This window comes from Corvus kubaryi, unplaced genomic scaffold (genome assembly GCF_017639235.1).
Source record: "Corvus kubaryi isolate FWS band 111438036 unplaced genomic scaffold, C.kubaryi_AGA036_p1.0 69, whole genome shotgun sequence".
Taxonomy (NCBI): Eukaryota; Metazoa; Chordata; class Aves; order Passeriformes; family Corvidae; genus Corvus; species Corvus kubaryi.
This window is the reverse complement of record NW_024582057.1, coordinates 434,974-507,062: the sequence shown is the minus strand read 5'-3', so window position 1 is coordinate 507,062 and position 72,089 is coordinate 434,974. Positions and strand designations below refer to the sequence as shown.

The window sequence follows — 72,089 nt, the reverse complement described above, 5'->3', positions numbered from 1 at the left end:
AGCAGCTCGAGGTATATTTGAGCTGGTAACTAGGAACAAGCACATGTACACACACATACCTGCATGAAACCAACACTGAAGTACATCAGGCTGCATTTTGGAAATGCCAGAGTCAAGTTGATCTTGAAAATTCCAGATTTAAATTTCCTGCCAGGTGAGCAGGTGAAACACCAGATGACTACAACATTTCAGAAATTCCATTCTCTGGAAGGCAAGTATGTGTACATATACATATACATATACATACATACATTACTTCTATCTGGGAAAAAATAAAGTTACATTTTGAATGAAAAATGCTGCATTTACTTCCTAACCTCAAGGGCTGTGAAGGAAAAGAATGTTACAGCATCACAGACCCTTCCAGACAGCCCTTTCCTCCTCTGGCCCCCCACCAATTCCTACTCAGAGGTTGGAGTCCTACCCTCCCACAGGAGAGAGCAGTCTTTCCTGCTCCCTCTCTGTCTTTGTAATGGTTTCCCCACTCTCTGCCTTCTCTTGTCTGTTCCACTCCTCTGGGACGTGGCCAGGACAATCGTCTGGCCTTCAGACATCCCAGTCTCATGGTCCTTGCTCACCAGGTTGCTTTTCTTTCCTTTTAACCTCCCATTTTTGGTACCATTTCTCCAGTCCTACAGGCCCTATCCTTTTCAGTCCTAGCTCTACTTTTCTTCCTCTCAAAACTTATGGTATCTTTTGCCTTCTCTCCCCACTTTTCTTCTTTGAATACTTTTCATACCTCTTAGTGCAAGACCCTCTCAGGTCTTCTACATCTCTTATCAGACACCTTTAGCCTCTGGCTAAGTGCCCATTTTTTTTCCCAGGAGACTTAAATCCCACAGGTGCAAATTATAGTTGTTCTTTCTTGCTAGACCTTCCCCTTGTCCCACTTCCCAGCTTCTGCCCATTCCAGCCTTTCTAGCGTATTGTAGCACTATGGTCATGAGATAAATGGCAGTCAGCTATAGCTACCATTGGACTATAATTAGTGTGGGGGAAAACTTCAACAGAATTAATTTGCAGTAAGTACCCAGAAAAGCCTGTTTCAGTTTTACCCACTAAATTTCCAAAGACATACTGAGTTTCAGGATGGCCTTACATGGAGGTGTAGGAAGGCAGATTAACTCAAAATTCTGCTCCACACCATAACAATTGTTAAAAGGAACAAAAGGGGAAACCAGACAACACGATTTTAACCCTAGCCCTGTTCTAGGAAATGCTTGAGCATTTTATTAGAACAATAATCACAAGGTGTGATAATATTAGTTTTTTGGATCCATAGAAATGAAGATAGAAATTTTCAGGCCACAAAGTAAAAATTAGAAAATTTAGTTACAATAAAATGACTGTTTTGCCATGAGGAGTGTTTGGCATACCAGCTTGGACACTGGTCATTGTGTGTTTGCAAGTATGGAGTTTTAAAATTTATTTTTCTTACTTTGCTTGGTTTATTTCGTCTGTGTTTCTTTATATATCACAGTACTACTGGCATGATGGTAGCATGTTTAAAAGCTACTCATATTTCAATGTTCTTGACAAGCCCATTGTTCTTCAACTTGTATGGCATTGTCCAGGCCCTCTCAGGATCATGAGGAACAAGGCCACTGCCTCTTTTCAGGACCACAGGTTCTGCTGAGGTTCAAATACCACAAAAAACAGATAGTTTTACTGGCATCAAAGAACACGCTATCTGCTACTGAGACTGAAGGTTCTTCCTTCTGCATTAATTTTTTTTTGTACTGGTACTCTTCATGAGTTGTTCTCAGATTCTAGAGCTTTCTACAGCATACACACACTACTGCACGTGGTACACAGAGCCTGTAAACCCACAGACTATGTTTCCTCTGCTCTGCCAAAGACAGCTAGCTACCCATTTCCCCACAAAGATGATAAAACTGTAATTCTAGTGACTGATACAGAGAAGTGTTTGAATTTTAGGAGAATAATGCAGATTTGTTGAGGGTCAACAAGAATTTTGTGTAGACATGCTGTTTGATTAAGGAGCTGACTATGATATCAATTATCAGCTATGACTGAGGCTCAATTCTACCATTTCAGATGTAATTGCCAGCAGTCAGACCTGGCAGCTGTAGTGCATTCCTTTGCAGCAATATAGCTGTGTATAAAATAATATTTTGGATTACCCAAGCAGCTGGGCTACAACCCATAGCTGGAACTGAAGAAAGTAATACACATTTAATTTAGAGCAAATCTGGCATTTCAAAGTACACAAAGGCCTCAGCTTTAGCAGAGGTAACCAACATCTTGTTCCAGTGTCACTTGTTTTCATCCTAAAGAAATAATTTCTGGGGTCCTGAAGAATAGGTCATAACAACTTTATCAATGTGCCTGGGACTTTGCAGCCAAAGTCTCACTGAAAAAGCTATGAGGCTGATATTTAACCACCATAAGTGAGGCTTTCCTACGGGAAATTCTGTACGTTTCCCAATCTCTATTTCTTTACAAACCATGGCCAAACGATGTCTTGCAGTTAAGAACCTTGTAGATAGAATTGATTAGTCCAGTGCTTGGCAGCTGTGGCTACATGGATCAATTTTCTTCTGTCTTTTTTTTCTTTTTCCTTTTTTTTTTGACATATGGAAACATTAAGTATTGGAAATATTTTGGGCTAGCCTCAACTGAAACATTAATTATGTTGAGGAATTCATTAGGTCATTTTAAAAGCACTTTTCTTTTTTATGGAGCATTTGGCATGCTATAGGATATAATGATCTTAATAAAGCATGGTTGCAAAATGCTCATTTCAGAATGTCATAATCAAGCTAAATGATAAAACCGAGTAGCTCCTGGAGATGTCTGCCTACATCATTTATACGTAACAGGCACAGTAACAGGGTCACTGTAGAAAAAGGTCTCAAATCCATTTGCAGCTGCTTGGATTCAGCATTCCTGGTGCAAAGCCAGTGGAGCCAGCTTCTCCCCCCGTCATTTCACTGCAGTGCCTTTGGTAGGTGAGGAATGAAGCTATGCCACAGGCACAGCTGCTTTCTCTTACCAAAGACCAAAGCAGCTGCAGCCTCAGAGCAGTGGAACCATGAGGGAGCAGATCTGTCCCATCATTATTTAAGTCCCAGGAAGAATGGCAAAAGTAGTGAGAGTAAAATCTCCTAAAGAGAGAGAGAAGGAGCAACCTGCTTCATAACATTGGCTGAGCACTGGCATGAAGCCATGCTATCATACCACACAGAGAATTCCCATGGACAACATGGGATGACAATTCTGTGTCTACAGCCCATTCATCTTGGCAGCACACGTGCATCTGTTCCATGCACAGGAATTTTTATAGCAGCAGTTGTAAGGAGGATTAAATTGGCGTCTGAGGTACATAGGAAGGACATCACAAGCTACAGTGGTATAAAGTTAGGAGGGGCGCGATGTGAAAAGAATGAGAAAGGAATAGGGAAAATACCACATTGCTCTTCAGGTCCTCTTTCCCTGAACTTAAAAGAAATTACTCTAAGTTCCAATCAGTGTCTGACAATGAAAATGAGATAAGAAACAAAACTTGCTTACTCTGGGCAATGTCCATGGATACCCAGATAAAAACTCAGCATTTCCACTTTCTTGTAGGCTTCAGATGTTTTCATAGAGGTGAAGATATGCCATGTGTTTTCATCTGTGCTTTTCTTATTGTGTTTCAACATCATTAGAAACTGAATTAAGCTCGAATGAAATTTAAAGCAATGGAAATCTGTCTAGACAGGATTTAACTACATTTGTTAACTCAATGGGACTTTCAGATAGCAAAATAACAGTTTGAAAGTTCCCACAGAGAAGCAGGAATGACACTTTTATTTGCGCTCACAACTTTTCTATTTCAATAAACACTGAGCAGACAGAACACCTTTGGAAGTGAATACTTAGTCTAGTCAGAAAACATGAAGATTGTTTGCCAATAATTAAAAATGTTATTCTTATTTACTTATTTATATTTTTTTTGGCCACAAATCCCTACACATTTTATTTTCAGACAAGTGGAAGAGCTTCTGAAAATGTCCCAGATTTATTTAATCACCTGCTTCAGGCTCTGAAGGGAATGAAACAGTCACAGGAAGACAAGTGACTTAATTTGAGACACAGAGCTTCTCTTTATTTTTGCTTTCTTCTCTAAAGCAAAGTTCATGGGGTAGGTTTTCCACTGGATTTATCTGGAGTTGGACCTTGATATGACCTGGTGGGATGAGCACACTCTGTACACCAAAGATAGAAAGCACAGCGCGTAGAACACAGGCCAGACTATAATGTAGCAGAATACATTTCCAATGTATCTCCACACACCCTGTGGATTTGGAAAGACAAAGATGGAGAAGCCACTGCTGGAAGGCCCCTGGAAGCACCAGTGCTTTGGAGCTTTCTGCTACAATTGCAGGAAGAGTGGTTGCACACATCTCTGTAGATGAGGATCCCCAGACTCACTCCTCTACTCACTATCACTTCTTAGACCTCAGCAGCAGCACCTTGCTGGCCATGCTTTGTTCATACCGTCGTGATCATTTCCTTTCTTAAAATAGTGCTTCAAACCAAGTCTGCACGCCTCTCATGAGTGACTCCACAGATTCATTTAGCATCTGCCCTTGACTTTCCTTCCCTCTGCTGCCCCAAGTTGCCCAAGTTGTGCTAAATCTTATTAAATCCTTTCTCTCTTTGTTATGCTTAATTACATAGTTGCCAATCTTAAAACACACAAAAGAGGGAAATTTGAAAACATTCTGGGATTTGTATTATACTCTTGAATGAACTGGTTTTTTCCTATTGCATGGGAAAGACAGATTTAAATGAACTTTTCACAGACAAAAAGATGGGTGAGTCTTTAACAAGAAAGAAAAGAATTGGCAGGTGTATAATTATTTTACTGCTTCTACTTTTGTTACTTTCCTTCCTTACTGCCAGTCTTCACCCTCTCCCCAATCTTCTTAATAATAATAATAATAATAATTTGAACCCCCTTCTTTCTATGCTAACTTTGTGGGAAGAACTACAGCATCCACAAGGAGATCCTTTCCTTGAACAGAACTATCTGCTGCTAACCACACATCTCTGGACACTTGCACTGGAGTTGAGGATTCTGCCACATGACTGAGATATATCTCAGTTGCAGCAGCTTAACAAAGCTTAGTCTGTCAACAGACCTGGTAAAATTGTCCAGCCCATACAGTTAATCTACCCTGTTGCAAGGTAAAAGGCATCAGGTTAAGTCATCATGACATACAGGACGCATTACGACAGCCTGGATGACAAATGGTAACTGTTTATTCCACTGTAACTTGAGACATTTGCTCCAGTTAATCAAGGGGAAAGACTGTCAGGTATGCAGCAACAGATCAGAAAAGAATAGCCCACTGTTATTGCTGATGAAGAGACAGACAACTGAAGAAAAAAGAAAAATCTTATTTAGCCTGTGCTGTTGAAATCAGGCCTGTGCAATATCTGCTTGCTTGGAGGCTTGGGTACTACCATGAAGAACACAGTCTGACAAAGAGCACATGAATAGGAATGTACACACAGGACCACAAAGAGACTAAACTAAAGCCAGTCATGCCATCGGATCAACATTGCTGCTGCTCAGTGTGCAATGGCCACAACAAGCAGCATCATGTGGCTTTGAAAACAAAGGAAGTACAACAGGACAGAGGGGTAGTATGGAGCCCTGTGGCATCAGTGATTGTGGAGAAAGTGGTAAAATGAGCAGAAGCACCATTTCTAACATTTATGTTAGCATTTCCAGTGTGTAAGATCTGACCCATTCAGAGACAAATCTCTTATAAGAACATATTCCCTAAATTCAGTCAGAAAAAACTCAATGGCAATAGTCTTAATCCCTTTAGACACAAGTTTTCATTTTCTGACTGCCAGTGATATGAGGCACCTTAACATCTAATCACGTGTTCAAATATACTGTGCATTAGGCATCCAGAAGATACAGCCCTTCATGTTGAATTAATAAAATGTGCAGGAGGGAAGGTGCAAGTGGAAACCTTAACCTGTTGGATGAAAGCTACTCTTTTGTGGTCTTAGGCTGGGTTTGGCCAGTTTTCCCTTTCCCTCAGGGTCATCTGCATATATGAAGGGAACTGAACATAAAACACAAATGCTCAGACCTTATGACCTTCACAATGATGTTGTGAGGTCTGAGAGTCCACAAAAACCAGGCCTGCATTTAGGAAAACATTTCATGTGATGATTTGGTGTTTCCCCTCAGCAAAACCTTTCTCTACTCCTGGGGCAGGCTTTGAGCTGCATCTTAACTTTCAAAAGGTTAAACTGCTGCCTGACAGCTGCTAATGTCTTTTTCAAGGAACTCCTTGAAAGCTTATTCTTAGGACATTGATTTGTTGCTATTAAAACATAACGAGCTTGTGTTTGTTGTGGGATAGGTAGTCTGCTTAAAACCATTCCCACTCTTGGGAGTGGTTGTAAATAAAACATAATTCTTGCAAGCAAGCTGTCATCCAGAAATCTTGCATTGAGCCTTTCCAGATGATAAAAACAACATTTCTAAGACATGAAGGACAAAGATGACTTACAAGAAATACATACAGCCCTGAGAGTGACTCAGAGAAGGCAGAACGAGGAACCAGAACGAGACAGCACTGGCAGTATGTTGTACTTTGTGCCTCGGTCATGAAGAGACAACAGCTTCCCAGTCTTTATACCCCACTTCTCCAACTATTCTGGTCTCCTTCAAGCAGACCATAACTGACGTGTAACCCCTCCTGGCCAAAGTGCCTAACCCAAACATTGGTTCTGGAAGTTATTCCATCCATGAATTGATAACAGCAACATCATTATGGTTAGCCACTGCTTTACGTTTGCAAGTTTACATCTGCAATACTCTCTCAAGTTTGGTATGAATCCTATTGTCCAGATGTCCCCAGGCACCCTGAAACCACTGCTATTTAAGCAATAATAGAACTCCTTTTTCTCCCCTTACAGGATGCTGTATTCCCCACACCAGCAGTTTCACTCATCCACAAAACATCCACTCTCAAATAAAATCCAGGAAATTTTGCAGCATGGTGCTGAGGCATTCGCCATGTGCCTTTGCTTTGGGAGAAAGACATTCCTCACTGTCTCTTGCTGCAGACTTAAGTGGGCAGCCATGCTGGAGCAACCAAACCCCTTATCCAAGTCTGTCACCAGGTATTTTTGTACCTCTGCAGAGAATTCCACAGAATCATTCATAAAGAGCAGTTTAGTTGAGGTTGGTCTGATCCAGCTTGGGACTTTTGTAAGGCACTGGGCTGTGTCGTGATGTTCTGTAATAGCTAACTTCTTGCAAGACAGAAACCACTTGAGAGTCCTGGCTTTGCTCAGTTGCCTCAATTCATATAGATATACATATACACCCTTAATATAGCGCACTGTGTATATAAAGTATATACACATAGTATATGTATGTATCACCTTTCCTTACAGTTTACCTTTCCTTACAGACACTTGGTTCTTCTGTATCTCAGACGGATCAAGAGGCATTTTTTCCCTGCCAAGGAAGGGGAGTATCTGTGTATCCAACTGCATTTGTGCTGCCCATTTCACTGAGTTATTGCTGATATCATCTCGGCTCACAGAACTGTACTACCTAGAAAAAAACACAGCAAACACAGAGTCTGGAAAAGAAGGATGAGTAGTCCACTCATCTATATGGGAAGTAAAAGCCTGCCTACTAAATCATAATGAGGGTATGGATCCATTGCCAAAAGAGAAAAAAATTCAGATTTACACCGCTTTGTGTTCTCCTAGTGGAAATATTGAGCTGATTGAACATGAACTTCTAAAAATAAATTTGAGCAGATCCCACAGTATTGTTACAGACAGACTCCAACTTCTGTAAAGAAACTGCTGGCTTTTCAGTCCCCCATATTTCATTATCTTTCTCCCAGTGGGTGGGAAGCACTGTGCTTACAGTGATGCCTCCCATGCTATAGCAAAGCTGCCAGCTGTCTCAATGTATGCAAATGAAATTATGTGCTGAAGCTTACACTGCCCTTTGTGGGGGGCTGCTCTTTGGCTGTGAATGGCCCCTGACTTCTCCTGACACAGCAGACAGAAAGCCTTGCAAATTTGCCAGCAGTCCTACCCAGTCACTTTCAACCAGAGAATACACAGACCTACCGAAACCTTACTCCTACCTGAAACCTGTGTGATGTATCATTACACCTTTGCAGTGCAGATGGGGCTATGATGTGGGGAACTCACCTTGCTTGAGGTAAGTTTATCATTCAGCAGCACTTTGCCATGGAAATAAGGAGGTTTACTCTCACACCAGTTGCTGAGGTAGAATGGAGGCACAACTCTTAGACATCACTAGCCAAGGGCCAACCTAAGCATGGCAAAGCTGGGTGTAGAATGAAGTTATCCTGTGTCCCTCCTGTACTTCTTATGCTAAGGCATGCAGCCCAGGAAAGTTAAATTTACTTATTTCTTTCCAAAGTCTTTCTTACTGTTTATCAGTTCCATCCAGGAACACAGCATAAGTAGGTGTTCACTGCATTTTACTTGACCTCACAAGTACTACCCACAGCTCTGCCAAAAATAGCTTTATCCAAGAGAAAACCAGGTGCAATAGCAAAAAAACTTTTGGGGAGTTTTAAGAAGTATTACTGTCCAGATGAAAAAGTCATCTTCAGTTTATAGATTTACTACTCTTATGCCCTTCTGAAAAAAATGGATTTGTTTGCTTATAAACAACACATTAGGCAGAATATTAATATACTTACAAGATTAGGCATGCAGAAAATAGCTTCAAAATTAGATTTGTCAATAAATACTTGGAGAACAAGAACAGCATTTTGACAATAAGTTGTCCTGGTGGATGTTAGTCACATTTCTATCCAGAGATGAACGATAATGAAGGTCACTGTTGTATATTGATTCAAAATTAAGAACTTTGTCAAAGTTACAACCTGCAATGATATTGGATATGAGCCTTCAAGCAATCTCTCCTGCAGCCTCAGTGGCACAGCTGTCAACAAACCTGCTCTTGGTACCACAGCCCCTTTTGAGGGCAGGCCAAGCTCTTGAGGAAAGAGGCACCGTGTTGTAACCACTTGACTCTGCCTAGCAGGCTGCAGCTCCCTGAGAGCACAGCGGGGTTTCCTAGGGCCATGCGACCGGTCGCATCCCGGAGTCCATTTCGGACAGCCCCTCGATCTGGCTCCGGCAGCCAGCAGCGTTACAATGCAGTGGATGGCAAAGAAGGCAGAGAAGGGTCTCTCATAAGGGTTTGAAATGACTTTAATCACATCTTGTCCCCACAATGTTCAGAGGTAGAGAGACCGTGCTCGGAGTGCGGGGTGGTTTTGTCAGGGGCCCAGGGGCCGTCCCTGGGCGGGGTTGGGGTACAGGAGCAAATAGGAAGAAACCGAGGGAGTGGCCAAGGCTAGGGGGGGAAGAGGGGGAGCATGGCATCCCAGAATCAGAGGGGCTAGCAGGTTAGCACTGCGCCGTGCTGCTGTTTCTGGCTACATTTCAGAGTGTGCAGAAACCCTCTTTCTAAACCCCAACTGAGGTAAAAAAATAAACCTCTTACATACAGAGGCTATGACAGGAGTTGAGGAAGGTTGTGCAAAGCCATCTCCCTCAAAGCTGCACACCAGGACACCCTGGAGAAGGCCCAGGCTTGCTTTCATTTCAGTGCACCACCAAAGAACACAGATAATGCAATCGTTCAGCATTTACATTCAAGTCTTTCTCTTCCACACTGTCCAGAATGTTCTGCTACTGCCTTTGGGAATGCTGAGTTCCACCTTTATGGCCCTAAACTAGATCTGTGAGTTTTATGGTGCTCATTAAGTAGGATCGTGCACCAGTGCTTTTGCAGGGGGCCTCTAACAACCACCATGGATTTAAATCCAAGAGCACACATCCTGTGATAAATCCATGGGCACACAGTGCATGCATTAAAAACCAAACAAAACCCACATAGGCTTGAGAAGCACTCCTTTGAGACTCTTTCGTCCCTGTACCTCTTGATAAATATCTCTTTTTTTTTCCCCGCCACTGACTAGCGATGACCTTTGCAATATTTGTCAGACCTTAGAGTCAAATTTTCAAAAATATGTACTAACGTTTTCAAAAATGTTTGCGCTTGCTGCAGCATTGTCCCTACACTGAGTATGAGTCTGATTAACAGATGGGATGGCTCTGCTCACACTAACATGCACTGCCTGTGCTTTTACGTCCTTCAGGCTATAAAACTATGATCTTCACACCCCAGCTTTCTGTGCAAGTCTGAGGAGCTCTATTTTTCAAAATAGACCTGTAGCTTTTGAATATTTGCTTTTGACTTAAAGCTAAATAAATCAAGTCATAAAGAAGTAAAATGCAACAATTTGCCTCTCTTGTGTCAACAGAGTACATGGGAGCTAAAAGGCCTATGCTCAAAGAGGAGGGTGACATTTTAGTTCTCTTCCCCCAGTGACAGAGAAATGGCTCTTTGTGTATTCTGTCGGGAAAGTCTACCCAAGTCACACCTCATTTAAAATGATCTGGATTATGAAACTCAAATTGCCTGCCAAGGGAAGTGCAAAAGCTAGGATAATAAGTGAAGTCCTCAGAGCTCCTGGGGAAAGCATCAAGTGTTTGGAAAATAAACTGAAAACAAAAGACACAGATTCACTCTAGACCCATGAGCAGGAATTACCGGAGGCCTTTTTTCCTACAGAGGTTTTCCTTGGCATCAGCCATAGACACCTGGTAGAAATTTGGCAAGCCTTTCATAAAGCACACAGAGGACCATGATGTCCATGGGATGAACTTATTTCTGCTTGAAACAAGGGTTGCCCCAGCTAATGCTTGTCCTCCTGTGCCATGATTTAGCATGTGTACAGCTACAGCAATTGATGCCTGCAAGCAACCAAAATGCAGATTTAACTCAGTACAGGTCAGGTCCCTGATAGTAAAATTTGGAGGGAAATATCTATCACTCATTCACACAATTATTTTCATGTAAGACAAAATCCTGAAGGGTTCACACAGACCTTTCTCAGATAAATGTCTATCCTGAAAGCACTAAAATTTTAACCAAAAGTCTTTGACTTTTCAAATACAGGTGGCATAAAATCAACCACTTCTTCAAGGCCTCATGAAATAGTTTTGCCTTCATTGAGTTCTGATTTTGTTTCCATCTAATTTACAAATTCTGATCCTTTTCATGCATTGCCTTTTAGAGGACTGACAGATCTTGCCAATAGCAGGAAGGAGTTTAATTTAAAGCAATATAAACAGTGCTGCACAGCTGAACTAAAAGAAGTGGCAATTAAAATGCATCTGCTACGATGGAATGAACTTTAATAAAGATCTTAAGAATGATATTAGAAGTCATGCATGAAGTTTTATTCCTCATGCATGGAGTAGCAGCAGAAATAATAAAAAACCTTGGCAAAAATATGAAACATGGCATTTGTAAGCCTGACAGAACTATGGCATTGCAAAAGTTTTATTGCAACAAGAAGAAAAATATCCCTCCTTGATAGCCTGTGTTTCATTTGAATCAATTTAGCCTAAATTTGCTTTTTCTTCTGTTAAAGGTCATTCTTTTGTAAAGTGATTTTTATAATTGTTGTCATTCTAGATCATTTATGTCAAATTTTGGCTAGATTAATCTTGAGAGGATCACTCTAATGGATGATTAGCTAATAGATTCATGTAACCATTCAGGAACAATACTCAGAGGACTGTCTACAGCACAAAAATTAAGCAGAACTTCCTGTCTTTAGGTGTGCAGCTATCTGTATTGATCTTTACTCCAAGGCCTTTGAATGAGTGCTGTCACCCTACTGAATCATTCTGTCCATAAATTATTCTTCACAGATTTTTTACTCTGTGTGTATCAGAAACAAGGCATTCTTTGTATTGTTCTGGGAAGCAGGCAAGGACAAATGTTTCCACAAGGTTGAAATGATCAGCCGGTCCTCTGAGCTGATTTCCTGTTTAAGTATTTAACCCACAACTCAGCAAAGAGGAACTCCAGAAAGGCGCATCAAAAAGCCAAACAAAATTAAATCAGTGTACTCTTCTGCCAGCTCTGCTCCTGACCTGTATGTATTTGGCTGAGTCTACCATGTGCAGTAGCTGAGTGTTCAGTATGAGATGTGAAATTGTGGTATGACAAAATTCTCCCTGGATCTGAGAATGGAAGGTGCCACAATCCTATCCTCATTTCTGCTAACACCTCACTGGGATGTCCAGAAAAGCATTCGGTCTTTCTGGGGCTCAATCTGCGATGCCATTTTTGACCCTGTGACTGTGTCTGGGCCCAGAGTTATCTGTGCTAAGCCTTCAAAATCTCAGTTTCTGCAAGGTTTCATATCCCCTCTGAAGATGGAGTCCCTCACACGTAATTGGTCACCACCTGGTCATCTGCCCACTGCTTCAATTGCACTGCAGGTATGCATCTAAGGTGAATACAGTGGGAGGTATCTTCAAAATTAGCATTTCTCTTTCATATGTAAAACCTGGAAGTTAAAACTGCTTCACTTTAAACTGCACAGAGATGTTTTGCCACTTTTGACTTGGTTTCAGAGACAAATTCTTTGGAGCCAAGTAACTGGGTTTTTGTGGCAAGGTTTTGGTGGCAGGAGGAGTGCTACAGGGGTGGCTTTTGTGAAAAGCTACTGGAAGTTCCCCTTGTGACCCTGTGGGGAACTCACACTGGAGCAGCCTGTTTCAGAGGGACTGCATACTGTAGAAGGGACTCACACTGGAGCAGTTCATGAAGAACTGCAGCGTTTGGGAAGGACTCATGTTGGAGAAGATTGTGGATGACTGTTTCCTGTGGGAGGGAGCCCATGCTGGAGCAAGGGAAGAATGTGAGGAGTCCTCTCCTGAGAGGGAATGAGCAGCAGAGAAAATGTGATGAACTGGCTGCCAGACGAGGTAGAAAATTTGGGAGTGAAGTTGTACTTGGGAAGAATGAAGGGGTGTGGGAAAGGCTTTTCAGACTTGGTTTTAGTTACCTTAATCCTACTCTGATTTGATTGGTAATAAATTAAATTAAGTTTCCCCATATGCTTTGCCTATGACAGTAATTGGTGAGTGATCTCCCCTGGCCCTTATTTCAACCCACAAGCTTTTCATTTGATTTTCTCTCCTCTGCCCAGTGAGGAGGGGAGTGACAAAGCAGCAATGGTGGGCACCTGCTGTCCAGCCAGGATCAACCCACCACAAATAGAAAGATTGAAAATAACATGCCATGGTTCTCTGAGTATTAGGGTATTAATTACTGGCAACATGTGGAGTCCTTGTGGTGGCCATTAGTACAATATTTCTTATTGTACTCCATACCCTTAGAGGGTGAATCAAGTGCTAGCTGAGGCAGATCCATGTTTAAAAAAACCCAAAACATTGCACTAGGACACTGATGACCCCATTTTGAGATTTTTGCGATCAAACTGCAGTGGGCACTGGATTAATTCTTAAGCGAGTTAAGAGCTCAGTTCCGCAATGACTTGAGCTGTAAATCAGCAAATAATCTCACTGAAGTGAACAACACCATTTTGTGCTCATGGCTATGCCCTAAGCCCGGCACTTAATTCCACCCTTATCAGAGTACACACTGACATGCCTGGCTTTCTGTGCTGGGTCCAGGTTTCCCATCAGCAACACGGTATTGTCAATCAGTGAACTCTGATGTGTGACTTTTTGCTAACCTTATGAGATGTCCTTTTTATTTTTTTCTACTTTAAACTCTGTTATTTTTTCCACTCTGCCTTCTGGTTTTTGAACATTGTGAGAGCATTTCACAGATGTTTTTTGACTTTCCTGGTAACCACAAGGGTTCAAATCATGCTATTTTTGGTGATAGTGGTGGTTAAGTGAAAGCTGGGGTTCCTACACAGTTGCCCAGTTTCAAAGGCTGGGGCTTTTAGAAAAAAAACAATAAATGCCACAAAGCCTGTGATGAGATCATGACAGCTGACAATACAGGGTGTGATATCTGTGAAAAAAGAGAGTTATTCCCTGTCACACTGGTATGAGATCAAATCCCTAAAATTTATTAGGGGCTACATATTTTCTTGCTCAATATTTCTAATGCAGCTACCACAAAATTCCGCTCTAGTTGGGGGTGGGCTGTTTCTGATCCTTTGGGCAGCCATATTTGCTCATTTATTTTTCACTTCCCCTCCTTCCAGCACCTACTTAGCCTGTTTCCCACATTTACATTAAGAAGACTGAAGAGTTATCAAAACTTCACCTTCCTGCCTGTCCATAACCACATAAATTCATCTAACCCATAAATTCAAGTACATCCTGTCTGAATGTAGAGCTTTCAGCTTTCTGGACATGTAGATTGAGTTAATTTTCTCCCCCCCCGGACTGAACGATGTTGAAATGCTGCCACCTTCTGATAGACACTTGTGCTGCCAATGGGCTGCAGAAGCACATTCCCCCATTTCCCCCAGACTTTTAAGTTGATTTATACTGATCCTCAACTGCATTGCTGCAATATATAACATGACAAGTTAAACGCAGTGCCTGCCAAAAAATCTTGATAGGCTCAGCTTTTGTGCAGCGGCACTTGAAAAGACCATTACTGCTGCCATCCGACTAAAGTATGCTCAATATTTTTGACAGTGAATTATCTGAACAGCAGTTTATCTCAATGTTCACTTGGTGTTATAACAATTTAAAGATTAAAAAGATGGGAGATAAAAAAAAAAGAAATAAAAGTTAAATCTGTTTTTGTTCAAACTACAGAAAACTGGAATTACTTTTTCTGTGAATTTTAAATCCATTCTGTACTTGCTCCCTAATACATTTCAGAGCACACCAGTGGGCTGATAATTAACATAGGTGTAGATCACATTTAGTTTTCTTAATTTGTTGTCAAGATCTTAGGTCTTTAAAAATCCACCTATGGTTGTATCTTCTCAGAGATAGCTTGTGTGAGGTCTTCAAGGTGGTGGCTTCAAAACTGAGCCGGTGAGGAATAGATCTGAGTTTCCCATCTGCCTCTCTGTAAGGCCTGCGTCCTGCTCTCTGAACCTCTTTAGAAGATATGAAATCTATAGCTGCATGACTGCTGCAGTGATAGGACACCAAGCCCCATCTCAAGGAAGCATCATTCTCACTTACTCCTCATTTGCAGCTTTATGTTCAGGAGAGCAGAATATATTTTCCACCACTCTATTTCTGTAGACCAGAAATCACCTCTGAGTGCAATGCCAAGGCTGTCCCAAGACCATTCTCAAATCTGCGATTTGACAAAAAGATCCTTCTTCTTATTTATGTGATCAAGTACTTGCAACTAAATAAACTTTCCTGGCTGAAATGTATTAATCAGGAGATAAGGATTTTAGTCAACTAAATGTTTTGCAAACTCTTGTAAATTTCAGCAAATTGTTCTGGCTTCATAATTAAAATAATTGTTGAAATAATCAGAATAATTTGGGCATTTTCTACACCTAAGTTTTGATTTGCCAATCTAAAATTATTTGCTAATCTTAATTATCTTAATTATCAAAGATTGTTAAAACCTCAGAAATATTTTTCTTTTTTTTTTTTTTTTTTTTGGTCAAGCTGAAATCCCCATCTTATTTTTGTTTTCTGAAGCTCCAACTGAACCAAAAAACCCTGTTCCTTCCTACTGAGCACTCAAAAGTACCTTAGCCAGCAGCTACCAGCAATTAGTGGCTTTGAGGTAAAAAATCCGAAACCCAGAAGACTCCGAAGCAAGTAATGTGATGGGAGCAACGCCACAGTGTGCCCTCTCTGGTTGGTATGACATGGCCAAGAATATTGTCAGGAGGTGCCACAAGCAGCATGGTGCCTGAAAGCTCTGTGCTTAGTCAAGGGGCTAAACCAGAAACTGGTCTGTGGACTTGTAGCATTCCTTAAGCTGCTTCTAAGAGGTTTGTCAAACCCAAAGAGGAGGGCAAGTGCCATGTCATTTGGCTTAAGTTACTTAGGCAGGATCTGTACCTCTATATTTAGGGGCCCGTAAATCAAAAGGAGTAGCAGATTGCTGGCCTGAGCTACCTATTATGATAGATGTCAATCACTTTGATATTTAAGCCAAGAAAGTTCAGCTTCATTTCATGTTGGAAAGTATTTCTGGTGGAGAAAAAACATTTTGTGTGAGTTAAACAAAGCTCACTACACCGAACTCTGCCAGTGTCTTTATGCATTCATACATGAACATTTCATTCCTCCAGCAATTGAACACTTCCTTTTCTCTACTATAGACATTACTCAGTGATGTTATAATTTATTTCACTACTCTACTGGATAAAACTGATCCTTTCTTCAAGCCACTTTCGGTTCATTTTCCTAAGCAGTGAGGTATTAACAGCATCATGAGCAAAACAAGACGACAAAATTTCATGTATTGTTCGTATTTCTGTGCGACACATTGAAAGTACACCACAGTGACCAAAACTCCACACTTCATGGCAGTACAACAGGGAATGATTTTTCTACATGTGAGTTATCTGAATTTGACTCCATATTCTGGCCTGGAGGAAAGCTTTCCAGAAGAACAGAGCGGGAGACCTGACAGCAGCTATAGAAAACTAGAGAGGAAGCAAAATCCTCTAATTCATTCTAAGAGACACTGTGTCACCAGAAGTAAAGGCACCTGTTTGAGTTCAAGAGAAAAAAGATAGAAGAAAAAAAGTGAACCATATTTACCTGAACTTCAAAAAATTTGATCTTATCATGGTATGAGTACTGGAAAAGGTAGGGACTTCTGTATCCTGATCCAAGTCACTGTGTAAGTATGTGTTCAAAATAAAAGTCAGTGATTACTCTTTCACAGATATAAATAACATCTTGACAGCAGTAAGTAGACATGATAAAGTAGGTCAAAATTTCTACTGCTCTTTGCAGGCAATGGCAATTCCTTGGGGTCAGTGGAGAAGGGGAGACCCTTTCTGTGTCAATACTAAGTCATTCCTGAATTACACATCAATTGCACAAACAGTGCATTTTAGAAAAAAGAGTGGATATTCCATTGCAAACCAGATGACATTTTAGAAATGTCATTTGACATGAGTCTTTCTTTTAAGAGCAAGTTCCTACTTCTGCTAATGGCTGGGAGAAACTCCTGCCCATGTCACTTAGTATTATCATATCAGCTCCACCTTAGCCATTTTGGTACTTCTGGCAGTGATGTATGGTGCTGTGACCTATAGAGCTGGTCCAAAACTAGAGTAAAAATCGTGCAAGTAATACCCTGGGTTTTAGAGAAACACTGTCATTAACTGCAGTCAAAAGGATCACAGTCTTTCTTTTTCTTTATCTAACCATGTTATAAATTATTCTCTACCTTACCAGTGATCAGTCTGAGTGAGTCAGAAAGAGAGGTATCAACAGGGCTTTGTGATCATTTTGAGCATGGATGCCAGCCTCTGACTGCCTCAGGGATGCTTTTTCCCCATCGCCCCACAGCAAACCTCCACAGAGGAGTTCACATGCTTCAGGCAGTTCCTTTCTTCACAATGTGGAGACACAAACATCTTCTCCTCTTTCCCAGGTAGTTCAGATCAATACCTTGTCACTTCATGCTTCTGTTGATGCTTTAGTCTCTAGTGAATTGAGTTTTCTGGTGTGGTTGTGTTTTTTCCTCCATTTCTTCTTCCTTTTTAATTAGGATTTGTGGTTCATTCCTTGCACAGCAGCCATTAGCTTCAGTTTAGCTCTCTCCTAGCTCCATATATCACTTCATTACAAGAGACTTCTTAGAAATCGACCTTAGCACTCTGAATAAAAACACAACCTAGCCTTTGATTTCTGGAAAGTGTTGGTCTATGGGATGTCAGAATACCACAGCAACGAGCTGCTGCATGATCTGCAGCTGGCCTTTGCTCAGTGCCTTGAGCAGTATTAGCTCTGTTTTCTGATTTCCCACTTGGATCCACTTTGGGTGCTCTATTTCTCAAATGCTGGAACATGTTGCTGAAGTATAAACATTGTAATACCAAAATCAGCTGCTCCTTCATCTGTAACTGTCATCTAAACATCCCATTCTCGATATGCAAGAAGAAGAAACATTGGGAGGTTTGAGGGGCATCATTAGCAATGCACTGCTCATAAGAACCCCTTGCATATTTCAGCTAGAGGTGAGAAAGCACTGCTCCAGTGAGAGGTCCCTTCCCACAGCCATGGCTTCTGCAGGTGTCAGCCCACATAGTTATTTCAGCTCTGGTGATTTGTTTTGGTTTTTTTTAAATTAGAACACACTGTGCTGAAAATTCATACTTAGGAAACATGTAAATCAAAGTTACTGCGGTTTTTAGAAAGTAGATAGGTAGTGACCACCATTCAGCACTGACCTCAGCCATTGCTGGACCTGTGTGAACCTGGAGCTACCCTCACAGGTTTGTGTGCAGTGGGACAAGATCTCATGGGCAGAGTCAAACTGTGAACCAGGTAGTTCCCAATCCTAACAGCCCCTTTTCCGGAATCAAGGTACTCAATAACCCCTTGCTCCTCAGTGTCTTTTCTGCACGTGGAATATATCTGTCCCCAAGTCACTGAAGCATAAGGTGTTATGTCGAGGATAGCCATGAAAGGAGGTTGGGAGGTAACATCTAGATGTCAACTTTCTGTCAGAAAACTGATTAGAACTGCAAATACTATTCAGGCCAAAACGCTGTCCACATTGCCAGAAAAGAACTTTGAAAAAAAATTATTACCAAGAATATTTTAAACTTAACTTTTGGGTTAGGTATGTATGGGAAGAAAAGAGATATTTTTCTTTCTCAGCTTGAAAAAGGGTTGTATTCAAATATTATAAGAAGCTGTTACAGCATTTCTGAAATCAAACATTTTAACCTTTTCATTTGTGCAAATTCTACAAAATGGAAGACTGTCCTGAAACATGTATTCTGTGTTGTAGAACTTGCTGCTACTTTTTAAAATTTGTTTTTCAGGGGTTTTTAACTTAATAAAACTGAGGAGGTTCTACCAAATTCTAACTTGAAGAAATAAAATTTTCACTTGAAAACTTGGGGAAAAGAATGCTTGAAAGAACTATTCATCCATGCCTGTGCAAACCTTCGCTCCATCCACACTAACAAGCAAGAGGATGCCAGTATAGAAACACAGGCACTTGGCTCTAATCTGAATGAAATCAAGAGGACAAACAGTTTTTGTGAAGAGAAGACTGCCCAAGAGGCATTTCTGTAGTACAGATGCCTATGCTCACTAGGGTGAGCAGCAAGATTCCAGGCTGCTTATTTGAGCAGCAGTAAGGTAAATACAAAAGCAATAAGATAAAATACTACTAGTTTTTCACTGCTTTCCCCCATCTCTTATTGAACTTCACTTTTCATTTTCATTTTTGAGGTCAACTGGGCAGGCTTTTCTGAAACTCCTATATGTTGAAATGTAAATAAAATAAAACAAGCAGGAGGGAGACAAAAAGAAATGACTGGTCTTAATGAGTGTAAGTTTATACTCTGTACTACAGAGCCGACAGGAACATCCCACAGGCAGGGTCAGATACTGAGGGGGATGTTTACAACTCCACAGACATCAGCTGAGGGCTCAGCCTGTATGTTGAGCCTGGTTTCTAGCATGGCAGTAAGCATCGGCACGCTGCCTTTTGGCTGCTCTTTGGCATCTGCAGAGCAGAGACGCTTCTGCACAGGGGTGGCTCCAATGCTTTCCCTTCTCCATCCCTCCTGTGATGCAGCACCCGAAAGGCTCAAGAGGAAAGGATGCGTGTGGCTGCCCTCTTCTTCCATCAGGCAGTGAGAGGGAAGGGGGAGAAAGGAGGGGAAAAACCCTTCAGCCCCATGCGTTTCTCTTTCTGCCAGCAGCTGATGGGGAGCTGCCGCCTGCCTTCCCATTAGAAGTTTACAATAAAAGGTGAGCTCATCTCATTTGATTAGGACTGTCACCATCAGACAGTGTTTGCAATTAGTCCACGCCAACCTTATTCAGGCTTTGGATGCCTTTCAGCGGCGAAAAAGGGAACACTTGAGCTCCATTGAATTGGAGCGTGGCATCTGCTGCATGCTGGGGGGAGAGGTTGGGGGTCAGCGCTTGATTTTGATAAAGCGTGCCAGATTAATTGTCTTCGGTAATCCTGTTTGTCATGGTAGATGTGCAGAGAAGTCTTTGTGGCACAGCCTGACATATGGGCTGGCCGGCTGCTTGCCTATTCAGTGCCTCCCAGCACATGCTCTTCACAGTTGGCCTAGTTCCCAGCGCCTTGTTTTCCCGGGGAGCCAGCCTCCTGCGCCTATTCAGCTGGCCCCCCGCTCCACAAACAGGCTCCCTAATCTTCAGGCCTGTCTGGGCTATTCAAAGTGATTGCATTATTCAAAGAGATCAAGAAAAAGAACAGGGCGGGAGGGGTAAGCACGAGAGGGGGAAAGAGAGCGGTGCAATTTGGAAAAGAAATAAGCAGCCATGTACTTCAGGGAGAGCTCTTCAGGAGGCTGATTATAGTCCCTCTCCAAATCTGAATCTATCGCGAAATTATACCCTGCCTCTTTTGTAAAATAAATGCTAATAAGAGGTAATTTGGACCCTGCTGATTATTAACTTCAATGGAGATGGTCTTTTTCCCCCATGTTTTGTTATGAATTCTTGGATTTCTCCCCCCTGTTGGGATTCATGCTCCACAGCAAAAGAAGAAATAGGAGACTTAAGGAGAAGGACAAACGTGGCATGACAGAGGATAGGTGAGCATCTAGCTGGGCAGACCAGTCTGGAATTTAATTACATGATCATAAACGTTACTTTCCAAGAGCTCTTAGGATAAATAGTCTCTACTTTTTTAAATGGGAGCAGCTTTGGAGAAATGCTGAGAATTCAGTATGTTAGCCAAGACCTCGACTTCTACAGGCCATAACCTAAGCTGTTTCAAACCCCATCTTGACTTGGCTAGAGTCAAGTTTTCTGCCAAAGAACAATCTTCTGAGCGTATGTGTAACACATCGATAAGAAAAAAACAAACTGAACCCAAAACCAACCAACCAACCAACCTGCCAAAAAACAAACAAAAAAACCCCCAAACAAAGAAAGAAAACCAACCAAACAAAAAAAAGCCCTCAAACAAAAAAAAACCCAAACAATTAAAAATAAAGCACACAATTTCCCTCAATACATTTTTGCCTTTTTATGATTCAGAGAAGCAGCAAAAAGAAGTGGATGCTGCTGAAATGCATGTCCTGTATGAACATGCAGAGAATGCACTGTGTCCCATTCATAAACTGCCCTGAACCAGAGTACACCAGTTATTTCCTGTACCAAGAATGTGGTGGCATTAGTGTGGTGTGATTTGCATGTGCTGTATGGTCACCTGACAGATCTTTGCTGTCATTTGCCACATTTCAGCCAGTTTTGAAGAATTGTCTAAACCTCTGCCTGATGTACTATTAAAATTTGGTATAGTATCCTGCAAGGAAACCAAAGCATTGAAGAATGACAGGGAGTATCTAAGACAGTTCAAAAGATCGACCTTTGATTTTTTTCTTAAGCCAATTTTACCTCTTTATGCTTCTCCCATAATGTCTTTAGCATCATCCTCACTCCTTGTCCAGAATTTTCTGATTAACAGTTTGACCCATCAGTTCCTGGTTTCTCCTGAGCCCTAGGACTTCCTGTCAGCATGCTTTCTTCTGCACAGGCCCAGCACCACCCAGATTAAATTCAGTTTAACATTAAGGAGATCAGAGCCTGTTTGCACCATCTTCTTTGTGCTTACCATTTGGAAGTTACCCATGCTTATATCAGCTGTCAAAATAATGTTTTAGTACTGTTTTTATCTCTGCCCCAGCGATAACATCATAGACTCTGTTTTAAGTACAGCATCCATAAGCTGTTTAAGAAGTCAGATTGCATGATTTGGCATTAGGGAGAAGGAAGGCTACCCCCGGGTCTCAAGCAAAGACATTGTGCATATTTATTTGACTCTTGCCTCTGCTATTTCTGCTGCTGCTGCTCTCACTGAGCTTCATTTCCCCATTCCCCTACATATTGGAATAGATACTGTATAGTAGTTACAATTAAAGGAATGTAGGACAACCAACATATCTTAAGTGTCCTCTTCCAGGTGGACATGTCGCCTGAATGAGAGCTGTAGAACAGAATTACCATCCTCTGTTCAGGCCTGTGTTTTCCTACTGTTCCTGCTAGACAATTAATTTTTCATTAAAAAGTTAATTTCTGAGACTACTGTTCTTCTAGTAGGGACCAGCATAGACAAGTGATCTAGACACGCACAGCAAACTGGAAATGCCATGGGGCTGACGAGCCAGAAGCAGGCATATCTTCTGATGACATGAAGCCTTTGAGGCCATTAGGCTTTTGCTGGATGTGTGCTGAAGGAGAGTGGTGGCATGCTCAAGTCAGCAATCTCATTTTTAACCACAGTTTTGTCCTTGTAGCAGAAGGATAGCTCGATTTATTTTTGCAAAAGTGTTGGTATGTCTCAGAGAGATACAAATCTTCGTCTTTGAAGAGTGCCGTTTTTACCGTCAAATGAAAAAAGGGATTTTTGTAACTGAATTTATTGATTAATATATCTGAAACAATATGATTCTTTTCCCCGTGAACAAAGCTTCAGAAATTCTGTTTGTTGCAGACAGATCTAATGGAAAGAGGACAAGCATTCCAAGTATTAATATTCATCCCAAGTATTTTCCAATACCCTGAGAAGTTGAAAGTTTCATCCATCCTTGGAAAAATACCCTGATCTAAGATATGTTCATAAAGACAATTATCAAAAAAATGAGTAGAACCTCAAAATTTGGTTTTAATACTTCACACCAACAAGTTCATTTAGGATATAAAGTTTTACAGTCAATTTTCTTCCATAAAGTTTGAGAAGAATGAGAAAAAATATCAATAAATAATGCAGAACTGAATTGCTGTCATTCAGTGAATTTGAGTCGAGGTGAAGTGGTCACAGCACCAGCCTTCTGGAGTTCAAGAAATGTTTGGATTACACTCTCAGGCACATGGTGTGATTTGTGGGGTGGTATGGTGCAGAATCAGGAGAGCAGTTATTTCAATGATCCTCGTGGGTCCCTTCCAACTCAGGATAGTCTAGGGAATATTACCTACTCAAATTATTCCAGCTGCATTTTAAATGGAAGCAAGTAATTTAAGGAATACCTTAAGACTTTCTTAAGAAAGAAGGAGGAATCTTCTTTCCTCCAGTGTCTCTGTAAGTTGGCCATGGGCAGGTGCCAGCAATGAATTGGAGTTTCTAATATCAGTTATCCCTGATGCACGTACATCTCCCTTTTCCCCTTGTTTAAACCCACAAAGATTTATGAGGAATGAAACACCTTCTTGTTTTAGGGATAGTTTGAAGGATTTCAGTATTTTTAGCAATCAAATGCACAGGGAGAGATTCTTCAAAGATTAAAATAAAGTAAAAAGTGGGACTTTCCATGTGAATTTAGTAAAACCCTTTAATATATTTTGAGTAATGCTTGCCATGTATTTTGATGGAAACCAAGGGCAAGCTTCTGACTTAGTGTGTGACCTAGTACAGCCCACATAGAAAATAGCGGGGGATGAAGGGAATGAATTCATCAGTATCCTCTAACTCGCAGGCTAAAGCCCAATGTGCGACATTAGCAGAAGTGAATGCTAAGTTGCACCAGCATTAAGCATCTCTTGGAAGAAGATTGTTGGTTTGGATGAGATCACCTCTCAAAAAAAAGTTGTTCTCAGTGGATAAATACGTCATAAATACTGTGTTCGTGTCCCTGCCATCTTCTTAATAATACTGTTCTCCTTCTGATACCTTTTGAAAAACTTATTTTTTACTTCTTCAGGGAATAAACTAACTTCCGCATCCTTCCTGGGTTCTTGGGCTTATTAGTTACTAAAACCATCAAAAAATTATAGTTGAACTAGGTAACACATGCATATTGCTATGTTGTATGACACAGTCACACCGGTAGTAAATTAAAAACTAACATGTATGAAGTAAAAGGTCATTGACAAAACAAGAGCCTTATGTTACTAGAGACACAGCTATTATTTTCCAGTTTTCTCAATACATATCTACAGTTCCGTTTCTCTGGAGTCTTTGAAAAACCCAAAAGTAAAAATAGGAATTGAAATTAATCAAGTCATTACATAGTACATTACCTCTTTTACTTTTTGACATTAATACTTAAGTACCACACCAAAGAAAAACCAAAATGGTATTCAAGCCTTATGACAACTACATCAGTTACCTGCCATCAGTGAAGGTAAGAACTAGTCATTTGCATCAAAAAGTCCTCAATGAAGAGACTGTACTTACTGTACTATAAACAGATTATACTTTCTGTGTCTTCATGAAAGCAACATAATGCTTTACATTAATTATATGCATTTTGTACATGTTTTCACAAGAAGGAATAAATTTGGGCTGACCCAATTCTTCATTAGTGTGACCCTATATCCCTTTGAGTAGCCAGGAGATGTGCTGCTATCCTGATTAAGGAGCATTCACTGTTACATTCCTACTTTGAAGACTGAGTATATTTCTGTCTCTTATTGTCCCACACTCTTAAGGTCCTGTATGGACCTTGTATGGTCTTGGGTAATGAAACAAAGGAAACTAAAGTAGGACAATCAGAGAACAAGAGAAGCTTTTGCTAAGCAGGGAATATCCTTTCAATTGTATCACTCATTATTGAGTTAGAGAGGAAAAAAATTAATCTCAGCACACTGTTTTACATTCTTGTTTATGCCTCCATTTTAAGGTCAAAAAGGTCTCAGTCATCTCACTGAAGATATCAGGAGTGAGAGCAAGCCCAAGGCTGTAAGGACACATCTTTGACAAGTAACACAGTTGCTCTGGCTGAGACTTCTACCTTCTGCTCTGGTCACTGTGACAGCAGTGCCCCCGATCAGTAACTTCAGGGCAAGCCTCATTGTTCCAACACTTGAAAGAAATACATCAGAAACCTTTACAAAATACACAGGATAAAGTAAAGATCCAAAAAATGATGATACACACAGTAAATGTCAGCCTAATGTTCTGCCATGCATTTTTAAAATTAATCCTGGGACAAAAGCATGTATTTTAGTTTGGGATTCACCTCATTTAACTTCAATAACCTAGAAGTCAAGTGCCTAACTAGAGCTCAGTTTTAGAGCACACAGCATATCCAAGAGGAGCAACCATCTTCTCCAGAGGGCAATTAGTCCTGTTCTAAGAAAGCTGATCTCAGGTTTAACCTCTGGAATTACACGTAGATATAAGGGGGGAAAATGGGTGGTGTAGTACAGATGGCTAAATATCAGTTCAATGAAAATCTCCTTTAATGTTATAAGTAGAACCCTTTTCAGGCAAAAGACATTAGGATTTTGTCCGATTGTTGTTACTACACCTCTGTGATGCTGTGGGACAATAATGTTCTCTGTACTTCATAGAACAGAATGTTATTCTGCCCAAGAAGGACTTGATATTTTCATGGATGCAGTTTTTACCTTAAAATAAGTATGAAAGTAAATTTCTATGACTTTTTGTTTTTGTTAGAAAATAAAATTATTTTCCACAGAAATGCCATAGTATTTTTAGTATGCTCTGGTTTAATAAGACGGCTTGTACCATTCAAAATAGTATTTCAGATCGACTGACCAGCCATTGTAAATGCTGTCCAAGAGAAAGAAGTGAGAACAGAGGCCACAGAAGTCAGAAAGTAATGCTAATTCCTCTGTGTGAGAAGACTACTGAATCTGCATCACCATAAAGACTGAAGTGCAATTACTGTGACTGAATCAGGAGATACATGCAATTGAGTATTTTTTCCTTACTGATACCCACCCTAGTACTGGAGTAGGCAATACAGTCTTCAAAGAGCCAGAAGAAAAAGTTGTCCAAAATTATTTATTTATTTTACATTTATTGCCAAATTATGCAAGAAACAGGTGGAGCACATAAAGATTCTGTCGAGCTAAGAGGGGATCATATGTAGAACAAATCTTAACAGTGATCAAGGAATCTGAAAAGACTAATTTATCAGTCTTTTCTGGACAGGGTCTCTTTTAGCTCCCAATCCTTTTCTTTCTGGCTTCTCTGCTTCCCCTTCCCCCAGTCTCTTCAAAGCTTCCAACCACTGTCATCATTTCCCATGCTTGCAAATGGATAAGCAAAGAGTCCTGCTTCTCAGAAACCCCCTGCAATCAGCTGGCTCACTCCATCTCCCCACCCCCAGCCCACTGCTCTCCCCCTCCACTGAGCACAATGTCCTGGTGACAGGTGGTTGCTGCTTTCTGTAATTCTGGATACAGCTCCAGTCAGACTCAGTGGCCTGTAAAAAAACCTAGAGCTTATGAAGAGAAAAAGCTCTGGCTCTGAAAGTGCTGAGGCAGGCTGGTACGGGGACTCAGTACAAAAAGCATTCAGCACAAAAAGCCAAACCCAAATGAAAAGAGCTGCTGCCAGGATCATCACGAGGTCCTCTGCTGCACAGATGTCTACTGAACTAAGCTGAAACTGATGAGTCTTTTATCGCACTCCCCTCCTCCCCCCCACCATAGATATCCACAGCAAGACTCAGCTGCCTGGCTCAATTATTATTATTTCAAGGGACACAGTATATGTGATAGACATATGACACTCAGAGAATGAAGCTCAGATAGGACTGTCTGGCAGAATTCCTCTTTTTTTTTTTTTTTTTTTTTTTTATTTTTTTTTTTATTGTTTCTCTTTTTTCTTTTTTTTTTCCCTAGTCAGCAAAAAGCTGATTAGTTAGTTTACAGGAATGGAAAGGCTTTGGGTGCACTATGGTAGCAGTAGAAGCAGTGTTTTAGCAAACGAATTGCTTTCAGCATACTCAAGCAGGAGTCAGCTGACAAAGGTGGCTTCTGCAACTCGGTACATACATGGGTGCTCGGTGTTTTACTGCCTCCCTTGCAGTATTTTGCCATTCCAGTTAAATAGAAACAGGGCTGTTAACTGTGTGTTAACGTGCTCAGTCTGTGATCTATGCACAACATTTTACCCATTTACCTTGTTCTATGCCTGCAAATTTATTACAGTTTCTTCCCATGTATTTCAGAATGGGTTTATAAATTATAAGCCAGTTGCAAGCTTGTGATGGGCTATATCTCAGAAAGAATTCAGCACCTAAAAGCCCTTTGCTCCCAAGGCTCAGCTGATGTTTGCTTTTCAGTAAGTCTGAAGCACATGCTTATTTTCATTGTCTTGCAATCAAACATGGGACATAGACTTTTCTGTGTCAGAGTGCCTGTCAAACACCTGTTAATTTCTCTGAAAGCAGCAGGCATATAAAGCAAGCAGGGGCAATGGAAACTGGGCACTCAGCACCTTATGAACCTTGGCTATAGAGGAGAGAAGTAAGTGAAAGAGAGCTGCCTCTGGTTACTGCAGGTGCTGCAGTTTGCTAAAGAACAATTTTCAAGAAATGTGGAACAGGCAAAACATAAAGATCCCATTGTTTATATATTAGAATGGACAGCCTGCGGGGTTTTCTACTTTAACCATCTGCCTTCCAACTTTTATATAAAAATTCTGCTCCCTAATAAATGTTTAACACATTAGGACACATATCTTGCTGGAAAGAAACCAAACCAAACTCCTTCTACTTCACAAGGATAAATTAGCAAGTGAAAAGCAAGACTTTCCAAAACCTCTTTTGTATGAATACAATCCTTTAACTTAGTACTTGGAAAGTTGAAGGTCTAGTCACTAATCTACTGACTCCATCACAGAAGGGTGAATTTAATTTAGGAACTGCTGGCTCCAGCACTGCATTTAGTTATACCAACTTGAAGAAATTTATATGATAATCTTTTTTATGAGCATATCTATTTTGGTTTTTTGAGCCAAACAGCAGATCAACCAAACAAAGATGTGCTTTACTGGCTAAGAAGTTAGCTGGCTATCTTTTTTGGCTGGACTGTTCCCTGCTTTATCTTCACTGGATGATGAGACATATAAATCAATGTCTACATGGAGAGGTGACACGCTGTTTACACAGCAGGCTTGTATTATCATAGCAATCATATATGGGTAATAAATTAAACCGCATCAAGAAGCCAAAGATTTGCCCCATTAGAGCAAGGTCTTTTTTCTTTCAGTGTTACCAAGAGCCTGATAAAATACACAGATCTCTCCCGTAAACTGTACCAAAGCATCCAGGTTTGACAAAGTTAAACCTGGAAATGTAAAGCATTTCTCCGTTTCTCTGTAAAAGCACTTTAACTGGCCATGTTGGAAAGCTTAAATCCTGCACGTAGCCCTGAGCTGGCTTCGTGCATTCGCATTGCCTTGCAAATACCTGTTACCTTCACAGGCAGGAACAAGGAAAGACTTTGTGACACTTGTCCACCCAACAAAGGCCTCAGGATATTTTTTATAGGGGAGTGGGGAAACATGAAAGCAACAGGACAACAAGACCAATGCACTAGGATCTGCTCTAAAGAGGAGAGTAGGGCCAGCTTTTCACCACTGGCTTTCTCCAAAGACTGCCTGGGTGGTTGGTGGTGTTGGTGAGTCCTGAGCTCATGGATCATGACACATGATGCAAGAGGAGCTGTTGTGTCCTGTATCAGCTATTTTTTGCAATTCTCTAGTTAGTCACTAAAGACCTTAATGCAGCGAGAAACCTGGGATCAGGTTTAACCTTAACCTTTTATCACAGACAGCTACTTCTCTCTTTCTTCCAATTCTGTCACTGATTTTGTTAGGCAAAACTTAGAGAATCTCCCTCAAAAGAACAAAAGTGTCCTTTTGCAGAGTATTTTAAGAACTTTGTACTAAAGAAACAAAATATAAACATAGTGGAATTTAATAGCTCAGCAAATAAAAGCATGTAACTATAATTTCACCTCAAATACAAATGTTGTGAAGTTTTGACCCATCTTCTTTTTTTTTTTTTTTTTTTGGTCATTTCAGCAGAAAGAACTCCAACAAACGTTGTGTCTTTCTGATTCAGTACAAGAGGTTTGTTGTTGTTTAGACTCCTGTGTGCAAACAATACTTGAAGACAATGGGCCAAATTTATCCCTGGATTAAGTGCACTGACGTCAATGTAATTACAGTAGGAATTAATTTGCCTCAATGATGTCATTTTCTGGATCCTATATCTACTTCTAAAATGCAATTAGAATCCGATTTCCTCAGTCTTTTATTCTGGAGATAGGCAGCCTGAGTTTCCCCACAAAGATACTGGGTAACAAAAAAAGTAACTATCTCCTGGTCACTTAGCTGATCATTGTTGTTAGTACCAGCACTAGGGAGAGCAGGCTCAGAGGTTTTGCACTGTTTAAACAGAAGGTACCTGCGTCTTAGCATTGCAGTTTAAACTCAGCCCAGGAGATCCACAGTCCTAGTTTAACTCCCTTTATTTTCTTTTCACAGGTTTTGGTTCATTCACTCTGACAAAATACAACATAGCAATTGATTTTGCTGTGAGTTTACTGGATGTCTATACACCATGAATTTGTTGTATAGTAATGCCATTACTTGGGTAATATTGACTTGGTCTATGCCATTACAAAGGATTACTGAATCAGACAGTATTGAGTGAATGTTTATTATAACAGGTTTTAACAGTAACTTTATTAAGGAATGCACTGGCTGTCTCAACACTTGCACCAGATCCAGGCACAGGTTAGCTTTTTAAAAAGTGTATCTTGTTGCTTTCTAAAAGCTTCTGTATCAAACTCAGTAATTTGCTTGTACGCAAAAATGTACAGACCTCATTGAGAAACCTACAAAATACTACTACTACGAAAAAAAAGGGTGTTTAAAGTAATTATTAAGGACACCCATCAAGGCAAGCATGAGTTTTCTACCTCTTACAGAAGTTGACAAGTATGAATGTGCTTTCAGCTCAGGCGGAGCCTATGCTGAAGCACAGCAAAATACACCATCATTAATGCGAGGAGAAGCTTAAACTGAGATTTTGCTCACCACTTCATGGCAGCATTCATATTTATTTGCCAAAAGTGAAGATATTAAACACAATAAACCCACTCTTCTTCATAAAGCGTTCTATAACTCCTTGCTTTTGGCTGTCATACATAAAAGTGTAGCAATCCAAAGTGGAAATATTGCAAAAAGTAGAAAAAGTGTATGACACGCACAAGAAAAGACAGGAAAAGACAGCGTGGAGCAGAAGAAAAAACTAGATGAAAAATGAATGTTATCAATTATTCCAGAGCTAGGATAATCCATTAGACAGAGCTCACACCTGATTTGCCCATTTCTGGGAAAACAAAAGAGATTATAGTCACTTCTCAGAGCCCACATTAACTATACCCAAGCCACTAATAGGCAATCTACAGCAGCAAGTTCCCCACAAGCAGAGGGCAGCCACGCACAAGGCCATCCTGGTCTGTGATGCCTCAATAGCACCAGCTGGAGAAGGGCCAGAAGGCAGCAAAAAGAGGGGCTGCATAGGGCCAGTCACAGAGGCTCAAGCTGAGATCAGCTCTGCAGGGCACAACTGTGCTTGCTGGTTGAGATTCCTTCATGGCACAGATTAAAGAAATGCTGATGTGTATGTTAAAGAGAAATACTAGCCCCTGTTCAAAAAGCCCTTGGCACATTTAAGATTTGTCAGTTTTAGCTGTCCTGTGGATTTACCTTTCAGTTTTATCCTCAAGTCTTTTATACATGGGGCGAGGCTTTCTGTTCTAAGAAGCCAGAGAGAATGCATATTCCCCAAATTTTTCTCAGATGTTTTTGTATCCTGACTCAAAGTTTCTCTAGATAAGAGGGATAAGAGGGTAAAGCAGTTTGGAGCAATCTAAGTGAATGTAATTTTCTTTATCCATAATATGCCTATTTTCCAGGCATCAAACCAGATTTTAGGAAAATTCTCCTCCTTCCCTTCTCCAGGTCCTACTCCAGCTGTAAACATCCTTCACATGGGAAGTGTGGCTGGCACCAGGCCTAACCAGATCGCAAAACAATTTATATAAAAGTTTGGACCTGAACAGTCTCATGGAGGGAACCTTATTTAATCATCACAGAGATCAGAACTGGAACAAAATTTCCTGGCCCACAGTTTTTGGAGGTTACTCTAGGTCTCTGGCTAAAAGTTAGTCATTAATTTGTTGAATGGCCAGCGTGCCAGGGAGAACTCCCTGGATAACAACAGGTTTCAGCATGGAGGAGATTTTTCAGTGCCTGTTCTTGTAGCATAAGCTAAAAATGACACTAGAAAAGGAGTATAGGATGATATCTGCTTTCTCAGACAAATGGGCTCTTGAGTCTCTGGGAATTGAGACCTCTACCCCATTACGGTAAGAAAAACAACCTCTATGAGCAAAAAGTTATGACCTTCTCTCTGTCTCCTCCTCCCTTCCCCATTCTCCTTCTGAGCAGATTATAAAACAAAGAGAGAATTTCTGGAGCTGTCTCCAGCTCCTGCAGAGTTTCCATGGACACTGGTTGCCTAAATATCTTTTTGTGTCTTAAGGGAGAAAAAGTATCTCCTGGTCTAATTCAGGGGGGGTCCATTGCTTTGAATGGCAGCCCTGTCCAGCCTCACATAAAAGATTACTGGAGCACACCAGAAATGCAATAAAATTGAGAACTTGTTTACTTGTCCCAAGCAGCAGAAGAAAACTGCTTGACTGGAAGACAGAAAGCTCCATGAAATCTCTAGGACAATCTCAAAAGTATTAATACATAATTGATCTTGGGGTTTGAGTGTGTTTATTTGATGGATTGGTTGGTTTTGGTTTTGTTTGGGTTTTGTTTTGTTGTTTGGGTATTTGTTTGTTTAGCGGATTTTTTGGTTTGGGTTTGGTTTTGGTTTTTTTTGTGGTTTGGTTTGGTTTTTTTGGGCTTTTTTGTGGCATTGTTAAGTTGTTTTTTTTTTTTTTGTGGTATTTTGTTTTGCTTTGCACTGTTTGTGTTATACACTGTAAGTATGCTATACAAGGCAGATATGTACTTTCCAACCACGCCTCATTTTATGGCAGATTTTGGAACATGTTATTGTTACCATACATGAACATGAACAACAGTAGGTTATGGGGCGGCAACCAAATTAAGAGTTGTATGCACACAAATCAACAGATTTCCTGGGCTGAAATAGCTCCACATTTTAGGTGAAATGAGATGCTTTTACACATCTTAGTATCTAATTTGGTCTCTGATGTCTCACCCATCAAATTTTATTGATTATTACCCAATACTAGTAGTTCGCAAAACTCTATTGCTCAGAGGTGTGTAAATTGAGGTAGCTTTTGAAAAAGCACGTTAGAATTTGGCAACTTTTGCTAGCAATTACTCTGCCTCCAAATTAGATGCATGGATATGTTCCGCTTTAACTGTATCTGACATCTGTTGAGTGCTTTGGGGATACTGGCGATGGGAAGAGAGGCATAAGGTTGGGGTCATTGCTTAAGGGCAGCTCTAGTGCATGTTATTTCTTTGATCACATATTTATGCTGTGAGAGAACATAAAGGAGTCTATTCTCTGCTTGATAGACATATCTGAGTGTCATTGATGCTAGAGGACTCAGATTACCAGTTACAGCTTTACACAGTCTTTTTCTGTATATTAATTAGCTCGAGCATTGCATAAGGATATTTTTATAGGAATCCTTAAAAAGTACGCTCTGTATTACAATCAGACTCCTGTCTCCGTCCATGGGAGCCCTGCCTTCTGTCAACGTTTTGTCTGAGGATGAACTGAAGGACTTTCTCCCTCCAGCTCCTACAGAGCCTTCATCACCTCCACTTCATGTTTAAAACTCAACCCAGATTCTTGGCAAGGTGAGACAAAAATCTAGGCAAGGCAGACTAATGCAGAGTTTGTATTAACATTTTGAGTCAATCTAGGTTTTTTACAATGGTTCCTGAAATGCTATACCAGAGAAAACACCACTGAGTTGTAAACAGAAACACTGCACACAAGTCTCAGAATTTGCTTTACAGACTTTGTTATCTGTTAAGTAAGCAGGAAATGATGGTATTAATGCAAACAGAAAGCTAAGATTTATTCCCAGAACAGTGGGCTGTGGAAGCCTATTCATACAAAGTCATTGCCTCTGGGGCTCCCTGATCGATGCAATGTTTTCACCCTCCACCACACCCAGGCAGAAATTTTCCTGATGACTTCTAGGCTGCATACATATTTTGACTTCTGAAGGCTTTTAAGATTGGTGATAAATACAGAAATGTCATACATACAAACAGAACATACATGTCAAATATCACAAGAGCATTAAATTCACCTATCTGACCCCTGGGTTCATTTCAGCCCTTTTCACTGCCGTTTGCCCTCTCAGTGCTATTTCCTGGCCCAGCTCAATTAAAGAACAAATTCATCCCTGCACGTGTCCTAAGGGCCCTAATGAAGTCAGCTGCCAAACTCCCATCATGCAGCTGCCTGGCTGCAGGATCTGATGGCCACTTGTCAGCTGCTTCACCAAGTCAAACCCAGACAAAGACTCCTTTGATGGGCTGCCTTTCTCCAGTCAATCTACACCTTCTCCTCTTGGACTTCAGCATCTGCTTCGGTGTAATTTGATTTTATATTCAGTGCAGCCTGACCCTATTGATAAATTAAATCTATCTAAACCTGATATCCTCATGCCACCACGGGGTAAATGACTTGCTGTTTAATTTTGGCTTTTGCCGGATGTGACATGGTATCAATATTGACTCTTTCTTGTGTGTGTTTGGGTCATTATTTGAATAATTTAAGCTCCAGGTCACAATTTGGGTGGGGGGAAAGAGGAGAGAGCCTTTTCCAAAGTATGTCCAAAAAAAAGTAAATCACAATAATTCCTTCTAGGATTTTAGCATTGCTTTCCATAATTATGTTGGTTTCTTTCCTGATAATCACATTTTATTTCTCTGTCTTCCAAGTGTATTTGACATACGCACAAAAAAAATCCAGCTTTAATAAACAAAGTAACATTAATTTAAAAATTCTCTAATAACTAGAATAACTACTCACTAAAGTCTGTTTTCTATGTAGAATGAAATAGAAGACTTTTCTCATATGCACAACTTCTATTTGTAAACAAATAAAACACACACACAAAGGGAACAAATGAGAAAAATCCTGAAACCTATATACCTTATTTGATATCTTTTCAATGCCTCAAAATTAAAAGAAATACAATATTTTATCTCTGCAACATCCTATTTTATGGGTGAGAAATTGTAGAAGTCTACCTTTCTAGGAATTCCAGCACTTTTCCTTCAAACTACTGACGTTTCACAATTAACTTTTTTTTCTTTCAAAGAAAAGATCTCCTGCTTCCACACGTACCTGCCTCCTTCACCAAAGACTTGTTGATCCCATCTGCTTCCTCCTTCTCTTTTCACAGACTCGAGGGCCACCTACAATCATCGCCCTTCTCAGGTCTAGGCAAAACAGTTCCAGGCCATTGGGAAACAGAGCTTGTAAATAAATGTGTCCACAGAAAGCACTCTGAAGTATTTTAGTGAAGAATAAAAGTCTTCCCTCTTCACAGTATTATTATGGGTTTTCAGAAAAGGACCTTACAATTCCTGCTACTATCCACCTACTGTTTGCCAGCTGTGTGCTGCCCTAAGGATACTCTTTGAGAACAATGGGTGCACACTGAGTTCTTCTGGAATCGGAGCCAGGGGAGGAAGGAACTGAAATTCTTAGCAAGCTTAGCAAGCTGGTTTTTGTCTGGCAAAAAACCAGCAAAAAAACCCAACCAACCCACCAACCAATCAACCAACCAACAGAAATAGAAAAAAAAAAAAGGCAGCAGAAAAGGAAAAAATCTTCATACAAATTTGGAATGAGACCATCTGAGAGTAGCCACCAATTCATCACTACACAACAACCTGGGTTCCCCAGTCATAAATGGGCAACATCTCCTGTTATAAAACCCTGTTACCTGGCAACTAACAAATATTATAACACCTGCCCCAGATGGAATAAAATTTTCCATGTGGTGTTACCTGGTCTGGGGCTTCTCTTCCTTTTAAAAGCTAAAAAGTTCAAAAGTTTTAGGAGTTTTCTTAAAAGAACAGTGTCCCCTGATGCTCACCTCAATTTCCTCACCCAAGAAGGCAGAAATAACTTCTTTGCTTAACTAAACATCCCCTTCTTATAACCTGAGCAATCAGGGCATCTTGGTCCTACCATCACATGAAGGCATCTTGCTCCTACCATCACATGAAGGCATCTTGCTGACCTCCTTGTCCAGGTTGAATCTCCTAATTTTCTTGAAATCAGAGCATGTTGAGAATGCTTTTTACAATGGTGGTTTACAAGAAGTTTCTCACTCCTCTGCTGTCTACCTGTGTCTGTAGTGTGTCTGCAGACATGGCAGCTCTAGCCCCCATCAATTTTCTGGTCAGCTGCCTGACACGGGCACCAAAGCCTCTGAGGAGTCCTTTCTAAAGTGATGGCAGAGCTGCAGGTTTAAATTTCAATCTAAACTTAACAGTTTAGTTTGGATTGCTTTTTGTTTTTTTTACTTTGATAGCTGAAATGTAAACTTTTATCCAATTTAACTTAAGAGAAAATTTCAAAGTAATTGTGTATCCATGAAGAAAAACGCCCTTTTTTATTTGTGTTTGAGATCTAATTACTCAAAGACTTTTCTCAGCTGTTGTGTGCTAGATCAACAGTGCCCTGAGAGTGGTTTGAAATTAGAGTTGCTTTTCAAGAAAGGACTCTAGACTACAACCTTTTCCAATCACTGATGTTGTTTAGATCTTTGTAAAGGACTAAAGCCTCTACAAAACCAGAAAGCAATCAGTGACCACTATCAGGATGACTCTATTTCAAAGAAATGCTTGTAGACATTTTTAAACCAGGGCACCAAACTGCCAAAATTTACCCTTTATTATTTTCCAATTACATTTCGTCCTTCCTTACAGTGGTGTAAAGTGGAATGAAGTGCACAGATGCACTAGTCTAGAAGAAAATCTGTGGTCTTCCACCCTGCTAAGTTTTGTCTACATCACCCCACTCTAAGAAACCCTAAACGTTTCCAGCAGAGAAGTGCAGAGGGCAAAGCCAGGTCTCTATTTGCCAAGTAAAGTGGCCAAAGACCAGCATTCCCATGGGGAATCAGCTATGTTGATTGAGAGGACGAGGGTATATAACCACACATGTATGCATCTGCACACAATCTGTGAAATTCCTTAAAACAAAGCTACTCAGCTTTGACCGTGTCCCAAAAGAATGACCTTAGGAGATGATATTAAATGCTTGTGGTTCTCTGTCGGTCTCTGTTGTGCACCTTGACCCATGTTTTGGAAACAGTAGTTTTCGTCCAAGATTTGAGTAATTCCCTAGGATTGTGCCTGCCCGATAATGGGTTGTCTCACAGTGCAGCCAGCCTTGGGGCTGGGTCCTTACGACCCTGGAAGATGTTTGCCCTGTCACTATTAGAGCTGGTTTCATTAGGTTATAGTTACTACATGTGTCTGTTTTTGTTTCTAAAGGCTGTAGTTCTATTGGGTTTTTTTGTTTCAGAATGTGAAGAAAATTCAGCAAGCCAATATAAACTACCTTGGATTTGGGAATGATTAGTTCTATCTTTTCATTCAAATCTTACCTTTGGTGTGATCTAATGTAACATCTTGTCAAACCTGGAGTGTAAAAAGCTTCTCCACAGAAGAGAAACTTCTCCACAGAAACCCTGCAACTCCAAGACTTGTCCAGAACAATGACAAAAATAAACAGCCAACAGGTACAAACACATCTGCCCACTTGGAGCAGCACAAACGAACAGTGCATGCCCAAGGGGCAGCACAGCAGTGCCACTTCCAGCTGCAGCTGCACTTACAGAGAAACTGTTAGAAATTCCATCCTTCCTGAACTTTTCTGATGGTCCATAATTGGCTTGAGATTTTGGGAGGGACAGTAGCTTTTAATTATAATATTCAGTTTAAATATATACACACACACACACACACACACATACATATATACACATAAAATGAGCATAAAATGCACATAAAATTTACGTGAATAGAAATAACTTTATTAAAAAAACTATTATTTCCATGAAAACACCGGAAATGAGAAAATGCTTCATTTTGGGTGCAAATATAATTTGTGTAAAGCTGCTGCTGTTAAATAAATTTTGACAGCTGACAGAACTGACAGCCAGTGGTACTTCCGCTGTTGCCTTTATATATATATATATATATGCTATATGAGCTTTTAAAAATTGAAGTATCATCTTCCAGCTGTTGTAGTTAAATAAAAAATTTCATCCTATATGTTGTTCAGCTCTCCGTACTTCCATTTAAGCTGCATATTCCTGGAGGGATTGCAAGGTGACAAACTTGCTTAGAAACTAATGAGGTAGCAAATTATGTCCATTGGTAGTTACTGAAAGTCCACTGACTTAAAGCAAGGTAATTTCAAATTGACCTCAGTTCTTTCCTTTAAAAGAAAAAAGTATTTATAAAACTTCATATTCCAGCCCATGATTCCATTGTTAAGATGAATTGTAGAAAGGTTTCGTTTGAAGGGATCTTAAAGATCTGGTTCTAACCGTGGACAGGGACACCTCCCACTAGACCAGGTTGTTCAAAGGCCCATCCAAGCTAGTCTTGAACAACTTACCAGGGAAGCATGTTCCAGTGCCCCACCACCCTCACAGTAAAGAATTCCTTCCTAACATCTAATCTAAATCTACCTTCTTTCAGTTTAAAACCACTACCCCTTGTCCTATCGCTACATGCCCCTGTAAAAAGTCCCTCTCCAGCTGTCTTGTAGGCTCTCTTCAGGTATTGGAAGGTGCTATAAGGTGACCCTGGGGTCTTCACATCTCCAGACTGAACAATCCCAACTCTCTCAGCCTGTCCTCGTAGAGGAGGTGGTCCAGTCCCCTGGTCATCTTTGTGGACATGCTCCAGGTGTGGTCTCACAAAAGTGAAGTAGAAGGGAGAATCACCTCCCTTGATTTCCTTGCCAGAAATCTTTTTCCATTTTTAAACCCAGGGGTTATGTTTTCCTTTTTTGCAACTCCTGGGAAACTTCTATCCTTGGCTTTGGCTGGCATAGAGCCAATTTTCTTCATAGTGGCTTGTTTGAGGCTGTGTTTTGAATTTGGGCTTAAATCTTTGTTGATAATATAGAGATGTTTTTGTTATTGCTGAGCAGTGCTTACACAGAGCCAAGGCCTTTTCTGCCCCTCATGCCACCCCACCAGCAAGTAGTCTGGGGGGGCATGAGAAGTGGGGAGATGACACAATCAGGACAGCTGACCCCAAATGACCAAAGGGATAGTTTCTGTAACATCCTGCTCAGAAATAAAAAACAAGGTGAAGAAGAAGGAAGGGGAGGACATTTGGAGTGATCACATTTTGACCTCCCGAGTAACCATTATTCATTATGTAATCTTGCTTTCCTGAAGATGACTGAACATCTGCCCTCTACGCATGAGAAGTGGTGAATTAATTCCTTGTTTTGCTCTGCTTGTGTGTTTGGTTTTATCACAATCCATAAGTTTTCTCACCTTTACCCTTCCAGTCCTCTCCCCCACCATACCAGGGGAAGGTGAGCAATTGGCTGCACAGTGTTCAATTGCCAGCTGTGGGTAAAATATGATAGAACTTCACCAGTCTGCAACAACTTTTCAAATATGATAGAATGGCTTAGTAACTTCATCTGCCACGTCCCTCAAGACCCCTGGTTTTATCTTGCAGGTCCCATAGATTTTTGCACACTAAGGTTCCTTATAGATGGTCTTGAATCTTATCTTCTCCTGTGGTGGGCAGTACTTACCATGGAAACAGCACATAGATCTCAAGGTTAAGAGTTATTCCTTCACAGGAAAAGTCACTTCTGCTCAATATTTGCTCAGTTGAAAGATGTCTTTGTTTACTGCAGTATGGTATCTAGAAGGCACTGTTCTCATACATCAAGGAAAAGTAGAGATGTCTGTGGAAAATGTTTTACTTCTTTGCTAAGAGAAGAAAAAAATCCATATCCAAAAACCAGCCAGCCAGAACTACTTTAATAACTCAGTGCTTGAGCGTAGACAACTTAGAAGGAAATCAATGATAATCTCACTTCTGAAAATCTGACCTTGCTCACTGAAGCATAGCTAAGTTGCATCAACTTCACCTAACTTGTCATCCCTTTATAATTGACCCTATCCGTGGAACTAAGCAAATAGTTAGAGACAAAGATACATTTATTAGTCTTTCAATAAAGATAGTTATCTGCCCTTAGTGTAAAAAAGCCACTTGTTTTATACCTGCTGGTACATATCCACGAACTCAGATGCTATACTGAAAACAGGCCTGAACTAGACTAGAAGCTGGCTGCTTGATGTACTAGTTCACAATACTTCTTTACCATTAAAAAAGGGAAAAGTATCCACTAATTATTTTCAAGACATTGAGGAGGAACAGCAATGCCTTCATTGTTCTCTTACACTGGAAAAAGTCATCCATTCCTTTTATTGTTTCACTGAAGTTTTACTTTTTTACTGTTATCTCTCTTGTTTCTTCTCTTTTAGAAAGGCCAGTGTTTCCAAGTATTTAATTTGGCAATGTGAATGTGAGCACGGGAATGGGTGTCAAGCAGAAGTTCTCTCCAAAGCGGAGCTATTTCTCTATTTTGACAAGGCATATATTTTGTGACTGCCTCCCCTTTGCCATAATAGCCCTCCTCACTCCACCCAATCATCTCTAACGTGTCTCCTCTTTCTCCAATAAGATATAAGTTCAAAAATCAGTCTCGATTTAGTAGTTAGCAGATGAACAGTACTGAGATTAAAATTAAGAGGTTTAAGGTGAAGTATCATGTCGCAACAGGCTAGAAAAGCTTGGACATACAATGACAGAATTCTGATATGAAAGGTTTAAGTAACAACTAACTAAATTTCTGACTTCATTATATTCAAGTTTGTTGCTGTTTTTCTTTACAAATATTCTTCGTTTGTTTTTAGTTATTTAGCCTGAGAGGCATCCTTTCTATGTACCACCTAGTGGGATAATATAAGTAGCCACTGGGATTTTTCGTGGCTCTTTTATCTGATAAAAGCAACCAAACTCATGTGATCTAGAATCATTAATCAAACTACTCTTTAACCAGAGAGAAATCCAACCAGCATTCATGCATCATTGTGGCGTGCCCACTTGATGCAAGTGCACCTCATTTACAGAGAGTAAAAAGTTGATCTCGCTTTGAAAGACAGGCGTTGACTCACTGAACCTCTTCCTGGCAAAAATAAATGATGATCATAGATGGACATCAGCTAAGAAGTACACAACGATAGCTGAGGCTTGAGTTTTTCATTCATTCTCTTCAGATAACTATTCACAGTGTGAATAGTACAGTGTGAGAGGAAAAAATAGATTTACTAGCAGGGAAGTATGTAAGGAGCACAAAAGAAATTTTCTTAATGAGTCACTCCATTGATGCAGTCAAGCTAGATTGTCACATCAAAAAAATCCAGGGAGATGGGAAATCTTCCTTCTCTGTAGCTAGCTGGGTTTCCCTGCTTAACACAACGGGTCTTCTAGTCATGTGCACTTCACTTCTAACAGAAACAGAAGGTTTAAGTGCAATGAACAGACAGGGCACCTTACTCATCCCTTTTACTTTATTCTATATACTTCTATTTTAAAATCTTACTATATATTACCAGTAAATCAGGTTATTTTGCCACTCCTTTATTACATTTCTTCTCTGTTCTGAAGATTCCTATTAAAATTACTCTAGGTCTCTCTGTCACAATTTATTTGATAGTCTATAGGTGTAAGAGTCACAATTATAGACCAAAACCTCAAACAAAATACAGGATAGAAAGTCAACCTCTTAAAATAAAGGAGAAAAGAAAGTCAGTGCAACCACTATATAGATCATTTTCTACACAGATTTATTTGCTGTTTGGGAACAAAGTTGTTTGAACAAATGAATTTGTTCATTGTGCAAAGTCATTCAGGCACGCTTTTCTTGTAAATTGCTACTAAGATTTGAACTGCACATGGAGGTCATTTGTGTAACTGCCCCATCATCATTAAAGGTTCTTGAGATGGAGCTCTCATCCTACAAACATTCTGAAACATTATTTCATAGCTGGTTGTTTTGTCAAAAATTCCTGCTATGAAAACAACATATTTTTTCATAAAGGGGAAAAAAAAACACCTGAAAGTATATGGACACTGCAGAACTGGTTTTTTGGGGCTTTGGTTGGGGGGAGGGTTTAGCACTGTGTAGCTAGTTTAAATAGAAGCTTTCTACACAAATCCAAACTCTACATGGGATATACACTTCCGCATCCTACAAAAAACATTTCCATCCTTTTCTGATTTATGGCATGTTGTAACTAGTTCTACAGCAATCCTAGCATGCTATGATCAAACTAGTTTTTGCTAATTCTTTTCCAACAGCAAAATATTATACAACAGCAATTTAATGAGTGGTCTGTTATGTAAATCAATGGAATATAACATGTAAAAGAGTAGCTGGTGTTGGCAAAAGGAATGACTGTTAAAAACATCAACAACTGATATGAATGTTTCATACTCATGTGAAATATTTGTTTCATATTCCTTCACTCCCCTAGATCAAGACATTTACTAGGGTAATTATAAGTGTTAAGAGATAAGCCAAGTCACCAGTTTCAATTTATTTTTTTTAATTAGGCGTATTATATTAGACACTTGCCTGCAAAAGGCATTCTACTGGACACCCTTAAACAGATCAGCCAGGCTCAGCTGCAATGTTATATATGAAGGGAAAAGAGCAAGGGAGAGATGGTGGAAGCAGATTGCCTGGGAGATGGCTTACCTCAAAACAGCCTGGAAAGAAGCACATGTCAGGGCTTGGGACCAGGGTGGAGGGGTGATGTCAGTCTTCATAGCCCTAGGCTTAGCTGATGTGTATTCATTTTGAAATTTAGCAGTTGCTGTACCAATTCATGAAAAGTACAGTATGCCAAGTTCATACTTGACTCTTATGCATCAGTTTGCTCAGATGTGAGTCTCAATAGTGTTTTAAACAAACCTCAGACTTGCTGCTGGATACAGGAGTTATCTAAAAGCATATTACATTTGGCTGGCCCCAGGAAACCTACCACAAGAGGTGAGGTAAGCTCGAGAGTACTTGCTACAGGAACCTGCTCTGGTTTACATTAAAAACATGGAATGTTTTAATAAAACAATCAAGTAAACAACAGCTTGATGGACAGAAGAAGTTCAAGGGTCCCTATGCCTTTATCTAACTCTCTCTTCATTTTTGCAGTAGAATATTTATCAATGGAATGGACTCTGAACAAGATTACATAACACCTGTTTTTTGCCTAAACATTGCTCCAGTTGAGTCCATTTGTCGTTTTGTTCTCTTCATCCTGAAAGCTGCAACATCAAGATTTTAAGATGGCAGCCCCAAGGAGAATAAAACACAGGTTTCTTTAAATTTTTTAATGGTAAATATGGTTCCTACAGGGATTTTCATCAGAGCTCACAAAAGTCAGAAGATCTCAACAGCGTATCGTAAGATTAACAAAAGCAGAAGTAAATGCACCGATATATAGACAAGCGTATAGTGCAAAGTCATTATATGCAGAGATAGAAATCCAAAGACATGTCAGAAACACTGAATTTTATGCATAATTTAACAGTCTGGAGTCCTACACAGTTTGAACTGTAATAAAACTGGTTTTAAGGGGAAGGGAGCTTAACATCAACTTTGCTAAACAGAGTCTTGATGGAGAAAGCAAATCTTACTTGCAAATGCATCAAGTTTGGAGTATGTTTCCTACCAATAAAGATAATGGTAACATCCATTAATGGAGCTGACACATTTCTCTGAAGTTATAAGCAAAATGTTTCATGTCAGAGATATGACTTGTTTGCAAAAGCCTTGATTTTTTAAAAAAGTTTAAGTGACCTGTAGAAATATAATACAGTGAAAGGCTACCAAAAACTGAAAGAAAAACATTTTGTTTTAATTCAGGTAGAATTTTACTTATTGAAAACTTTTATTTTTCATTTTACTCAAAACCCTCCAAAAATACTTGTTCTCTCTGACTTTAACCCAAGTATTTTCTTGAACTTTTTTCTCTATTATTTACCAAGTTTTATATGTAAAGATTTTGATTTATGTATTTCAACTGTGTACTATATTGTACATGACAAAATTTACAAGAGACATAGTACCTCATTGTTAAACCGATGGACAAGCTGACATACAGCCAGGATTTTTCTCACACCATGTTTCAGGCAGCAGCTGGATCAGAAAACTCACCTGTTTTTCCCCACCATGTATATAATCTGGTTCAATAACAGGGATTTTACAGCATAATAAACCCCTTTGCTTCAGATATATTATCTTTTTTCTTCTTTTATAACACAATTGTTGGACTACAAAAAACTATTTGCAGGCAGAAGCTGAATTAGGTAAATAGTTTCTGCCCTCTACACGTATTTCCTTTGCTTTTGTACATAGCAGTTGTAGATGTCAAACACTTAGAACAAATCTCCATATTTTTTAGTAAAATGTATCAATTTCCACCTTCTGAAAGAAGGTTTGGTTTTTTCATTTAATAAAGTCATAATATTAACAACAGTAAACCAATTTTGTTTCAAGGTCAGCTGTTTGCCTCTGCATGACCTTAAAGGCAGCAGTCAATCATTTGCACTGCCATTGACATGAGCTTAGAATTTAGAGGATAGATGGTAATGTCTCAGCCAGGAAAACTTCTTGTCTTCCATTAAGTAGAGCAGTAGTACTGCATACTGCATAACAAGCTGGGAAGGTGAGGGCTTTTTTTCCTCTATTCTCTGTTGTTGCCATCCCTCCTTCTGGTCATATCTTTGTTCATACCCAGCTTTTCCAAGATAGGCAGGTGCGGCCGTTGGGGAAAAATCTTCTGCATTTCATGGGAAAACATGAGAATTTATGCTGTCATGTTAAATAGCACACATTCTTAAGAAAAGGCAAGACGAAGATTAATTTAACTGTGTTACTGAGATGTAACTTAATGGGACACATGCAAAGTGTTATTTTAAAACAAGATACATCAAATTCCAAAACTGTGAGTACATATGTTTGCCACTTCATATGCTGGTATGGCATTCTTGAGGACAACCAACGTATCATTTAAAACCATTTTTTTTTTCCTGAGAGTATTTGGTATATATTTCTGTGCTGCACATATATTCCTGCGCATAAGCAGTCTCTTCTACTGGGACAAAAAAACCATGCTGCCAAAACCAGTCAGCAACAGTCAAAGAAAATAACAAAGAAAAAAAAAAAAGATACAGGATTGTTTTTGCCTTGAAAATAATAGCAAGTGTAAAAAGAAGAGTAATCACACTTAGAGATGCAAACATTCTTCTCTGTGGCTGAGTCGATGGGGTGCTTGCCATCAGAAAACAGAAATGAAATCTTTGTGTGTCAGTTGTTTTTTCATAGGCAGAGGGAATAATCTGCAATTGTTCTGCAGCAGTGACAGTCTGTGGGGCCACGGGGTCCTACACAGCACAGCACTGCCAGGGAGGAAGGCAAAGCCTGCTGTCATGTCTTTGGTGTTTCAGAGTAATGCAGGAAACTGAATAACAAACTGGGGGCTTCAGGACATTTTTCTCTCTTGCTGTCATCCATCCTCCTGGTTATATCTTTGTTCATACCCAGATAACTCCAAAAACAAGGGAAAAGTAAAAAAACCCCAAACCCCACTTATCCAATCTATGCTTGCATTCAACATGTTATAAAACTCTGCTATCCACGGCTCAGTATCTGATTGAGCTTGTGCTTCAGATGGTGCCTCCTATTGTTTCAGATATCTTACTCCAAAAGGGGCTTAATTGCTTCTTCTGTTTATTTGAACAAAAAGTAGCATCCCATCTGCATACCAGATGCAACAGGACCGAACCCAACTTTTCAACAGTGTTTTAAATGAAGTGCTTGTTTGCTGGTAGCTGACAGCCTGTAGCAGCAGACTCAAATTCTGGGAAGATAAATGAAATAACTCAATTGCCCCTCACCAATTACCCTCTGCAAAAGGGCACACAAAAGGGAGAACAACTAGCCAAATCCATCCTTAAACTGCATGCAAATTCAAGATCTAATTAAGTGCATCAGTTTCCTGGTGTGGGTGTTTCCTTTGTGTTCTTAGCTTGATTCTAAGCTAAACAGCATTTCTCAATAGTCATTGCAACTCCATTGGTTTGCTTTTGCAGTAAATCATCTTGGAATAACTATTCTTATGAAAGTTGTCTGTCTTTTCCTCTATATTTGTGTGCATATACCGCATCATTACATAGACTGGCCAGTCATTTGGGAGTGAATCTGAATAGAAGAAAATATCTCCCTCCTGCAGCTTGATCACAAGGAAGCATGCATTTTGTGTGTCAATTTATAATCAAAATCAAATCCATTAGAGAAATGTACCTAGTCACCTTGGCAAATGAGGCTTTTCCCTGTGAAAAATTCAAATCTAAAAACAGGATTCTAGTGGAGCAACTGACTCTTATCTAGCAGACAAAATCCAGAACTTTCCAGATAAAAATTATAATATACCCCAAGAGATTATGATGTCATTTTCAATCATAGATGGTGATTTTCCAAGGAAAGTTTCATCTTAATGCTTTCTGTTTGGGGTTTCATGACTCTTACAGCTCAAACTACAAGGTTACTTGCTATAAAACTGAACTTGCAGTATATACTCAGAAACATGTGTGTAGGGGGTGTTCCATGAATGTAGTCACACTGATGGCTATAAATAAATAAGAGCATAAGGAGCTGACCTGCTCTTCCAAAACAAGAAGAAAACACCACCCTAACTGTCCCAATAGATAGACTTGTGTATCATTTAGAATACTATTTCAGGACTCAATTACAACAAATAACATCAGTAAATGTTTTGTTAAGCAATTTCTGTTTTAATAAGCTAAGCAGACCAGCCTCTTCTAAGAGGCATGAAAGTCAAGGTTTGTCCACAAAAAAGAATTCAAAAGAAAAGGAAATACAAATAAAACATCTCAAACGCTCATGACAACTACAGTAAGCCAAAATCATGTTAGTCCTGCCACATGGATAAAATCTACCATAGTCCTACATTAGTGCTGCTACGTAGACTCCACAGGTTTTGCACATACCTCCTAAATGCAAGTCCTGCTACTCAGGTGACAGGAATGCTGTTGATCAAATGTAATTCTCTAATTAGAAAATGGAGAAGAGACCACTTTTTGAGGAAGAATTCTGCTCCATTTAGGGACACTTTGCAAACAGCTCTACTTTCTATAATATTCCACCTTTTTTATATTTCTAACATTTCTGGTTACAATCCCCTTGCAAATAGCAATTCCTCAAACCAAGAAGGCTGGAGTTCTTTAGACAGAAGCTGTAGTAAGAACAGAGTCTATTTTACTCCGTGACTTTTGATTTAAATTGATTTCCTAAAAATGGTTTAACTCCTGTAATGCTGGATCAATTAGCCTTAAGGATGACAGGATTCCTCAGCTTAGCATGAAATTCTGCTGCTGGAGATGCTGCACGCTTTCTGACAGAGCTCCTTCACCATGAAAATATCAGATTATTTTGATTGTGGTGAGAAAGAAGGAAAAGAAGGTGCTATTAACAATAACCTTTCAATTCCTTACAGAAAGAGCAGGAGAGAGGAAAGTCAAAGGAAGATGTACACAACTCAATTTTGGGGCAGAAGATGCTCACAGGTCTCCATCTCCCGACTCCTTTATAATCACAGGAAAGAGATCTATTCTTGAAGTTGCTCCAGAATCCACAGCCACACCCAAGGTACAGTCACTTTAGCTCATGTTATATGCCTGCATTTCAAGGCTGCAAATATCCACAGCACTGTCCCTGGAGTTTAAGCCCAGAATCTTCAGCCCTGCTTTCCCAGGCACTGAACAGCATTGTGGTATTTGCTATTCTTACCGCACAAAAGAAAATAAGGATAGGTAGGAATTTCTCAGCCCAGCAAGAAGTCAGCTTCCTGCCTACATTTTAATTACTTCAGGGTTGATGCTTTCAAGTAACAGAGACCCAGGAAAATTATGTTGCCTGAAATACTCTCTGAAACTTGGTTTTGGGACAGTATCTTTATCACCTTTACAAAATGTGATACCCAATTGCAAAAATGTGGACTTGCTTATTGCCACAGCACACATCAGAGTTTTTGTTTCAATTTTATTGAAGCAAATTCCCTCCACTCTCATCCTGCAGGATACTAAAAACAGCAGAAAGGTAGGATATTCAGTCTAGCAGTGACTCTTACTCACTGAAGCCAGACACATACTCTTAAAGAAGTGCTCACAGTGATGGGAAAAGGCTATGTGAGAAGGACCTAATCATTGCTTCTGGACATGACATTCTTTCTCCTCTTCCCACTCCAATTAAGACTCCTTTCCAAACAGCAGGTGCTCAGGCCCCTTTCTGGTTTTAAAATGTGAATGTTTCCAAGGCCACAAAGGTACAAAATATTTGGAAAAGGAGGCAAATAGAGATTAGATTTACACCTGTATGTAAATTAAGGAACAGGCTTGCAACATGAAGCAACATCTGCTGGGTGAGCTATTTATTTTTGCTGTGTAACAACATTAGATCTGTCCATACAAGCACAGAACCTCTCTCGCCACTATGATCAGATTGCACTGTGGTTGTACCCAAGCTAGAAAAACAATTGCTAATTAAATTAAAGAGAACACGTGGCATCAGAGTAATGTGGTGCACTCATTCATCACTCAGACTCTGGACAAAGGTGCTCCAAACTGTTATAAAACTTGTTGCAAACCAGTGATTAACTCCTATATCAGGACCTTGGGAGATGTTTTCTGAATACCTGATCCTGAGGCAGCAGCAATCATCTGTTGGTGCTTCAAATCCTGTCCTGAGTCCTCCTTGGAAGGTCTATTAAAAATTTATTTCTAAAATAGAGAGTACTTCATTACTATTTCCTTTTTGTTGTTGTTTAAAAAAACCGTAAATCTAGATGCAGCAGTACAGGTTACTGCTTTGTTCGCCTGCAGTGTTCACCAGGGCTCTGCAAGTTTCATCAGCTGTTTTGAATAGTTACATTTCGCTATCTGATTGCATGTTCTGAGTATGTAATGGCTGCAAAATAATTTTTCACTGCAATACTAGATTCATCAAGAACTCAGTCACCAGCTAGATGGGATGTCTTATGCTCATAGAGAAGAAAACACAGATTTGCAATTTCATTTAGGAAGTGTTAACAGAGAAACTACAAAAAAATAGTGACCCCTATGCTAGGAGTAATTAGTGAAAAAATACCAGGGACATGGAAGACGTTCCATTTCCATATGACTTTATCACCTTGCAAATCTCATTTTGCAGTGCCAGGACAGAGGGAGCTCGTAGCTTGCTTTTATACAGCAGCTCCAATACTTCCTTGTTAAGGTTCCATCATTTTGAATACAATTATAGAAGAAGAGAAACAGACCTAGCAGCTCTACTAATTCTTCTCCCCTTTCTCTGAGCTCAGAAGTAATTTGCCTTTTATTTGCCTTTGCCCCCTTGATGTTGACCTCAAAGACAACCCCCACAAACCTTCACAGGGAAAAAAGAACAAGAATGGTTTTTTTTCCTTTAACTGATACTCTGTTTCAGATACAAGTGCCCCAAACATGGCATCTGAATTAGAATAAAATTATATCATCGCAAATGATAGCTACATACTTACTGTTACTGTTAATAATAAAAATTAGCAAGCTCTTCTGAAGATAAAAGGTAAATAGATGTGGAATCAGGAAAAGTAAAGACTTCACCCAGTATCTTGAACATATTTACAAAATCTAACAGGGTGTAGCTAAATAATCGCAAAATATATTATACTTACACAATTACAATAAAAATACAACCACCAGATATGATTTTAAAAGTAAAAAATAGAACATGATAATAAAATATTGGTATTTGAATTGTGAGCCATTGATGGACACAATAATATTGATTAAAAAATAGTTCATTTCTCAACCATCTAGTCAATTCTGAAGAAAGCTCCAATCCACAGCCACATATTTGGGTTACTAACAGGACTTTCTAAAATGTGTGTAGGTGCCAAAGATTAAATAAACTTCTCTGTGTGTAAATATTTTAAAATTTCAGGTTATGTTATTACACCTTTTTTTACCACCCAAAATAATTATACTAATTTACAGAAGAACTTTTAAATCCAACTGAATAAACATATGTGCAATGTACCATTAAAGTACACTCCATCACATAATAGCATAATGCAGTTTTTGAAATGGATCTGTAGAAAGGATTCATTAAGATAAAGTCCCAGCATTCCACCTGAGGCCAATAAAAATTCTGTGCAAACCTCTTCAAATTAAATTTTCTTCTTGAACATATCCTGTCTAATTATGTTTAGTATTATCCTCCTTTAGGAATTCTGATTCATCAGTGCTATTAAGGGAGGGAAAAGGAAAACCAGATGCTGTGGACCGGATACCCAGCTGGTAAGAAATCACTATAGTTTCACAGAAGCCAGAAGAGCTACAGTGATTTATATCAGCTATGGGTTTGGTATATACATAGGAACACACATATGGACGGATGTACAGAGAATTATATTTATATCTGAAGTTACACCAGCAGAAAGTCTGTGGAGTTGCACCACCAGAGAATTTGACCCAGCAGCTCTAATAAGCTGAAGTTTATAAAAGAGCCACAGCTGTGTTGAGATTTCTTGTCTTTCACTCTCTAGAACTGAAAATAAATGTAAGAAACAGAAGCGCTCTAATTAGACATTTGGCTTTAAAAATCAGGAAGATAGCCAGCTAATGTCTAAGCACTTTTTTGTTCTGGGGAGTTAGACTAACAAAGATATCATAATTACAATCATACTACATACAGATGAAGTGCACAGAATATACTGGTAAACCAAGTTGAGGGATTGAATTAGATTCCAGCTAAGTTGTTTCAGTTTTAGTCTTTAATGAATACAATTTTTGTTGTTCTTGCAGTCCATACGGCAAGCACAAATTTAGAGTATCTAACCAAGCTGCAACCTGAAAAAACAAAATTTTTGGGTAGCACCTGTGTTCTTCTATTCCACTGATACTACTTCTGTGTTATCACCCATCCACAGCCCCAGACCTTCCTGTGCCATGGACCAAAAACGTGCTGTTTGGGACACTTGATGCCTGCCTCAGTTTCCATGAGCCACACAAGTCATCCTGCAACCTCTTGCTATGCCTTGGGCTTTCCTCACCCTGCCATCTGCACCCCAAACACCTCTGCACCCCACTGCTCCTCCCCATTTGTGAGACCCTTCTGACTTAAAAGCTAAAAGAGAAGAGGAAAGAGAAGTGCCCGCTCTTTTGCCTTTACCAAATAATGTTATATGTGAAGGTCTAGCGTATGATCTACTCTACACCATCTCTTCCCAGCACCTGCTCGGTGTTCAAAGAGGGCTTCATCCCTCCCAAGACTTTTAATCTGGGCCTCCAGTCAGCCTTTGAAAGCTGACCAGATAATCTTCAAGGAGTAATGCTTGGGTATCATAGCCTGAGCTCTACTCTGTTAGATGAAGGCCACCTTAAAAGAAAACTGAGTCGCAACAAGGTTGTTTCCTCTTTCAGTTTTCCAATATTTTATCCATCAGCCCAGTGAGCACAGCACAGATGTGGGAGACAGCAAACCCAGGTTGCATTTCCATTCCACAGAGGGAAAGCAATTAGCTGTCCCACTGCTGGCAACTGTGTGGTGCCTCTGTGCTCCTGACTGTGAGACAAGCATTGCACAAAGCCTCTCGAGGCTTGCTATTGAGGAAGGAAACAGCCCCAAGCCAGCACAACCATTTTACTAGGAGGCACATGGCTGCACTTCCATTCCTCTGTCAGGGACTGTTTTCCTTACAGGAATCAAGCCTTGAGTGAAAGAGCTAATTAAGCCTCAGGACAAGGACCCCAGGCTGTTCAAATCTTCCACACTTAGAAGCACATAACAGCAGGAAGAGAGAGACTCTATTTCACTGAAATTTTTATCCAAATAATTAGGCCATTTACTACCAGATATACAGATTTGACCTCCTGCTGCACAGGTGCCAAATCTCCAGTTCCCATGTTCTGGACATGTGCTCTAAATACTGTTTTTTCAGATAGGCAAAGGCAGCAGTACCAGCTCCTTTACAACAGGGTTTGAAAACAAGACAGATAGATGCCAAGACTCTGACTGAGAGCTCACTACAGTGGAAGCATCCAGAAAACATTCATTAGACTGAACTGGTTTCACAAAACAGCCCATTTTGTGGACTCCTACAGTGCTTAACCCTGAATATTTATGCCTACCAAAAGCAGGCCACTTCTGTGGTTACTCAAAATGTAACATACCTCAAATCTCTGTTGACACAAACTTCCTCCTGATCTAAGTCATCATAGAGTTAAATGGCAGCTGAGAAAACTTTGAGGCTTCAAGTTCAAATGCCTTACCCCTCCCTCACTCCAGCTGTTTTCAGATCTAATGCTGCACCTTCACATGTACTATTATTTTCTAGGTGTATCTCACATGTGCAGTAGAAATTTGAACCTATAAATGACTTCACATTCAGATCCAAATTCTCCTCAAAAGCTTCTAATTGCTCTGCAGATAGCTTTTAACCTCCAATGTACTTAAAATTATTATTATGAAAGTAAAAATAATTTGAAAAGAAAGGCCCAGAGCAAATAGTGCTCACTTTCCAAGAAACATAATTTTACTTGGAGGTAGGAATTGGAATGATTTGATTAGTGCATTAAAACATAACTATAATTCTTCTCCTTGGCTCTGAGATACTCCCATAGCTACTACTAAAGCTTGATCGTCAGCTCACAGTCAGCATCTTTATATATCTCATAGGAGTTACTCTAGAAGGATAATTTATACTCCCTTTCTGGTGGCAAAAGCATTTGTTTGCATGGTGGGATGTGTCATTTGGTATTTGAGTCCACTACACAAATATTCGAGAAATATATGTCTCCAAATACAGGTGCAATTTACTGTAGTAATGTCTACAGGGAAGATGCATTAATGCCTTGTTCCATACCATACCATAAATTACATTGATTGAGGTACAAAAACATATTACATCTCTTTAGTAGTTCATTCATCCTTAAAATAAGTCCATCCACAACTATGTCCCAGGATCATGCTGAAAACACAGCACGTCTCTGAAGGATAACAGCAGCAGTCTTAATGGACATTAAAGTGGAGATGTTTCTGGGGTATTTTGGAGGAAGACAATATTGCCCTGCCTTCAAAGGGAAAGCATGCAGCAGGAGCTCCAGAGAATCGAATGCAAATGCTTAGGACCAAAAGCAATTCTGCCACCTCTTAGTTTTCCTTCACCCTCACATTTCCTCACCAGACTGGAAAACTCTTTCCTACTGGACCTGTCCTTTTCTCTAGCACCCTGGAGTGATTAACTTTGATCAGTTAAAAGTTTTTGGATCAGTTGGTCTTTTCTCATCCTTGTCCACATAGCCATGGGACTCCTGAAATGGGACACCCATGGCGGGACCCGTGCAATTGATGCCTCACATGCCCCTAGCAGAGAAGATTTCATTTAAGAGTTTTTTCCAGAACAGCTTGTACAACAAATAGCTTTTAGCATATACAATTTGCAAAGTTGCCAGTTTTTCATGAATAGAGCTATTTGTAGTCTAGTCATATCATAAAATCTTGTTAAAAAGAAACAACACAAAGAGACTGCTCACTTTTCAGTTATGGCGCTTTTGAATTAATTTGAATCCAGATTGCCTCATGAGTATTGTTTGTTCCAATATGAAACAGTTTATGGTGATAAATTGCAGCAGCATCACTTGAGAGCTGCCTGGTACAGTGTAGTGCAGCAGAAGTTGAGTCAGCTTTCATACTGAGTATATACTGGAGCTACAGCGCATCCAGGTTTTGTGGTTTGGAGGAAACTTAACCGGGAAAGTCAGCAAAGCCAGAGTATTTTGTGGCATGTGCAGGTATTGGGCAAGGGATTGTAGGGGCATAACCAACCAAAGAAAGTAGTGACAATCTAGTAACCTACCTCCATTTGAGCCCTCCTGTCCCCCTCAGCCAGGCATTGACTCAAAACTCAGAAGTAACTTCTTCAGAGACTGACATTGGGCTGTTTTAGCCATACTTTCAGTACTAAGCCATTTAATGCATATGAATTTTTCATCTAGGTCTAAATTTACTATTACAGCAGATGTTAGAGTCAAATCTCATTAGTTAAGATTTCAGTAATCTGCAGAGTAATGACAAAACATTTCTGCATCCTCTCAATTATAACCTTAATTAAGACTAAGCAGGCTATGTTGTGTAACATATCGCCCTGTGAATGCATGCTCTCATGGAAACCACCACGGGCCTGATTCAGAGAGGGAGCAAACATTTGTCCTTCCCACCAAAATCATCAGGGATTCGAGAAGTCAGTACTCCTCCATTGGACCAATTCCTTTCTACTGTGAGATTCAGCATCTTAAAGATTTTCTGTAGCCACTGAGAGGAAGAGACAGCAGTTCCCTAACTCAGCCAAACATACGGGTATCTATAGCCTTATGACAAGTATTTAAGGTTTTGCCTAGTGCTGCTAGACCCCGTCATAGGGCAGAGGAGTCGCAGCTGCTACTTCACACTTAAAATATTTTTTCACATTTAATGATATTAATGAATTTGATGAGGCAGTATGCCAAATTAATCTCTAGTGCCCTTCCATCACATGCAACTGAGTTAAACAGGGATTAATTGAGGCCCATGCAATTACCTCTTAATTAACCCTGAAAGGTTGGGATTAACCCTGCTGTTTGGGGTTAGATAGGAATGTGTTTGTCATGGGAACTCCTATCACGAAGTTAACAACATTAACCAAAATGTCTGCGCCAAAACACGTTTGGGGAATGAAGCAGATTGCTCTTGCTCTCCTGCCCTCAGCATTTTGCAGGATTCTGGGGGCTGCTCCCACTAGAAGGAAAAATCAAGGGTGCAACCAGTTCCTCCGAACTCATCTATTAACATAAAGCCCTGCAGGAGGGCAGACAGCAGGAAATAGTCCCTTTCCTTCCACTTCCAAGCATCTATTCAAACGTTGTCCTACTCAGAACCTTGCTGTAGGCTTTTCTTAAAAATTGTAAAAATGTTTTACTCCTGGGCTTGGTTTCCTAGCTGCATTTTCTCTCTGTTATTTTGGGCATGTCCACATTGCAGTCTGGGGTGGTAAGCAGAAGTTCTGGAATTTGCAAGGACACTGAGCAGAAGTAGCATTCAGCAGACCCTTGCCTACACTTCCACTTGCCTGCAGAAGTTACTGTTTGCAAAGATCAAACGGATCAACTGCTGCCATGCAATTTAATCTTGGAGATCTTCAGGGACTCCAACACACATGCAGTTTTCTACTACTCCTATGTCCTCTTACATACATAGTGATAACGAATTGTTCCTTCACCCATTTGATGTGTGTTCAGGGACTCAAGAAACAGCCTTCAACCTTACAAGGCCATTCCTGTGTTACACACAGATCTTCAAGTACTGTCCTTCTCTTGGGCTGCTGGTAATGAAACTGGAAGATATTTGTCCATCATTTGATCTGAATGAAAAGAGCAGTTGTGGCAAGGATTTTCAATAAAGCAACAGGACCAGCCAGTGCCCAGGACCCTGTGCATAGATTGCCACAGGATGCTGTATATGTCATTCCTACATGTTTCATACTAATTATGACTACAGTAGCGGTTTGAAAACAACATTTAATGAAACAGAAGTTTAAACCAAGACTGCTGTAGTAAACAAGTACGTATCATGGCTGTCCTGCAGTTGGCGCTGTAAGGCTCTGCAAATGAAACACCCTATATTTTGTCCATGTGAAGAAGAAACAAAGAAATGGAACCTCTCACCCTCATCTTTTGTGGAGATATCATCTTTTGACTTGCAACTTGAAACAAGTAGAAAAGCAGACTCTGGAGCTTAAATGCATCTTCTTAGTGATCCAAGACTGAAAAGTCAAAAACAAATGAGCACTCTTACAAGAGGTTACCCAGCAATCAGCTCTTTAACCAAACACTACTACTCCCTTTCAAACCATCAAGCCAAACTAAAATAATCTGGTTTATTTGTGTGAGAATACCCAGCGTGACCTCTGGCATTTCTTTAATGTGGAGCCAGAAGACCATGACTCTCTGACAAAGAACTGCTGGTTTGCACTTTTCTTGAAATTGTGAAGATACCCAGGAAAATGAAATTTGTGCTAAATTATGTTAAAACAGGCCAAGAAAAATCTTGATAAGGATTTGACTCAACAGACAAGGGGAAGGAAGTGGGAGACAAACCAGTCCTTTTAGGCTGCCCTGTCTCTGTTTCACCTTATAAAGTTACAGCAATATCAACTTAACATATTCCCATCTTTTCTCAGGACGAAGACAAGTAGCTACAACGTGCCTGTTATTAAATTACAACACTCAACACGCAGCAGCACAGTTTAATGCAAAGGTTGCTAGAGTGTCCTGCAACAGTTGGTAGAATTGCTCAATTCAGAGTTCTTGATGACCCAAATTCAACACTAATTTAAGAGTAACAATCTGAACTCTCATTGCCAAATATATTAACACCTATAGAAAATGAGCACAACTTGACAAAATGCTTTAGTGCAGCTGAACTGTTATCAGCATGTAAAGGATATCAAGAATATATTATCATGTTGACTCTGGGTCCTGCCAGGCTCATTTCAGACTTCAATGGAAATAGTTTTGCAGCATACAAAGGTACTGCAATATGATTAAAATGCACTACACATCTCACTGTCTTAGAGATTGATGCGTACATGAAGTCTGAAATATGCTAAGGAGGTTTTTCCTCAGCAATTTTAATCATCCATAGTAACTACCGATACTTGGTAATTCCAAACCATACTGGCAAACATTTAAAAAAACCCTTCAGCTATAATGAATTCAAAGCATCATACAGAAAAATAAAAAGTGTATTTTGCATTTGCTTGCAGAAGCAACTTATAAACCATATCCACATGAGCAGTAAATAAATATCCTCTTTCGCCAACACAAATTTTGTACCTTCCACCCACAATTCAATTGGCGGAATTTTTGCTGACAAAACCAGTGAAAACTATACTCCCACGAGCAGCGAGTTTAAAATTTTCAGTGTCTTTTTACTACAGTGTTTTACTGGCTGCAGTGTCTTATACTGCAAAAGCATTGATAATAAAGCTGTTATATTTTCTATTGTAGACTTAGAAACAACATGAAAAAAGCAATGGGTTTTTCCCCTGAAAATGGGAGGGTTGGGGGGACAATAGACATATATACATATACACAGAGACAAGATTCATATCCTTCATTCAGTGCTCTTGAAATAGTTTATTAGGTTTGCTAATGCTGTTTAGGTGCTAATATATAATTAAAAAAAAAAAAAGCCACCAAACAGCTTATCCTGGCAAACATGAATTATACAGACCACAGGTTAAACACCTTTGCACTCTTCCTAGCCTTCCTTTGGCAATAAAAAGTCTCAGACATTTCTAAGCCCTCAACTTAGATCTGCACATCTCTGCTACTGCATTCACTCCTCCTGGCAAAAGATACCGAAGAAAAATGAAACACTAAAAAAAAAAAAAGGCAAATAAATAATGACTATACATAATTTCCTGTAGTCACACCTACTCATTTTTCCCCATGAATCCCATTTTTAAGACAGTTCCACAAAGGAGCTGGTGAGGAAGGCAGGTTTTAGCCATAGAACTTGTCAGCTTCCTTCACTGTTGAATGGACACGCAGGGACTCTCTTACTCAAGAAACAGGGAAAGCTTTAAAATAATGCAGAGAATTTGCCTCCTAGAATTACCAGGTTATGCTGGAAGGTGAGGAAGACTTGATCAGGAACACCTAAATGCTGCTTACAGTATTGTAATTGAAGCAAGGGAGGAAAAAAAAAAAACAAACCCAGAAAAAGAACCCCAAGCAATTAAATAGGAACTGTTGAGCCATATCAGTCCATCAGTGTACCTGGCTTGGTGAACCACCTTTCCCAGGTTGTATTGGTCAAGAAGAGTGTTCTGTCAGAGAGAAAATAACAGATGCTTACAGGGTTAAAGAAGTGATATTGATATATAGCCAAATACAAAATAGCTGCTTTGAGGCTAGAGTTATGCGGTCTTATAAAATTGAAAGAATTAGACTGGAAAGGTATATTAGAGTGAAAAAAAATCCACTACAAACCAAAATCAGGTTTCAAAAAATTTTCTCTCCGTTAAGCCAGCTCTTTCTATTGTGCTGTTACCCTATTAACCATTCAACAAACACTATTGATTGAGTAGCAGTGTCTAGAGCAGAAATATGAACACAGAATTTCATACTGAGTAATGGACTATCCTGCATAGGTAGATGTAATGGTCACAGCACCAGTCAAGTCAGGGGCCTTGAGACCAACCTTTCACTGCCCTCCACCAGTCTAAGAAGAGACAGAGACAAGAAATGCTTAGGCTCCACGTGGTACTTCCCAGCACAAGCGTTAGAGAGACACAGCCTTGTATGAAAAGCTGACTGTTTTGTTCCCTGCAAGCTCCGGGGATGGTGCATTTACAATTACTTTCTTCTAAACTGTTCTCGGCTCTAAGGCATCCTTGAATTTTTAGTTACTCTGCCATCCTGTTCACCCACAATACCCACATAATTAGCAGCAGCCAAATTACCATCATTCTGTAACATGGACAGTCAATAAAAGTTGTATACAATACTAACACATCAAAGAGGAAGAAATTCAGACTAAATGGGTATGGGGAGAAGGGGGAAGGGAGAAGCTAGCAGCTCTGAGATAAGAAATAAATTTAGTCATGTAAATCCCATAGTCATTTATTAAGCTTCTCATTTGAGTCCTGTGGCAAAAGCATATAGCCAACATCACTCAAATTAAAATGCACAAATTATATGACTCTGAAATAATAAAAATAATAAAGCAAGAGGCATAAACTGCCATATCCAGGGGCTTTGGATTAAATTTTATTGTAATTGCTACTAAGCACAACCCATTTGCAAAATGATTGAAAAATTCTTGTACTCAAACCTTTAGCAAACACATAGATCACAAGAGAAGAGAGTAGCTTTTAAACACCTTACCCTATACTTTCAGGCAAAAAATTGTGCAACAGAACTTCAAATGTTTTTTATGGTCCTTGCAACTCAGCTATCCAGCTTGAGGGTCCATCAGGAGAGCATCCAGCCATGCTCACCATCCTGAAACTTTCCCACCAGCTTGGCCACTACAGAAGGAAAACAAGGGGCCTAAAGCTGCACTGCTAAAAACTACAGTTTGAAAGCAAGTAGTGGTCCCAAGTACATTTCAAGCTACTTGGTCATCTCACTGCATGTTGGGTAACCTTGGGGAACACCTACTTGGTTGACATACACGTCCAAGAAGACACAGGCAAAGAAATCACTTTGCCTTCTCACCCTGAATGAGTCTCACTGTTAGGACAGTGAGCTGCTTAGTCCTGGTCTGGACTAAGGTAATTCACTGCATTCGGAGAGGCACAGCTCCATGCTTCAAGGATGCATGTAAATCAAAATGTAATCAAATTGATTAAAATAAAATATTTCTGTAAATCAAAATGAAATAAGTCAACGGTACCTACACAAGTGAGCAGTAGCTGAGAAGGGGCTGTCAGAAACACTGTTTCTGAATTCAGACAGCTCAAGCTAGGAATGCTTCTTCAGAGAAAACATCACATAGGAAAGCACATGTATAATCAAACAGTTAAAAAAATCCTCTGCTTCTGCACTTGGTCAAGGCAACAGCAGATTTCCCTGTGCCAGCCCAAGCTTACTTGCTATATCCAGGAGACAGAAAGCAAGTCTGACTTCAGCTTTGCCAGTTAATGAATTACTGCATTTTTGCTGTTTTCCTTTGGTGTCTGCTAACAAAGTTGGAACAAGTGCCCCAGCTTCACAGTCACATGCTGTGGAGCCATGTAAAATCATGGCAAAATCTGATCCTCACATAAAAGCGGGCTGTACTAATTGAATCAAAAGAAACAAAAACTGAGGAAAACAAAGTCCTGTGTGATAAATGTTGGTCCTTTGATCCTTTCCATTACTGTCTAAGAATATCCTCACAAGCCTACTGGGTCTATCAAGTATAAGTGGAAAAGATTGGCTGTGCATGCATTTAATGCCTCTCGAGCTGCTGTGTGCTAGTGGTAACTACATAGGAAATCACAGAAGAGAAACCAGAAGACAAAAAACGTATCAGACTTTTAGAGCTATGGAGGGACAAGGAGGGATAAACTACATTAAAAAATTTGCACCCCATAAATTAAAAAATGTATTTTTAATGTTGTATATGCAGCTTTTCATGGGTTTCAAAACACATGAAAAGTCATACAAATACCATCAGGTGCATGAAGGAAGCTGGAAGGGAGGCAAACATCACATTCCTTTGCAAATAGTTATCAGGGAACAGAGCAAAAGCCAACACAGACACTGACTGGACAAGGTACTATGATTTTTGAAGTGGGAAGGGAGGAGTTTGGATAGGTCATGGGTCATTCCTTTCTAAATTGAAAAACAGAGATGATGGGGAAAAGGCAGAACAATAGAGTAGCAGCTATTTTATTCTCACTGTTTGATTTTACCATATTAAAGTAGACCAGGCAAATAAGGACAGTCTAAAAACAATCAGGAACATTTCTTGACACTAAGCCCAGTTAGAACTGTCCCTCCCATAGCCCAGGGAGGAAAACAACCTGTTTACACTTGAAGTTATCCAATAGCCAAGCCCTTTGCTGTACTTGTAGCTCATCAACATCATACCACCTTTCTAATGTCCTTCACAATTAAACAGTGTAAACCCACCTCTTATTCCAGCATCTGCATGACAAACCACAGGCTGAAGAGCCTTCTTGCCCCCATGCTCTGGGCTGCTCCCCCTCTTCCCTCCTCCATCTGAGGCAGATCCTGTGCAGTCATTCAATTCCAGCCTTATCTATTCCCAATTACATATGGATTAAACTCAATGTAGCAGGTTTATTACATGTGCAAATCCACTGCTGTTTAATCTTGCCAGTGCTGTGTTTGGTTTTGATATATTCTGACTGGCTTACCTCTCAGCAGCTGGCTGAAGAATATTAAACACTTTGATGCACAGTTACTCACACGCACTTTCATGAGTGTTATTTATTTGTGCTGTGTGACTTCTATTAAATGCAAGTATTTCCAAATCACACAGCATGGACGAAACCACAGCAAGAAGGGGCTGCAAGGAAGGGGAGCAAAAATGTTTCAGAAATATGAGGTGATTCGGGCTTGCAGTGTTGGGAGACATCAGCCCAAAGAGATGTTAGACCATGGGAAACCAAGAAAACCTTCAGACTGTCACCTTTCAAGCTCTTTGCTCAAACACTACTGCAACCCTCAGCAATGCTACCCACTAACACCCAAGCAGTGATGCACTAACACAACAAAGCAGAACAATGACAGGAAAGATCCAAAGACTCTTTGTAACACTCTGTTATGCCATGAGGGTTGCAATCCCACATAATTAGCTACTGAGTGAAGAACACCTTGCTAACATCCTCTGACTGCCCACAATCAGCTGATGAACTGACTCTTCGTGCAATACACTCACAGCAGGGGTGAGGGCCAAAGTCTGTGCTTACACGCTGGATGAGACCTACCTCCCTTCTAGTTCCTGTAACTTTTGTCAGGTCACTATCAAATTCAACTGTTCATTGCTCTTCCCTTCTGCCAGAGGAGAGTCTCAAGTACTCCTTGGGAATTTCTGCTATGTGCAGAAAGGGGGTTCCCCTTCAAGCAGTCTCACCTCCACTGCAAAAGAGAAGTCATCATAAGATTCAACGTTATTTCCTCAGGCAAGGTTTTAAAATACATGATAAAATCTGATGCAAAAATTTGACCTTTCACCTTCCTCACCCTCATTTCCCTGCAAAGGAGTCCTTCTCTTGCTGGTGTCAGGCCCTGATTCTCCAAACAGATATTCTGCACATACCCTGTGACACATGCAGAGTGCTGCTGACATTGCTGGTTTCACCTAGAGGCACTGGGCATGCACTAAAACAAATACAAACAACAAAAGGAAGAGGCCACTGGGATAATACTAGCAAGATAAATTGAACATGCTTACTGAAAATTTTTCTTCTTTAAGGCAGCTAGGACATGCTAGTAGGTTTTTTTGACTTCACTTGTTTCTTATAGTTCTTGTGTCAGAACATTTATTTAAACATTGTTTTAATAGTTGAGGGTGGGGGAACAGCTGACCTTTATGCTTTCAAGAAATATACAGATTCCTGCTTCACTGTAAAACCTACAAAAATACTTTTGCTGGCCTTCAGCAGCTGCCTAAGGTGCTGTATGCATTCATTTCTTCACGTTTAACAGAGGGACATGCAGAAGTAAACACATTTATCTTTGTTTATAATTAGTCTGTAACCTTTTTGGGGCAGGGACTCCATTTTGCTCTGGGCTGGTCCATAACCAAGCAGAAGATGACTTTGGGGAACAGAAGGTGGATTTCGACAACAGATAAGTATAAATAATGAGGTAATTGAGAAAATAATAAACATAGATATTTCCTGGGAGAATATGTTTCACTGACTGATGAAACCACAAGGACAACCTCATGATAAAGTTGGTAAGTTTTCTGAAACTACCCATTCTTAGTTTGCTAAGGTTTCCCCAAAAACCGTTATGTACAGCTTCCCTGTGAGCTGGCTATCATTTGCAGATCCACCTATCCTCTCTGAGATGTCTCATATTCACTAACATCCTACTGAGAAATTTCTTCTTTCCTCAGTATCACAGAATATATATATATATATATATGTGTGTGTGTGTGTGTGTGTATAGGCTATATATACATACACACACATATATGAGGCATGTATAACCCTTCAGAATCTCAAATGGGTAATAGAACTGGAAAGGACCACCCAGTCACAACATTCAACTCTTCGCAACTACATAACAAACACTTTGCTCAGGAAAACCCACAAAGCATCCACACATGCCCTGACATAAAACAAGCTGGGCTCGGTTCAAAAACTCCAGAACTTCTGCCACCTTCCCAGTTCCAGGGCTCTGGCCTAGGGCACTGCGGTCACACAGTCAGCAGATCACTAAGCAAAAGCACTTTCCAACAGCAGCTCCATGTTCTCTCAGCAGAGTCCATCACCACACCATCAGCTTGCCTGCACTTCCACTTGTCTCTTTGCTCACTAAATCTCATTTAGGTAGTGGAGACAGTCTTTTATCTCTCTGGCTTCAGCTTCTGATGCTTTGTCCAAGTTCCCATCCCTGTTCAGAGAAGTCAGCTGGTGAATCCCTCAGCTCCTTTCCCTGGCCTCAGCCAGGAGGCAAAACACCTCTACCAGTCCCTCCACTAGCCCCGCCCCGCCCCACCCCGGCCCGCCCCCCGCCCCGCCGGCCCCCCCCCCCCCCCCATCAAGCTCTCCAGCTTCCTCTTCCTTCATTGCTTTCATATGCTGCCTACCCTCTTAATTTGACTCAGCTGGGAAGAGTTGAACTTTCCTCACCTGGTACTCCCAGGACCACATACATAATTCCACACACCAACACATTTTCTGCTAGGCTTGTGTGTTTACTGTTCCACAGTTTCACAGTCGGTGTCAGAACAGCAAGGGAGGGGCCTACATTCAGATGTCTGTGTACCAAATCAGACATACAAATGTTACAAGCCTATCTGGAAAAGATTATGACAAAAAAAGGCAGTGGTGGAGACTCATTATAACAGCACAAATTTACTTCTGTTTGCTATATGCATTCCAGCTTTTTTTCCTTTTTTTTTTTTTTTAACATTAATTTGTTCTATAATACTATACTTTCATTCATTGATTACCTACTTTTTCCATGTAAAACCCTTCATAACTCATTGGTCCAGGTTCACAACTGGCATTACTGCTCCTCAGCTTTCTGGAACTGTAACTGTGTACATAAACTGACTAACTGGTGATTCATCTCCCAAGGCTGTTTTTAAGATCATAAACAGGTGTCCTCATTGGACTGCTCAGAAACATATAATTTTTGTTGTAGCAAAGCCTAAACTCTCTCTTCTGAGATGTGGGTTTATTAATAACAGCAGGGAAGCAGGAAAGCAAAAGATTAGCTCAAATATTTCCAGCTTTTACCACTTATAAAGTTTCTTTCCTCAAGTTTTCTTGATCTAAGTGATTGTCCTTAGAAAGTTTCTCCTACCACACTTATAATCATGTGGATAATGAGTCCCCTGTACTAGCGTATGTACAGAACCTCCAAGTGCTTTCCCAGTATAATTGATATCTGCCAGCAGGATGGAAAGATCTATTATTATCTTTAAAGTAGAGTTTCTGTTTTTCCCAGAAACCTTGTATTATGAATTACTGAAGACAACCTGTTTATCTGAGAATGATCTGTGGAAGTGACTGACTCTTTAATTAAGATGCTGGAAGGAAGAGAAAATGATTCTCTGACCCACATTGGCCTTCTCTTTCTGAGGACGGTGTGAGTGAGACTATTCCAATAAAACCGTGAGGGCCAGGTGGCCTAGATGGGCTGTTGCACCCACGCTGTTTTCCCTTTGCTTTGGCATTAGCTAATGATACTTGGCCAAAAGCTGCTGCCTTCTGCACAGGAGAATCACCGTTCTGGTCATTGGGTCCACTATTTGTTAACCTACAGCAGGATTTGAGCCTGGCTAAGATATTCATCATTAGCAGATTTGCAGTATATTCACTGGGCCAATTTGCCTGTGTGTGTATAACAATTTTTTAAAAGCCCACACACAATGCAATTTTGGCTGCTGGAGAGAATTCCATAGTTTGGTGGGTTTTTTCTGAATTTTATTTTACTCATTCTCACATTTCTTATTAAAGATATCAGAAGTTCCAGAGGAGGTTTGAACAGTAAAAGAGCTTTGCAAACTAAGCTTCATTTCAACGTCAATCAGCCAAGGATGTAACCTGGCATAAGTATGAAATCTTGGCCCTAGAGGAATTCAGTGTGAGCTTTTAAGTGGATTTTTTCCATAGTATGTCATTTCACCTTGAATTCCCCAATACCCTATTACAAGTTTGTGACTGAAGAATCCATTGCATTTCCTTACCTTGTAGGTCTACATTGAGAGGTCTTTGCGTGGCATCCACACAAACAGCCAAAGACGGATCTGTTACAGAAGAGGGAAAATAAACCCCAAGATAATTCTTTCACTCTTAAGAAGGGAGAAAGTTGAATGAAAAAGAAAACACTTAAATCCACAGAGCACTAAAAGATGTCTGGAGATTTTAATTACTTTTGTAAAGAGATGCCTTGAAAATATGAAATGTTGATTTAGCATGAACCATTTTTAATTAAGAGGGGCTGATTTTCCTTATTATAGTCCCCCAATTTTAAATATTGAATATTACTAAAATACCCAAATAGACTAACTGAATATTTTCTGTGATATGGAAGATCAGATAATACTTTATGGTGTTTCAGTACAGTGGAGTGTTGAAATGTTACTGTGGCCTTTCTCTCAGCATGATTTCATTTGGTTTTGTTTGAAATTGATTTTGAATTGAAACAAGAACCTGAAGGTCTGATGTAACTTAAGCTGACCTTTGTTCCATCACACTGTTTTCTTCTTGTAATTCTGAAACAATTTTTCTCTGCTCTTTAATAACTCATTTGCATATATCTTCAATTCTCCATAGTACTTGTTTTGAAATACATATTGCAGGCTGACAGCACTAATAGCATAAATTTCAAGGTGAATTCTCCAGAACTATTCTGTTACAAAGATAAAGAAGGCATATGAACTTTTCCTTGTCTTTCCCTTAAAAATTCTAGTAATATTTGAATAGTTGCCCTCTTTGAACCATGGCTTTCATATTTAAGAAATTTCAGTTTATTTTGCACCAAGACTGGCACCCACTGTTCCGTGATGGGCCCTTGCCTTTGCACTATGATGGATTCTTACAGCCCTGTCAGAGGGAGGATGGTATCTCCTAAATTCAAGAATCCACCTTCAGGCCAGTGTTAATTGGCTAGCCTCTGTAGACAACCATTACAGAGAAATACTCTTCTCTGAATAGTAGTTCAGATAAGAAGCTTAACTTGAGGGAACAAAAATGTTTTTAAGGAGCCTTTCCCACTCAGTATTGATTATAACAGGAACACAAATCAATTAACCTCCCAACTAAGGCTTATAAATTGCATGCCTGTACCTGGCACATCCTCTCCACCTCCTGAAAAATATATAAATATATAAATATACTGTAGGGTTTGCAACTCAAATTAAGTTAGTCTTAAACAAGGTATTGTTGTATAAGCTGCATGAAAGCTGGATGATGCTTTAATGATAGCTCAGGTAGGTCAGCATCTATGAGGGAACATAAACAAATACTAAATCAAAAGCATTTATAGCCACAAAAAGTATACTCTTAAAACTACAACACTTGAAATTTTAGAGGCATTTTAATGTTTTCCACCTACAGCCAGAGCTGAGGAAATAACATCTTAGCAAAAATCTTAGCTGCAGAAGGTAGGAGACACCACAGCTCCATGGCCTGAAGAGATCTTGAAGGCAATGGTTATCACTGAACCAGTGGAAAACCAAGAGATGAAGGGCCTCATTCAAATCCAGTGCTCGGCTACATGGCATCTAATTTTAGTGTGTTCTTCAGCAAATTTCTTCATTTCGCATTAAAGAATGAGAGCAGAATCCACCACATAAAATATTATAAAATAGTTTCCCAGACTCTTCAAATTCCCCTTTATTCTTAGTTCTTTTTTGTTGTTGTTGTACTAATGTCACTTCTGTTGCAGGTGGTGAAAATGTCCCAGCCCTCAAACAGACTTGGGTGACATAGCATTTGGACCACACATACTTACTACAAATATGTAAAGTGATGATCACGTAGCAGCCTCCTGCCTTAAGTCTGGTCTTTGCCTTCAAAAGTGAGTTCAAGTTGCATCATTCTTAATCACCACCGTGATAAGCTGTGTCCAGGATCTTGATGGCCCTCTGATCCATGGCCTGATTTATCCTCTTCTAGCAGGGAACATTTCCAATGAAGAGGAGGAGTTGAGTCAGGCACTGATGTCTCTGCCCCCAATTTCAAATAAACCTCTAGTATTTAACCAGAACAAACGTTTAGAGACCTATAAGAAAAGAGGAACTTTTTCTTAAACACATGGCATAAGGGGAGCAAAATCATAAATCAACCAACCTGTTTTAAACAGCAACCCAATGTCTGTTATTCTGAACAGAAGAAGTTAAAGAAAAGGATTCATCAAACCACACACAGCTCTTACATAAGTGAATTCACATCAGGTCTGTGACTCTGAGCATAAACTACGGCTGGTCTAATATTGCAGAGATGATTAATTGAATAATGTATTCAGTCACAGCATCAAAATGTGTCAATATAGTAAATGGACAGTATTCAATCAGCTCCAGAAAACACCAGTTAAAATACTCTGGGAAATGAAAAACTCATTGCCAGAATGCTATTTAACAGAAAATTATTCACAGACAATTTCACTGGCCCCATACAGATGAATTCTTTCATGCTCAACTAGGAATTAGAGGAAAAAAAATATTGGACACTATAAAATTCTCTACTCCTTGGTAATCTAAATCATAAATTATATTCTAAATCACAAAAATAATTGGGACATGCTATCAGAAGTCAAAAAATGTTGGAATAGATTTATACTAAATATATATATATATATGTGATTGAAAATTGCATACCATTTTGCACATCCTCTTGTTCTTCTTCATCCTGACCATTTGCATACAAATAAGGAATGTTTAAGTGCATTTTAATTGCTACACTACCTTCAAAAATAGGGAATTTTAAAGATATATTTATTATTCTGTAGGAAAGGTAATGGTAATACGACCTAATAATTATTCTATTTGAATAGTGATAAGATTTATTTGTAACAAAATCCTCTTACAAATATAAAGAAGGAACACTGAACACTATGGAGCTTGACAAGCAAAATAACAGAAAATGCCATCAAGAAAAGGTGCATTCATAGGTGAAAGACTTTCAGTACATTACTTTTCAATATATCTCTGCTACTAATGTCAGAGTAACAGGTCAAGGCATATGCAGCATATGCCAAGTTTATCAGGCAGAAAGAAAATGTAGATTGAAAAAAAAAAGAAGTCAGAAGTATCTGGACTTCTTGCACTTTGGAGGATTTTCTTGTGAAAGCAGTTTTTTATAAGCTGCTGAACCAATGTTTTAATTTAGCAAAGATAAATACAATTTCCTATGTGTGACCTTGAATTTTAAGTGTTAGCCCAGAGGGAATATTTACAACCTGTAAACAGACTCTGATAATGGAAATTCTGACAAATCTCATAATTATAATGCTAGTAACATTTATCCTCCAATTTTTTTTCCCCCTCTCTCCCCCCTCTCTAAAACATAAATATCCACAGCTGACTAAAATCATTGTCTTAGTGTCTATCAGAACATAGACCTTCACAGCATAAAAACCATGGGATCACTTCCCATTTACTTTGACTTGGCTTTACCTTAGTGTGCATAAAATCAGTCTGTATTCAAGCCTGTATTCTGTTTTGGAGCCTTTCACAAAATAACTTATATTGGCAAAATTTAAGCACATGATTATCTTCCTTTTCACAAGGACTGTAGAAATCAAAAAGTGTTCTTTTTGCATGTTCTGACTGGCTTTTCTATTTCCTACTGCCTCTGTAAAACAGGAGATTTCTGTTCCACTGCCTTTCAGAGCCCATCCATTCCCTGCCTAATGCAACACTGACAATAGAGACAAGAAGCCAGAGACAAAAAGTGGTGTGTCTGGGTTCTATGAACCAATACTGTGAGTGCCCACCAGCAAGGCTGCTCTGAGGTTACACAAAGCCCCTTCATTGTTTTGTGGGGAGAGTGAGATGGTGAAGGAGCTGTACAACTACTGCTAACAAACATCAGTAGCCACATTTTCACACTGCAGCAGGGTTTTCTCAGCTCAATAGGGACCATGGAAACATCCTCACCAGCAATGATTTCCAAGAGTGAACTTGCATATGCCCTAAAACTTCCGTGTGCTATTCAGGTGCTCTCTCTGTATCATGAGTGCTGTGTCTCTAGCCCAACAGCTCTTAGTCAATGTCTTTTGCTCCAGTGGCACTCACCAGGTACAAATCCTGATCAGGTCAGGGAGACCAGACATGCTTTGACAAATTACTGTCAGCTGCTTGATGGGCCTTACTCCAGTGGTAAAACTTGTTTTATAAGCAGCGGTCATGCAAGACCTTTTCTGCTCCTCACACTGCCCCACCAGTGAGTAGGCAGGGAGTGCACAAGAAGTTGGGAGGGAACACGGCCAGGACAGCTGAGCCCAGACCAAAAAGGGTCAGCTCAATATTCAATTGCCAGATTTGTTGTATATAGGGGGGACTGAGCAAGTCGCTGCATGGTACTTAGTTGCCAGCTGGGGTTTGGAGATTGGGCTTATAAAGCCAGACCTATAAACTGTCCCTTGCTGATCATCCTAATTCTTGTGATAGGAACATCATCAGCCTGTGCTTGTTCTTACTTATTGTACAGTTCAGCTTCAGCATGGCTGCTACTCATCTTCAAAGGAAAGGATACATAGATCTTGAGTTCTTCTCAACCAAGCCTTCTGGTGGGCAGAAAAATATTTTACTATGCCAGTACACTTCACATATTGTAGTACTCTGGGTTTTAGGATTCACAGTTATTACTGTCTACTACTGTTATTTCAGTATTTGGCGAATGAAAGGAGAAAATAAAATCTTCTCTAGAATCCATCTCCTGCAAATATATTCGTTAAATGGGAAGTCTCTGGGAGGCCTTGGTGTCAGCTGTCTTGTTGACTTGAACCTGTACCACTACAGGTTGTATCAAGTGTCTTTGTGAAAGTCCTTTCCTAATGTGGCTTCACAAACTGCTTATACCTCCTTATACTCTGGAAAAGAAGTTCAGCTGTTAGAGACTAATTTGGGGAAACCAGTCAGAAATGTGCTGACTGAAATTCCTTCCTTATTGCATCAGATAGATCTAAGGAGAGGGCAAAACTTCCAGCAAGTGAAACACCACATCATATGCCTTTCAAAATGAGGAGGAAAGAATTTTCCCTTGTTCAAGAAGAAAATACTAAATTCTCTCAAAATAAGCCAAAACCTCCAGCACCACAAACGTTTTATCTTTTATCTGTACCTCTCCTTCCATAGGTTATCATATGATAACATGCTACAGAACTACAATACTTTGCATCTCCTTTTTTTAGTTTGCTTCCTGAAGCTGCAATTCTTCTAGGAGTTCTGGTTATACTGCTTTTCAAGCTCCAGAATCATACTGAAAAAGCAAAATTCAGTGCAGCTATTTGTGCAGATATGTTCAGTAACCATGATGGAAAAAGAAAATGACCCCAAAACAGAAACCAGCTGTATCCAAGCATGTATAGCAGCATGTATAATTTTCCATAGCCTTGGGCAAGAAATCAATGCATAGAAAAATTCCTAAGGTGTCAGAGTAACCAGAAATGCATTAACAAGTAGATAATTAGGGACTGATTATGAAGACTTACCAGATGGATATAAAATTAAAGTTGGGGGGGGGTTTTTTGGTTTTGGGTTTTTATATATTACCCAAGTAACCTGCATTTAGCTGCAGTCCGCAATTTTATTCTCCTCATTACCCAGTATAGCCAAGAAGTTATTTACCCACTGTTACTGGAACTTCACCCACATATTCTTCCTAATTTGATTCAAAATGCTTCATCTGGTACCCAGTTCATGTCTTTTTTTCACTCTGTTGTCAAAAGGTTAAAAATAAATCAGTAAATAAGCAGAAGTATTTTTCATTTTGAAGCAGTTGTAGAAGGAATTGCCTTTTCAGTAATATTCACATTACAAGCAACTACTTTTCTTTCAAACAGTACTCCTTTTGAGAAAAAAAGAAAAAAAGAGTATCCTATATGTTGTCTAATGTCCATAAAAATTATGTTAATGACATATTGGATTTAGGAGTCTGGGTATATAAATGCCAAAAGTTCACTGCCCAAGCTCTGTAGCTATTTTGATCTCATTTACACCCAGTGAAAACTTCTTTCATGGCTGTATACAGCAAACAATGTCCATACTGAAATACCTGCACTACCTGTGACATCTGGGAAGTTTAGACTAAATTGATTAGACTAGCAAGTGAGAAGGAAAAGCCAAAGTTGCTATCAACATGTAGACTGAAAATGTCTAAGCTTCATCACAAGATGACAAGTTCATCATTAATCAAATGTAAGGCATACAGGGATTAACTTTTCTATTAACAAAGCAAATGATTGTGTAAAGTAAAACAGAAGCAGTGCAAATTTTCCAAAATGTCCTTTTGCTGTGTCATAAACCACTACTGGCAGGGCAGCTCCTGAAAACTATACTGTCAGTTCATTGCTGCCACACTGAGATTGCAAGTGAGAGTAACAATAGATGTTTCAAAAAAAACCAAAAAAGTCTCACCACTAAAAAATTAGTTCATTTAACATAATTTTCGAAACAGCTGTCAAGTGGTAACAGCTTTTGTTCATTACTACTAGAGTCAAATCATTGCTCTGGATTCAAAATCTCCAGGTTTGCATTATCAATTCCCCAGCCTCTCCAATCCCTCCAATTGTCCCCTCACATGTCAGTTCTAAGGGCTCTTGCTTTATGAGGGAGCTGTGGTAAATACATGCATTATGCAAAAAAAATATTTACCACAAAAAGAAATCTATGCATGAGTACAACCTAAACTCACAGCAGTGCTCTGAATACCATCTTGGTGATGCCACCAGATTTTATGGCTCAAGATTGCAGAGATCCTTGATAGCTCTCCTGAGTCTGTCCTCACCCTGCATCCCCAAAACAAAGAGGACTTGATACATGAACAAAGAGTAGGACACAAAGAGAGAAATTTTTGTGTGCTCTTGCTAAATAAGTTGTCTGACAGGGAACAAGGAGAGTTGTAATGCGCATATGTACTATTGTGGGAAAACCTATTTGGGTCTATTACAATAAAGAAACAGATGAAGAACAGTCCATCTGTGCACAAATATGACCCCTGTGATGCTGCCAACATCGGAGTGATCTGCCAAATGATGCCATCTGCACAAATGGAAATTCTTCCATGGGCAGATTGAGCTCACGTGCAGATTTAGTAAAACTCTTAAAGGAGTACTTTATCCAAGGGGACTGTCCACTTTGGAGGTGGAGGGAGATTGCTATCTGCTAATGCTTGTCTGCTGCATGGCACACTGGGGGTCTGAAGGATGTTGTCCTTCACAGAAGTGGGGAGGAGGGGGTAAAGAGAGTAGGGTAATGAACTTCTCCATCTCCTGGGATCCTTGAGCAGGACAAGTGCATCTTGTTTTCCAGTCAGAAAGAACTAGCTTCTTCCCTTGCACTCCTCTAGGAGGATTCCTCCTTGTCACCTCAGTGAGGGCAACTGGAAGTTCAGGGCTGCATTATCACTTCATGGCAAGGACCTTTTGGCACAATGGTTTGAGAGTCCTGATTTTGAGTGGAGCACCTCATCTCACAGAGCTCCTGACCTGCAGAGAAGGAACTTAATCCCCTAGCACAGCACTTCAAGTGATTTCCAATTGTGACTCCATTTCTGTGTGACCTGTCATCCCAAAGAGTAGCATAGGTGGTTGAATCCATATGGGCCTTAAAAACTTCTTTGAGAGCAGCTATCCTAGAAAGAGGTCATCTGTACACTGGAGCACAATGAAGTTGCCTAATTTCACTGACACTTTCACAGTTCACCTTATCTGAGAGGAAGTGCCAGAAAAGTCACCACAATTACCTGGCAAGGAGAGAAGCTGTCTGCTCTGGAAGTAGATCGAGCCCTGTGGCTTGACAGAGCATGTGTTTGAAGTCATGTAAATATTCACACATAGGTGCAATAGTCTTTGAAAGGAGCTGTATAGGAAATTAACACAGTGAGTCCTCACAAGCCACAGAAAGGTGCCTTGGGCAAGGATCTGCCCACAGATGCCATGAAGTTGAAAAAGAATCTGATGTAAAACAGAAGGTTAGAAGTAGTTTGGAAGTTTTGCCTGCTGCTGAGTCCCCTTGACAATTTCTCTGGGTTTACAATGATATTGTAAAATCCTCATCTGTCCCCTGTTGCTTTTTGAAAGACCATAAAAGGAAATACATAAAAGAAGAGATCAAGAAACTGACTTTGTGGTGAAAACTAAATCTGACCATGCA

The 72,089-nt window shown here is 39.9% G+C and overlaps 1 long non-coding RNA gene across 1 annotated transcript; it reads right to left on the bottom strand.

The window, feature by feature from the left end:
- Window positions 1-41,079: 41,079 nt before the first annotated feature.
- Window positions 41,080-66,491, bottom strand: LOC121674678. The gene is made up of 4 exons (XR_006019774.1): window positions 65,726-66,491; window positions 63,957-64,016; window positions 54,734-54,831; window positions 41,080-43,755 (listed from the first exon to the last, which is right to left on the bottom strand). It is a non-coding gene; the product is annotated as an uncharacterized LOC121674678 (long non-coding RNA).
- Between the last annotated feature and the right edge of the window lie 5,598 nt (window positions 66,492-72,089).